Genomic DNA, 60050 nt, shown 5'->3' on the forward strand with positions numbered 1-60050 from the left:
AATTTTATTTATTCACCAGCTCAACTAACTATTGGTAAAGAATAAGCCACGTCATTCACGGTGTTACTGTTCTTATGACGAAAAATGAACATAAGACTAAAGTGGTACACTTTTTTAAATTTAGATACTAAATTCGAGCAATTAGAATTTCAAAAACTAAAATAATGCAATTTCTAAAATGAAACTTAACTCTAGTTTGACCAACTCATTGAATTTTTACGTTTCATATTTCTTTTGCTTTTACATCCACCTTCATTCAGTTATTTAATTTTATATTAACATAAATACTTTAATTTAATTCTAAAAACTATCTCAATTTTTTTATGGTATTTTTTTACTCAGATATATCATAGATTATTTTGTTGTAGATTTAAATTCTATTTAAAAATTTGTCGTTGGCCAATGACTACTTATATAAGATAGAATTTAAACTCCAACACTTATTTAAACGGATTAATAAACTAACCACTAAATCAATTTAAATTAGTCGTACCACCTGCATACACAATTACCTCAATAATATAGATAAAATGAACGTTTGCTTGAATTCACATTAAAGTTAAGAATAAATATTAAAAAAATTAATTTGTAATTCATATTAACTAACTATTTATTTTTTTTAATTTACTATTTTAAAAATTTAGATTTTTAAATTAGAAAAAAAATTAATTGATATGAGTAAAAAAAGTTAATTCTAATTAAATTTTAAAATTAAGTAAAATTTTATTTTTGTGTTACCTCCATTTTTGCTTGGGGTAGTGATAGAGAAAAAGAAAGAAAGAAACCGGTTCGAAGCATATTTGAGTTGTGATTTGTGAAGCCGAATAAAGGAAAACTGAAGGTGTGTGTGGTTGGAGGGAATACAAGTGTATTCCTAAAAATTTTGAGATAGGAATATTTTATTCCCATGTTTGGTTCAAGATTTAAAAAATTATTATCGGGTATGTTTTATTTCTTGGAATCAAAATCCCACCCATTTCATTCTCATTTCTCCCCTAGTTATCTTTAATTTCAATGGGAATGGAATGTGTATAATAAAGTAAAAAGACTAAAATACCCTTGTTAATCACTCCAACCCTTCTTTTTAGATTTTTTCCAATTCATTTCAAACAAAACGAAACCCTAGCAGAAACCCATCCTCCATGAAAACCAATCTCTAGTGAGGCTTTTCTTCAAATTTACGGAGGCTCCACCGGCGTCGACGCCGCCTCGCCGCTAATTTCGATTTGCACGACCACTGCGCTCCTTATTCTAAAAGGAAATCGTTCGCGTTCGTGTCATCATCACAGCTCACGATTCCTATTCGTACTTCCGATTTGTGTTCATCATCTCGAGTGGTGCTTCCTGTTCGTGTTGTCTCCCTCGCCTCTCTCCCTCTTCGTGTCTCAGCAATAACCATCAAAAAGAGTTTAATTTGTCTTTTGCAACATTGTTCATCTTTTTCAAGTACAAAATCTTCTTCTTCAGGTAAGGATCTTTTATTTGTTATTTATTTATTTTTTGAACTATATTTGTGCTATAATTTATTAGCATGAAGATTTATGCTAGGTTTAAATTTTACTTATTCACCAGCTCAGCTAACCATTAATAAAGAATAAGCCATGCCACTCATAATGTTATTATTCCGGTGATGAAAAATGAACATGAGACTAAAGTGGTATATTTTTTTGAATTGGAGACTAAATTAGAGTAATTAAGATCTCAAAAACTAAAACAATACAATTTAAAAATCTCAGTTACTAAAATAAAACTTAACTCTAGTTTGGCCAACCTATTGAATTTTCATTTCATATTTCTTTTTCTTTTACATCCACCTTTATTCAATTATTTAATTTTATATTAACATAAATATTTTAATTTAATTCTAAAAATTATCTCAAAATATTTTTATGGTATTTTTCTGTCTTAACAGATCATAAATTATTCTATTACAGATTTAAATTCTATTTAAAAATTTGTTGTTGACTAATGACTACATACAGAAGATAGAATTATTTATTTAAACGGATTAATAAACTAACTGTTAGACCAATTTAAATTAGTTATGTTACCTATATACACAATTACCTCAATAATAGATAAGATGAATGTTTGCTTGAGTTTACATTAAAATTAAAAATAAATATACAAAATTAATTTGTAATTCATATTAAATAACTATTTAAATTTTATTTTCTTAAAATTTTAGAACTTTAAATTAGAAAAAAATGAATTGATATGAGTAAAAAAAAAAGTTAATTATAATTAAATTTAAAATTAAGTAAAGTTTTATTTTTGTGTTACCTCCATTTTTGCTTGGGGTAGTGATAGAGAAAGAGAAGGAAAGAAACCGGTCCAAAGCATGTTTGAGTTGTGATTTGTGAAGCCGAAGAAAGGAAAACTGAGAGGATTGGGGTTAGGGATTGGGAATCATGTAATGTTCCAATCTCAACCTCTGTTCTGTTTGGTCTCTTCCACCCCCCTTTGACCTTTCTTGCACCCGCCAATACACCAATTTGGGCCAACTCAACTTCATAGTCAACTCTGGTAACTCTCTTTTCCTGCCCTAGCTTCTATTCAATTTCCCAACTTTCTTCTCAATCTCACCTCCCTCCTCTCTCCTCTTTCGTAATTGATCCTTCGTTCCTTCCAATTTTTGTTCATTACTTTATCTTATTGCCTCGGTACCCTTGGGGTGTTCAATGTTTGATTTCACCTCAATGCATGTTCTGCTGTCTCTATTGCCAATTGTAATTCTAATCGATGGCCACTTCGTAGATTTGATATTGATTTTGTCTATGGCTGTTGGTTTCTGATTGAGAATGTGGTGAATTGCAGATGATGACACCGTTTGGGAACTAGGGTTTAAGAAAGCTTTTGTTTTTGGATTACTTGGATTGTGCTGGATACTCTAATCATATGATTCTGAGAAGACTTGGTGACATGACGATATCCAAAAGGAAGTACACTCGAGTCGACACTTTGGAGCTGAAGGCACTACTTGGCCGGAGGGTTGGTCATCAGAGAGCTGACAAGTACTTTGATCAACTCAGAAGATTGTTCAGTTCAAAGATCAGCAAATCAGAGTTCGACAGGGTTTGCATCATGGTCATTGGGAGGGAAAACATCCCTCTTCACAACCAGTTCATTAGGGCAATTCTCAAGAATGCTTGTCTCGCCAAAGTCCCGCCGCCGAAGCCGAGAGGTTCTGCCAGAGTGGGAAGTGTTTCCAGTGTGGAAGTTTCTAATGGGAGGCAAAGCAGCTCTATCCTAACACCATCAGGGGATGCATTATCCCGGTTAGCTGCACAAGATCCCAAGTTCAAAGCCCGCCAAAATTCTCTTGGCAAGCAACAAAGTCTGGCATCTGATGAATTTGCCTTCAAGACACAAGAGCAGCAGAGTGCAACTGAACTGAATTCCCTTGACAGTAGAGCTCCTGTTTCTGTTGAAGATGGAGAAGAAGTTAGACAAACGGCTGGAAGCCCCGGCATCCAAAGCAGGAGCCCAGTTACAGCACCCCTTGGTATATCCATGAATTTAGGTTGCAATCGGAAGCTTGCATCAAATGTATCTTTATGTAGTAAATATTATCCCGAGACCTGTCACAGCATGGGAGATCTCCCCGACACGAGATCTTTGAGGAGTCGGTTAGAGCAGAAGTTGGAGAAGGAAGGTTTAACTGTCACAGTGGATTGTGTAAATCTTTTGAATAATGCATTGGATTCATATATGAAGAGGTTGATTGAATCCTCCCTGGTTTTCGCTGGGTCAAGAGTTGGAAACGAGCAAATAAGGCTGCCGAGTCGACAGCTGATTAATTCAAACGGAATGCTACCAAGAAGGTACATGCAAACAGCACCTAGATTGGCCAAAGCATCAATCTTGGATTTTTGTCTTGCGATGGAGCTAAATCCGCAAGTTCTTGGACCAGATTGGCCGATGCAGCTTGAGAGGATTTCCATACGTGCTTCTGAAGAATGAAGCCTTTGTTATCAATAGATAAGAAATTTGCTAGTAGATGAAATCAACAGGGAGGAGTTAGTTGCCAAGATTTGTTGAATGGTTAGAACTTAGAATGTTGAATTGTTTTCTTCAGCTGACATAACTTCGCAATTTTGTCTAGGCCTGAAGTCGCACAATTTGCCAAATCTGAATAAGCTATAGTAATTTAGTTATTAAGATTGGTCATTGTTTGGTAGTAGTCATGTTTATACAAAAATGTGTACTTTCTACATAGGATTAGGTTAATTGTTTCAAGAGTCAACAGAATTTTCAATGATATCCAGTTCTTAGTTTTTTTCTTTTTTCATCTTTTATCATCTCTATTTTAGTTCACCTGTTATTCATTGAAGCAAAAAAGTATCGCATTCAGAGTGCTAAACGGCTAATCCCAGTTGTGGAGGTCAACAATATTTTAGTTGACAGAGTTATGACTTGATCTTGAATTTCTGCAGAAGTCAAGTCATTCGAGGAAATTTCTGCAGTATAGTGCTATGTAAGTAACAAATAATAAAGTGAAGACAATGCTTGAAAACATGGCTAAAAATGGCCTTAAGTAAGAAAAAGAATGTCTTCAATAATAGAACTTTATAGAGCATTTGCTTGGTCTACTCATTTAAGAAACTGACTTATACAACCAAAACAGAGAGAAAAACAGGGCTTAAAAGAATTGATGAAACTTAATATCCTGGTTATAACTATATTCTATAATTATGGAAGATGTGAGATCAAAATTCCCGGCCGGAACCAAAAGGATTTGACTTGTATGCCACAGCTTCCATATAAACTCTCTACAGTGAGTCAAAGTCTCGAAGATGAAACAGAATTGACACTGTTGATCAGGAAGCAGTCTTTGCTTTCTCTAGGCTTGCCATGTAGGTCATATAAATGGTCCACAAGTAAGAAAATGAGTTAGTGACGAGTGGCTGTCAAAATGAATCCATGCAGAAAATCATGAGTTAGCATCACAAAAAAATATCATGGATATATTCAGAGCTATCATTGATAATTGTACATGTCATTGATATTCTGAGATGAGAATTACACACATACCTGTAAATGGACTGGAACGAATCTATATGTAATAAAATCACAAAATGGCCAGTACATAACTCCACTTAAGAATGTAGGAAGAAAATCACGCTTTAAACGTGCAGCAATCTCTGTGCTAGTTTCACCTGCCAACCAAGTTAAACTGTTTAGCACATCATATTCACAAAACAGATTATACAGAAGAAACAGTGTGATAGAATACTATGCTAGAAGGATTGCTCATACCCTGCAATCGAGCATTCAAGGAGAAGAAAACAATAGTCATTGCAGGTCCATAAATTGTCTGGCCCATGACCATCTTCTTCAATGTAGACAAAAGATCCCTTTTTGGGAAAAGCTTTGACACAAAATTGAACCAGAAATGGAGTGTTGGTCCTAAAATGATCATGCCATATCCTGCCATGCGTAAAGTCCTTACGAAATCATAAGAATCTTGTGATTGCCGCACTATAGTCTAAAGAAATTTAATACCAAATACTATGTTAGTATGACAGAGACAACAGAACTTCATGAAGTTTAATACCAAATACTATGTGTTGACAATATCCATTTAGTAGAATCAATAAGGCTACAAAACTGCACAGGAATGTGAAGTAATGTACTTTTTGGTAGAATTTGGGAGCGAGTGAAGGCTCAAGAAGGTTACCCATGTCATATGATCAAAGTGCCAGAAATTCAGGTATGACTTTCAACAGTAAATGACTCTGAATCGTATGCTTGTATCACATGATTCAATCTATAGGTTCTAGCCTTTGGGCTCTATTTTGATTTCCTCCTTCTAGTTTAAGCCATTAAGCTTCTGGGTTGTGATCCTTCTTGTCATAAGTCTCTCACTTATGTTTTAACAGCTTTCTTCATGTTTTAACTTGTTTAGCAATGTCTAAATATACCATGTTCATTTGCATAACTAAACTTTAGCATAATCTAAAACACCTCTTGGACAAAGTAACAAAACAAACCTATAGCAAAAATGTAAACTACAAAGAGAGAGACATCAAAACCCTAAGCCATCTTCTTTGATTCCATACATCATGCTAAAACAAATGGAAAATTCTCAATAATAAGCCAAATCTTACAAAATCTTAGCTTCATACGTAAGGAATTGCAGAAGTCCCCATGTCATTAGGGCAATCTAGTAACCTATAGTTCCGTCCAATCGAATTATGAACATTCAACAAGGGAAAGACATATACAACCTTAACCCACCAACCTAGAAACACTGTCCACGATATTGGAAGTCATAGCCTCTAGGTCAAAAAAACAGTTACCATACGATTGCACATAAGATCATCCTCAACACAAGACAAAGCATCACTAGAAATTTCATAAACTTGGCGAGGCAGGGATCAACATTTAACCACAAATATTTCTGTAACCAAAACTAAAAGCTACATGTTTTCATTACCCCCAAAAATGAAAATCAAGTTTTATAATAAAAGCAAAGCAACAAGTCCAAAACTTTGAACTGAACCGAATCTTGTTCCTGACCAATAGAATTCACGGGTCCATTAAAAAAAAGCACAAGAAAGGTTGATATGATACCTGAGCGGATAAATCAGCAGCGATGTAAATGAGAGCAGAAGTAACACTTTTGGTGAGAATGGGCCAGGACTTGACCATCCCCAAATACCAACCCACAAAGCCAACCTTGGCAAGTGAAGCCGATGCAGTTGTAGCAGTTGTAGAAGATGATGAAGAACAAAATGATGAAGAGAACAAATATGGGGATATCTTATATTCTCTGGGTTTCAGCAGCTGAAGATAAGGCCTGGACTGCAAGTTCTTGCAGAGAAAAGGAAAAGGAGAAGAAGGAGCTCTCGTTGGAGCAATGAAGCGCCTCTGCATCAAAGCATAGGGAATCCTAGCGGGGTTCTTCAACAAAGCGGCACTCATTTTTGCCTCTGAATTTTGGAGAGTTAACTTGAGTTTTAGGCTTGAAGAAGAAGAAGAAGAAGAATGAAGAAAGTTTGCTGCTTTGGGCTTTGAGGCTTCTGGGACTTCCTAGTATTCGGGAAAATTGGTGACTCCTCCGTCGTATGATGTCAGAAACAGAAATGTGAAGTTGCGGCTTTAAACCCCAACATCCCCTTCAATGCTAATTTGCTAACGTACTCGCTTTCTTCATTTTATTTTATTTTATTTTATTAAAAGTATCATCTTTTTGACAAAATATGAAAATCTCTTTTTGTTTCAAGTTTGTTGCTTCATACATATATGGTTGGCCTTTTACTCTCCTTGACCTTTTTATTTAGAATAATGTTTATATCTAAATATTTTTATTAATTATATTTAATTAAATTATTTTAATATTAATAAAAGTTAATTATAAATAATATTATTTTAAATTTTAATATTTAATTTGATTAGATTTGTTTTATAAAAAAAATTTTAGATGTATAAATTAATAATATTATTTAATATTTTGTGGGTATATGCTCTTTTTTCACATTAATAATTTTTTTTTGTTGACAGACTCCACGTCAATATTAATCATACAATACAACACATAAAAGTAAAGAAGGGGGGGGGGGGTATAAGAAGACTGAACTCTTCACGGGAAATAATTTTTCTATAGAAATTCCTTTAGTACCTTTATTTTTGTGAATTAATGGTATATAATAAAATTATGACTTTTATATATAATTAGAAATTATTTAAATTTTAGAAATTTGAGCTTGTGGGTTACATTATGAAATTTAAGTAAAAATAATTAACAAAACTCTCATTTTCTTTTTTTAATAAACTTAATATTTAATGACAACTTTTTAGGTGTTTTAATAATAAATGAAGTTTTTGTTCTGTTTTTGTCATATTGTGTTACATTAATAACCATAAAAAGAGAGAAAAATTAATTCGAACAAAGAAGATTTTTTGAATTTTAAAAATTTAATTTTAAATAATAAAAAATAAAAAATATTCCACGTTATTGATCTATGACAGTATGAATTGGACAGAAATACCTAAAATATTTTAAAAACAGGATATTCATAAATTGTAAAACACGTATCTGACTACCGAAACTTAGGCCGGTGTTTTTGTGCCACGTGCATTGTAGCCTAACACGTTGGCAAGTGATAAACTATTCAGTATTCAACAAGGTTGCCAAAGTTGAAATTAGATTTTGCGGTATGTATATTGCATTATTGCATCATGCATCTTCACCATCTAGATAAATCTTGATTTATCAGAATAAGTGTATTTAAATTAATTTTTTATTTATCAAATATATAATAAATAAAAAAGAACAAATCTAATATGAACAAAAAGTTATAAATTTAAATCATTTAAATAATAATATAAATTTTTATAAATTATATATAATAAACGATATAATTAAAAAAAACTTGTATATTAAATTCCTTTTTTTATCATATATAATAGATAAAAGGTTATGATATAGAATATAGTTCGTTGATTTTGAAGTTCAACCCTAATACCGGCTTCTTTGTTTCATTTTTTAGGAAATTCTTATTTTATGATTTTCAAAAGCTCCCGCTAGCACATGATAGCAACAAGTGGTCAAAACCAAAATATATATGGAGTCGTATATGCCGAAAAAAATTGATTTGTACTTCTTATTAAATAAATCTAAAACGCTGGCGCTTTCTTGCAATACCTCCATTCATAAGAGCATCTTGAGGAATATTCATAACTGAATCCGCTGTGCACAAACCCATTATATCTGCACTCAATCTCTTCATGTTAATCACAATTGTGACTCTAGTACCATCTTAACCTGTGACATGCTATGTTCTATCCTTTGCCTGCACAATACGTATCTTCCGAATTATCTAAAACAGATTTATTCTTTTTGGATACAAAACACGTAGATTTTTATTAAGCTTCACTTATACTATCTACTTATGCAAAATTTGTGTAAAATTGGGGGAATAAAACAATTTACTATGTTGATTTTTTTTTTTATAACATTCTTGGCATAAAACTATGCTATGATAGTTGCAACTAGAGACAGTGGTACAATCATCCAATTAGATATAAAGTTCAACATGCAACTACGACATTCTTTGATACATTCTCTGGTCAAGCATATATTTCTGATAGTTAGCCTCTCATTGAAGATTGAAAATTGCAGTTTATGATGAGGGTTTGCCAATTCTATCTTGCTTCAGCATCCAAAATCATAGGGAACTAGTCCTTTCAGCTCAGGACCATTAAGTCTGTTGTTCTCAAAGCTGAAACAGTTATAGGAGCAACAAATTGTAAATCAAACAGTAGAAATGGACATGGATATAAATTATCAGTGCATCATGACATATAAACAATTCAAAATTCGGAATATGTAGTTTTACCTTTCCATTGGGAAAGATCCGAAGTTGCCATCTACTGGTATTGTTCCACAGAGGTCGTTATTAGAGACATCACTGTAACATCGGAATATCAGATTAGCTGGTTTTAGAAGTACAGAAATAAACTAGGGTAACATGACAGTAACACAAAATCTCAAATTATCTCCTTTCCTTCACACTCCCAACAAAGAACAGGAGATGAAAAGAAACTTACAAGATTTTGAGATTCTTAAGATGAGTGAGTTCTCTTGGTATTGTTCCTGACAACTTGTTATCATTTAGCCGCCTAATTTATCAACACAAAAGGAATGAGCATAACTGGAAGCCATTTATAAACTCCGAGATCTAACTCAATAACAAAATGGCAAATCTTACAGGAATTTAAGTGACTTCAACTTGCCAAATGACTTTGGGATTCTCCCCTCCAATTTGTTACCATACAAATCCATGCTAATAAGTTTCTTCAACTTGCCAAGTTCCTCAGGAATCTTTCCTGATAATTCATTCCTATAGAGTTCCCTGAGATTTGACAAGGCAACTTCTAAGCCAAAGAATATAGTAATCAATAAAAATCTGTACAGTGCTAAATGACTAAAGAAGGTGCTATATTAATAGAATTTAGTTTTAACGTGCATCCAACCATGTAATGTCACGTATGTAAAAAGGTAGAAACTCTGTGCAGTTGTCTTCATGTAAAGTTGTTAGTTGAGAACCGTAATAGTTTAATCAAACATGTCAAATCATCTAACAATTCTCAACTAGCAACTTCATATGAAGACAACTACTTTTTTTCTATTGTAAGTATAAATAGTCATAATTGTGACTGCATAAAAAATTAAACTCTTATTAATATTAGGTAAGGGAAGAGCATAAGCCATAAGCCATTCCACATACAGGTACTGGAGATGGTGTAACTGGCCAAGTTCTGGGCCCAGAGTTCCAGAAATGTTAGAATTGCCCAAGTCTCTGAAATTTCAAGGATTACACAAAAGCTGGTTAGGAAAAAAGCCAAAGAGCCCAAACCCAATGACTCCAATTAAAAAAGAAAAAACGTACAAGCGAATAACGTGATTGTTGGAGTCACAGGTAACATGGAACCAAGTACAGGGATTAACCAGGGTTGGGTCCCAGCTCTGAAGCACGTTGTTTGGGTCAGAAAGCCTGCTTCTCAGAGCATGCAGTGCATTCCCTACAAGCAACAACAACAATAACCATAACAAACATCAAATCAATCATTCTTCTTCTTCTCAACACATACAATTTTTGGACTAATTCAAGTTATGGAAACCCTACCTAAACTCTGTTTGCTAGCCAGGAACAGAACAAAGAATATTTATATTTATAACTCTTTCCAACATGAATAAATAAATAGAAATAGAAAGCAACAAAACAAGCAATCAAAGAGCGGTGAATAGAGAATATGCGTTGCATAGCTTCAGAACTGAATGTATAAGGAGACATACACAGAAAACAAAAGAATTGAGAAATGAAGCAGTAGGAGGAGGAGGAGCAGAAGATGACATACCTTCGGAGTTGGATGAGAGAGATAGGAAGGGATTTTGGAGAAGCAGCAGAAATAATAGTGAGAAGGGAGTGAAGGATGCCATGGTTTTTCGCTCTTGTGTTCCTGTATGAGCAAATCCGTGAGAATGGAAAGAGCGAAAGAGTGAATCAAAAGTTAAAGAAGAGAGAAAGTGGACAAGTCAGAGTCAAAATGGAAATGGAGAGAGAGAGAGAGAGAGTGGAAAAAGAAAAAGTCACGCATTGGTTGTGAGAGAGAGTACTGTGGGTCAGACACAGAGTCTTTGGCGCGTTCTGTGGGGCTCACCGACCCACTCCTTAGCCCTTTGCAGACAATTTCCACCAAGCTTCCAGCCCCCGGCCCCAGGCCCACCCAACACTTTCACTTACCCACATCAGTGCCGTGAAATATTATGTCACCTTATATCTCTTCTAATACTAAATAGTAAATACCCTGCGAATTTAGTAATTTATGTTCGGTTTTGAGTCGCAGATTATATACTAATAACAGTTAGTTGTACATAAGGTGTTTTTGAATTTTTATTCAAAAAAAAAATTGTATACCAAACATATCCCTCATCCCCTCTCTTAATTATAGTTACGTGGTAAGTTGGGAACTATGTTGATTGTTGAGTATTGACTGGGTTGCATTGCTTGACCAAATACCTGAAAGGCAGCATCAATAGGAACTCACAAGTCACAATGTGGATATGGTAAGTGGGAATCTCTCAAGAAGAATTATGGATCGCAATGATCATTGCACTAGTAAAGAGATACAATCTCCAGTTCTCCACTAAATGGAAGTAAGGATATATCTCGTCCTTCTTAAAATAATATCAAAATATTCGTAGAATACACAATACAAATACGTATTCATCTACGGTTAAAAAATCATGACAGAATTTATATTGAAATAAGTCAAAATTTAATTAAAAATATATTAATACTTTATTTGTTTATTTTTATTTTATTTTAACTACTACTAACAAAGTTGCTAATATTGGATTAACCCATCATGTATTTATCTCGCTCTTGCTTGTATTGGATTCATATCAACAATATTTTTTAAGACAGATCGACAGATGGTTAGAAATTATCCATGCCACCAGCTATCTTGGGGATTATGTTTAACGAAAAGTTTGTCCCTTTTGTGGCACAATCTGTATTCATGCTTTTCATCTGGGTGCAAACCAGTTTTGTTCTCAATAAAAGTTTGACTATACAACACGATGGAACTTTTAAAACATCTTTTTCTTGTTTGTTTTTTGGGTATACAGAGAACCTTTAATGCTAATATTTCAACCACTGTACATAAACTATTATCACGACAACTAACACAATCTTCAGAGAAGAGCTGCGGATGGCATTTGATTTTTAGCCCAAAATCTGGTCAGTCTCCATATATTAATTTCACTGCAGATCACATACTTGATGTGTAAATTGCTCCAAGGGACCCAATTGTGTATCCACCATGAAAATTCACGTCCTTGTATCTGTTCCAGTTACAGGACCTGAACAATTTCTGCATCTTGCTTGTTCGAAACTGAATTTCTTGATCTCCAGCATACTACCCCTGATTCTCCACATTCTCTTTAGTTTGATAAGCGGAGAAGAATTCTTTCCCAATTATTGTGCTGCCGAAAATAAACAACAGCGCAGAAAGCAACATGACATTCAGAGAGAGTTGTCTTCTAAGTATTTCTAGAACTACTGCCATGGAACAGAGGATCAGGCTCATCCTGCACTCAGGGTTGTGTAGTTCAGACAGTGAAAACCAAAAACAATTTGTTATTCCAATTAAAAAATATTAGAACACATTCCATGAACAAACCTGAAGGCTATATCCAAAAGAAGTAGCAGGGCGGAATTCCAGTTGCCCTCCCTACATGAACCAATGAAAAAAATCAGCAAAAAGCTATCATGTTAAAGTTAGTTTAGTCATTAACTTCCAAACAATTTCATTGAAAATTAAAAATAAAACAAAAAGTACTCTACCAGCCCATGAATGCTTTGCTGAGTTCCAAAAAACCCATCATGGCTAGGAGCCATAGAATTCAAGGGACCCTACAAGGATATAGATGTCAACTTATAATTGTATATTCCAATCTGTGTAAACATATAATCGTATCTGCAGCTTATCATCATGATTAGGATAACTTACCAAGCCTTGCATATTCTGTTGATTGACATAGTAACCATCATGAGGCGGCTCCATTAAGTTCAACCGTACCTGCTGCAACATTAAAGAATAATAATTAATGTCCTAAAATACGAGAAAATGTAATTTATTAATCAATTAAGTGTTAAATACCAGTCCTTGCATGCTCTGCTGGGTACCATAGTATCCATTGAGTGTTATTGTGTCTGAGCTTAGATTATCCTAAAAGAATGATAGCACAGGTTATATAAAGCATATACACTTATTTCTAGAATTAATCAAATATAGCAGATATTCGCGTGAAATGCCTTGCAATTCACAAGAGAATAAATGCACCGTATGTATTTGTTAAAGCTGAAACAGATCAAACTGAAAAGTAGATAGCACAAACCATTTGCTGCAGGCTATCTTGTGTGTCAACAAGCATAACTTCCTGATCTGACTGCACCTGCAGATAAATGGAATTGATTCTCAAATCGATGTCCTGACCTTCCAAAAGCTACAAAGCATGAAGACGTATTAACATGTAAGTAGATCAACAATAGAACACAGAAATGACCTTTCTTTTCCTAGCAGTGCCCCTCTTCTTACTTGCTTTCAATTGAAGGGTGCCCTGATTTTCTTCTGCTTCATGAACGGAAAAAGAATTGTTGCTAGTTTCTGCACCATTGTTGTTAGAATTATTTACATATACACAGTTCTTCAGGGTATCAACAAGTGTACGGAAAACAACACTATAGCTCTCTTCAGACAGTGATCCTTCTTCACTCAAATCAATAGCACGTTTACACAAATCATTATAACGCTGCACCCTTGTTTGTACTTTCTGAGTCCTATCTGCCATGGGTTCCCTACTTTTGGCATCTTTCGTCCATCTTTTCATAACATAATGAGGTGGAACACTTGAACAACCACAACGTTGGAGAACGCTTAACGCATGCCTGCAAAGGATACCTTTATATTCAAACAATCGACAGAAGCAAGAGACATCTGAGCTCAATTCATTCCATGTAACCAAAAACTCTTCATCTTTCTCATAATCTTGAACTATAAACTTTGTAATTGGTCCATCACCAGGCTCTGTTCTAGATTGACAGCCAGCTACACCCAAAACTTCAACTTGGAATTTCTTAAATATAGCATGTGTATAAACCGTTGACATTTGTTTTTCCCAAGGTGAAGGAGATCTGAGTGCTGGCTGCTTGTGCAATGTATCAAAATCTGCAATTGCCTCCTCTTCATACCTATTCTGAAGGATTAACCCATATTGTTTCACAAACTCTTTAAGGGTGATTTTCTTGTGTATGTATTTGTCAAAGAAAGAGTTCATACTTTCAGAACGCTGAGGTGTAGACATTCCAGCTAAAAAAGTATCCCCCATATAAGTTGGCACCCACTTTTTCCGATCTTCATACAGTGATTGACACCATAGATCATCTTGAAGTTCAAATCTAGTGACCATTTTCCACCATCTCATGTCAAACTCTTCATCAGTCCATGACTTAAAAATGCACTTGTTTAACTTTCGCAAGAAGTTCTTATACTGCTTGATCACAGAAGATAGATTTTCAGGTATCCTTTCAAGTATCTGCCAAAGGGCAAAGCAATGTCTCGCATTTGGGAAGACTTCTTCAATTGCTGTCTTCAAGGCTTTGTCCTGATCAGTAATTATAATTTTGGGAGCTTGCCCTCCCATCGCTCTAAGCCATGTCTTCATTAACCAGACAAATGTTGGCTTGGTCTCATCTGCAAGCAAAGCACACCCAAGCAATATAGGTTGAGAGTGATGATTCACCCCAATGAAAGGAGCAAATGGTAACTTATCATTGCTTTTGATGTAAGTGGTATCAAATGAGACTGCATCATTAAAGCTAAGATAATCGTTCCTACTTTTTGCATCAACCCAGAACAGATTCCTTAAACGTTGCTCTTCATTTAAATCGATAGCATAGAAGAAATAGGGGTTCTCCTTTTGGATGCGCTTAAAATACTCCAATATGAAATGGGCATCTCCCTCATCCAAAGCCAGCTGTCGGCCTCTGTCAAACTGATCATTTGTGTCCCCCAAGAGGGATCCAGTATTTCGACACCCACCAGACTGCCTAGACATCTCAACATACATTTTTCTGGTTCGTTCACTAACAGCATGCAAAATATCAATATTATTCTTTTCAGCTAACTTGACATTCCTATGAATACGAAAATGATATGCCAAAGCCGGTAAGAGTTCATGGTTGTGTTCCTTTATAAATTCATGAATGATCCACTTCCCTTCTGACCTTCTTTTCACATGCATGCAGGCTTTGCAATCTGTCTTCTTTACACTGGGTCTTCGACTGCTCCCGCTGTCAGACTCAGGTGTAACGCCATACCGAGAGCACGCAAATTTGGCATCAATAAATTCTTTTGTTTTCTTTGAGCGTCTGCTATTCTTGATCGAAGTTGTGAATCCCATTGATTTGGCATATTCCTGATAAAATGAATATGCTGCTTCATGAGATTCAAATTCAATCCCATTGTGTGGCTCTAAATCTTTGTCTCCTTCAAACAATACAGCATCCCTCTTAGCAGGAATAACAAATGCATTGCCGCTGCGTTGCACTTCATTCAAAGCATCAACCATATTTCACTCACTGAAACTGAACTATCATGCACTCTGTTCTGAATATCTCCTGTAACACAAAGATGCACTTTGATTACTGCCTTGTTACCATAATATACAACGATAGAAAGCTTATCAAAAGCCCAATTCCAAAACTAGTCATCCAGTATAAAATTTACAGTCATACGTCATTAAAAGAGGGGAAAGAAAAAAAAAGTGAACAGCTTTCAATTCAAACAGATGATACAAAATTCAGTGTGTATGCAAGCGATCAATCTATAATAAGAGCTGCAAATCGACAAGGCATTAGAAACAAAACAGTTACGCAAAAAGCCACTCTTGACCATTAAAATGAGCATTGAACTGAGCAGAACGCGATTTCTAGCTCCACATTTGGAGTTCCAACATCTAGAATTGTATTTTAGCTTATTTTCTTACACTACAAGTAGCTCATCATAGACTTGGAATTGCTAGAACCACAACGCTTTTCAGCAACTACGTTCACTTTGGCAGCATTGGACGCATTTTCACAAACAATTACCACAAAATTTAGCAAAAAATTAAAAGAGAGGGAGAGAGAGAGAGAGAGAGGAATAAAAAAGAACCTTGAAGTGGCGGGTGCAGACGGAGTTTGAAAAGGCGGAAGGAAGGGCGAGTGAGGGAAAAGCGCGAGTGGGAAAGCTAGGGTTTGGGAATTGGGGAAAAAAAACAATTGTGGATGGGATCGAAGACAAACTGGGGAGGGTCAAGGTCCACTCGCTTTCTTAGTTCACTCGCTCTCTAAGTCTGAAATCTGCATTCGCCTCACCGCGCGTCGTTGATTTTTATCTTCTACTCTCTTGTTCTTCTTGTTCTTCTTCTCTCACACGCGTCTTCCTCCACCACTGCACTTCCTACGACGACTTGGCGCGTGACTCACGCTCTCATATTCTCTCTCTCTACAACTTATTAGTTGTTGGTTGTGACTAGGGGTGGCAAACGGGCCTGAACCCGCCGGGCCGGCCCGCGTAACCCGCCAAAAAAGGCGGGCTGGGCTGGAAAATTGGGACCGCCAAATAGCAAAAGCCCGCTTAACCCGCACCGCTTAAACCGCGGAGTTTGGCGGGCTTTGGCGGGGCGGGGCGGGCTTCCCCGCCGGGCTTAGTATTTTTTAGTAAGGGGGTATTTTTACAATATTTTTTACCAAAACCCAACTTCTCCCAACCCAACTTACAAGAGAATGAAGATGAAAATTGAGTGTTTTTGATTATGTTTATTTTGTTTTAGAGACAATATTTATAATTATGTTTTGGATTATGTTTATTTTGCTTTGGGAACAATATTTATAATTATGTTTTGGATGAAAACTTAGTTTATAATTATATTTATTAGATATTTATAATTACAAAGACTTTAATGTTTGTGAATATAAAAATTATAATATATTTATACTTTTAGAAATTATAATAGTTAAAAATAAAAAATAAAAGAGATTTTTTTATGTCTTTATATATATTATTTAATATTTAAAAATAAAAAAAAGATATTTGGCGGGCTTGGCCCGCCAGCCCGCCAGCCCGCCGTTAGGCGGGGCGGGCTGGGATTCTGGGACCGCCTCACTAGGCGGGGCGGGGCGGGCCAGCCCGCCTAAGGGCGGGCTTCTGGCGGGGCGGGGCGGGGCGGGGCGGGCTTCCCCGCTTGCCACCCCTAGTTGTGACTCTCCGGAAGCTGTACTTTTCTTCTCACACACTGCACCACATTGCGTTTATCTCACTCACTTTACACACCATTTTCCTATTAATTAACAATAAATTATAAAATATCGTCAAATAAATAAAAGATATATTAAATATAAGATGAATTTTATGATGTAAAAGGAAAAAAAATTTTATACCTATATATATTTGTTGTCAATAAAAAAAATTATCAAGTGTCTAGAAAGAGAAAATTTAAAAGATAATATCTGCTATTATTTTAATAAGTTGCAGAGTTTTTTTTTTGTTTGCTTTTTTTACTATTCCTTGAAATATGTGAAAAAATTTAGTAACTAAATATAATAAATATTTATTTAATTAGTGACTATAAAAATGATATTGGACTTTTTTTTTGTGAATTTTATTTATTTTGGGTAATGATTACGGTTTAAAAGATTAAAACATTTACATAAATAATAATTATAGTAAACAATATAAAATTTGCAATATACGTAAATATAATCAAATTCAATACTTGATATAGTCACAAAAAAAGAAAAAAAATTCAATAATTAATACGTGAAATAATTAAATTTATCTCACAATTAAAAATTAACACATAATAAATTAAAAATAATTAATTATTCATTTATCAACTTAAAAATTAAAATACAATATAAAATACTGTTTAATATTTAAAATAGAAAAATTTAAATTCAAATTAATATTCAAATCATATATATTAACTAAAAATTGTATTTACGTATATCACAAATTTTATATTATTTACTAGAACTATTATTTATAAAAAAAATTTAACCTTTTAAACCGTAATCATATTGTTTTTCTAAATATATATTACTTTCTCAAATTTTTTAACCAAATTATTACTCTTTTTATATTTCTAATAAATTTTGTTCATTATTATTCCAAAAAATGTATCTAATTACTATAGAATTTTTTTATGTATTTCTTGTGAACATTTTAGAAGGAGACTTTTTTTTCTCATACATATAAAAAAGATTTTTTTCTATAAATCTTGTAATTTATAAAATTTAGGTCTGTATTTTTAATTTTTATTTATAAATATGATTTGATCCAAACTAAATAAAATTTTACAAAAACAAAAAAAATTCAAATAAAGGTCCAATATTATTTTTATAATCACTAATTAAATAAATATTTATTATATTTAACTATTAAATTTCTTCATGTACATCAAGAAAAAAAATTGAAAACATTTTGCAACTTAACAAAATAATGATAGATATTGTTTTTAAATTTTCTCTGTTGAGTTGAGAAATTAACAATATTAATTAGTGATGACAAACATTATTTTTGGGCAAAATAAATAATTAGTGTTGATTAATTATAATTGCATAATTACTAATTATTTATAAACATGCTACAGGCCAAAAATTAGTTTAAAGCAGCCCAATGTTAAACAAAAAGAAATCTGCTGGTGGGCTAAATGAGAAATGAAAATAAACCAAGCCCAAGTCATCCATCTCAAGCAAAATTCTTCAAGAAGCAAAGGAAAGGAACAAACGGGCCAAAAATTGAAAAGATCCAACCCAAGCCCGGTTTGATAATTCAGCAAGCAAATTCCCTCCATGTTGCTCCAACCAAAGCAACGTTCCCCTCCTCTCTGATCAAGTCAAATCAGCTTCAGAAAAAGTAAGAAAGAGAAAGAGAGAAAGAGCTTCTTAAAACAAGCAAAACACCAAAGAAGCAAGAGAGAGAAAGGTTAAGCTTGATACACAGAAATCAAATCACAAAACTCAAACCAAATCAAGTTTAGGTTAAAGGTATTCCATCTCATCTTGCTTACATCAAATCCTCTTCTCTTCTTCCCAACTCTCTGCTATATCCGAAAATGGCATTCAAGGGAAAGTGGTTCTCTGCCTACTCTGTTTCACATCTACGGTCACAAGTGATACTTGGGGACCAAGTAGCGTTTCTATGGCTAAGATCAAGTTGACCATGAGAAGATTTCTATGGTTACTGCTTTATGGCTTTCGGTCAAGATGAGGAAGTCAGAAGGAAAGTTTCTACTCTGAGGATTAAGGAGAAAAAGTGAACCTGTGGTTGGTGAAGCTCAAGGCTCAAGATGTTGACCTTGGAAGAAGGACCCAGCAACATGCAAGGAGTTAAAAAAGAAGTTTTTCTGTTCATTCAGAAGTAAGGAGAGAAAACCAGAGTTTGAAAGTTTTGTTCTGAGAAGAGCTCTTTGAAGAAGTTCAACTAACTGGACAGTGTAACCTAATCAAAGGTGCATTACGCCAGTATGAAGAACTGAATCAGAGGCTTGCTAATCTGGTTTTTCGCATAGCACAGAGGCTGTTGATGAAGTCAATCTCCTTCATGTTTTACTGATTGTGATGTATTTTTCTAAGCTTATCTTTCTGTAATTTCTTGAGAGAAAAGGCATTGTGAGAAAGCTTGAGAAAAAGCCAAGAGTTGAAAAAGGCTGAGAGATACACTTAGAGAAAAGTCTAGAGTTATTTTCATATTTATTTAGGTTGATTAAGTGTCTTGTATCTTGTACCTGTTTGGTATCCCTTTCTTAGTTGGGATAGCACTAAGAGTGAATAGTTGAGTGTTAGCATAGCCAATGTCAAGTTAGGTTAGAACTTGAGTGTGAAATTGGTGTATGTAATACTGTTAACTATAGTGAAATTCTTCCACAGTTGTGGAGGAGACTGGATGTAGGTTGCTTAGCACAAAGCAACCGAACCAGGATATATGTTGAAGTTAACTTTTTCTTCTCTGTCATGTTCTGTTTTCTGATATTCATGAGACAAAAATAAATTGTCTCATAAATTTTCGCTGCTGAGTTCAAACAGAATCAGATTTGTAACTTTACTTAAAAAGGATCAAAACAGCAACTTAAAAAGGAAGGCATAGATTCAACCCCCCTTCTCTAAGCCTACCACAACCTTCAATTGGTATCAGAGCTAAGGTCTCAAGAATCAAGCTTAACCACTTGGAGCAAAGATCAAATGGCGAATAACTTGAGCACAACCACAGTTGCATACACCCTCACTGAAGTTCAGTCAAACAACTGACCACCTTTCTTCAACAGGAAGAACTATTTCTACTGGAAAGAAAGGATAAGGATCTTCATCCAATCCATTGACTACAACCTATGGAAGATCGTTGTAAGCAGTCCAAAGATCCCAACAAAAACAAGTGTTGATGGAGTGGTAACTCCAAAAGAAGAAGCTGAATGGAATGAAGATGATAAGAAGAAGATAGAGTTGAACGCTAAAGCAATCAACCTTCTTCACTGTGCTATCAGCTTTGAAGAGTACCGGAAGGTGTCTAGATGCAAGACAGCCAAAGAAATCTGGAAAAAACTCCAGGTTACACACGAAGGCACTAAACAAGTCAAAGAAACGAGGATTGATATGCTGCGAAAAGAGTACGAGATGTTTAGCATGAAGGATGGAGAAAGTATTGATGAAGCGTTTGAGAGATTCTCAATCATAATCAACAACCTTGATGCTATGGGTACAAACTATGCAGAACAAACCTTGGTGAGAAAACTCCTTAGAAGCCTCACAAAAGAGTGAGAAAACACTGCCACTGTCCTAACCGAGAGTAACAACATAAGTCCCATAACCTATGATGAGCTGAGAGGAAAAATCCTTGCCTATGAAGCCACACACACGAACACAGACTCAAAGAAAAAGGGAATAGCCCTTAAGTCACAAATAGAACCGAAAGAGAGTGATTCAAGTGATGGTATTTCAGATGACGAGCTTTTGTTTTTTGCTAGGAGATTTAGAAGGATGTTGAAGAGCAAAGGCAAATACAAGTGCTCAAGTTCAAAGGAGCACAAGATAGACTTGAGCAAGGTGACGTGTCATCATTGCAAGGAGGCTGGACACTTCAGGTCAAACTGTCCAAAGCTCAAAAAGGAGGACAAAGGAAAGAAGAAAAGGAAGAGAGTACTTATGGCAGCTTGGGAGGATCTTGAGAATGACTCAAATGAAGAAGAAGAATCAGAAGGAGATAACAAAGACTGCTTTATGGCTGGAAACAACAATCTTGATGAGATTTGCCTAGCATCCAAGAACAAAAAGGACATGTGGTACATGGATAGTGGATGTTCAAGGCACATGACTGGAAGGTCAACCTACTTCATCAAACTAAATAAGTATGATGGAGGTTTTGTGACCTTTGGAGATGATGGTAAAGGTAAAATCATTGCTGTTGGAAAAGTAGGTAATGAGCAATCTACTTTCATTGATGATGTGCTTTTGGTATGTGGTTTAAAGCACAATCTTTTGAGCATAAGTCAGTTGTATGATTTAGGATATTTAGTTGTTTTCAAAAGACTTGAATGCTGTGTTGTAAATGAAAAGAAAAATGAAGTGATGTTTGTTGCCAAGCGTTTCAATAATATGTATGGACTTACTCTTGATGAACTAAAAGATCAAAATGTAGCTTGTCTACACTCTAAAGATTCTGAAAAGCGGTTATGGCACAAGAGATTGGGCCATGCAAGTATGTTTCAAATAAACAAACTTGCAAAGAAAGAATTAGTAAGAGGTCTTCCTTTGATAAAGTTTGACAAAGACATCACTTGTGATGCTTGCCAAATGGGAAAACAAACAAAAAGTTCTTTTAAACCAAAGGAAGACATCTCTACTAAAAGACCACTTGAGTTGCTACACATTGATTTATTTGGTCCAACAAGAACTCAAATCCTAGGTGGTAAACATTATGGTTTAGTAATTGTGGATGACTATACTAGGTTTGGTTGGGTTTTATTTCTTGCACACAAAAATGAAGCCTTTTCGGCCTTTGAACCTTTTTGCAAGAAAATTCAAAATGAAAAGGATTTGAAAATCTCTTCTATAAGAAGCGATCATGGAACTGAATTTGAAAATAATTTGTTTGAATCCTTTTGTGAGAAATTTGGAATATCTCACAACTTCTCTTGTCCAAGGACACCACAACAAAATGGTGTTATGGAAAGAAGAAATAGAAGCATACAAGAGATGACAAGAGCTATGCTTTGTGAGAGTAATGTTCCAAAATTTCTTTGGTCTGAAGCGGTTAACACGGCTTGCCACATTTTGAATAGAACAATCATAAGAAAATTTTTGAAGAAAACCCCTTATGAACTTTGGAAAGGCTACCCACCAAACTTAGATTACTTGCACATCTTTGGATGCAAATGTTTTGTTTTGAATAACAAAGAAAATTTGGGAAAATTTGATCCAAAGGCTTATGAGTGCTTGTTTGTAGGATATTCTATAACTAGTAAAGCATATAGAGTTTATCATCAAGATGCTAGAATTATTGAGGAGTCCATACATGTTACATTTTGTGATACTAACTTGGTGCAAAGCATTTTGGAAGATTGTGATGCAGGAAATCAAGCTCAAAAGGAGGATGAAACTGCTCAAAATCATGGAAAAGAAATTTCTGGACAAGTTGAACCAGAAAATGCAAATGCTGAAAATTCAAGAGACAATTCCATTTTGTCTCATGAATCTGAAGAAAATCTTGCAGTCAGCAGCGCACAAAATCCCTTGGTGACTGAATCTGCCTCCAAGTCCACCAGACCTCGTGAGTGGAGATTCTTGAAGAATTATCCTGAGGAATTTGTCATTGGGGACGTCTCTCATGGAGTGCAAACAAGGTCTTCCACTAGAAAAGCAAATGAAGAATCTAACATTGCCCTTCTATCTCAAATAGAGCCTCAAAACGTCAAGGAAGCACTTAGTGACCCTTCTTGGGTTAAAGCTATGGAGGATGAGCTTCTTGAGTTTGAAAAGAACCAAGTATGGACTTTGGTTCCAAGGCCAAGTGGAAAGAAAGTGACCGGCACCAAGTGGATATTTCAGAACAAGTTGGGAGAAGATGGTAGCTTGCAAGAACAAGGCAAGGCTAGTGGCGCAAGGATATGACCAAGAAGAAGGAATAGACTTTGATGAATCCTTTGCCCCTGTTGCCCGAATGGAGGCCATAAGACTTCTCTTAGCTTATGCTACATTTTGTGATTTTAAATTATACCAAATGGATGTGAAATGTGCATTTTTGAATGGTGTGATAGATAGAGAAGTATATGTAGAGCAGCCTCCTGGTTTTGAAAATAAAGAGCTTTCTAATCATGTTTTTAAATTGTCTAAAGCTCTCTATGGTTTAAGACAAGCTCCTAGAGCTTGGTATGAGAGACTTAGCTCTTTTCTTTTAAAAAATGATTTTTAAAGAGGCACCACTGATACAACTCTATTTATCAAAAATTCTAATGATTCTTTTAATTTAGTCCAAATATATGTTGATGACATTATTTTTGGATCATCAAATGATCCCTTTGTACTGAGTTTGGAAAGCTCAGACAAGTGAATTGACATGAGTATGATGGGTGAACTTAATTTTTTCCTTGGGCTACAAATTAAACAAACTGAAAATGGTATTTTCATTATCAAGAAAGTATGCCAAGAATTGGTTAAGAAATTTGGCCTTGAAAATGCCAAACCCATGGAACTCCCATACCCCAAATTCAAAAAGATAAGGAGAAAATGAGAAAGATGTTGATGAGACGAGGTATAGAGGAATGATTGGTTCTCTTATGTACTTAACTTCCTCTAGACCGATATTGTGCAAGTGTTGGATTGTGTTCTAGGTTCCAATCCAAACCAAAAGAGTCACATCTTTGGTCTTTGGTATTCTAGATTGTGATTTTTCTGCAGTTGGTTATTGTGATGCAGATTTTTGCTGGTGATAGAGTTGATAAGAGCACTTCTGGGTTTATGCTGCTTCCTTGGAAAGTCCTTAAATGTTTGGTCAAGTAAGAAGCAACCAACAGTGGCCTTATCCACTGCAGAGGCTGAGTATATAGCTGCTTCTTCTTGTTGTTCTCAGCTTTATGGTTAAAAATACAGCTTGCTGATTACAAATTAAATGCTGAAAATATTCCCTTAATGTGTGATAATAGTGCCATCATATTTCTAAAATCCATTTTTGCACTCTAAGACTAAGCATATTGAAGTGAAATTTCACTCAATAAGAAATGTCCAAAAGGGGGATAGCATTCATTTGTTAAATCTGAGGAGCAATTAGCAGACATTTTTACAAAACCATTAGCTGAGGATAGATTCTGCATGCTTAGACTTGTCTAGGCATTTTGAGCTGTGATTTTCTGTTTGAAAAGTGCTGATGTATTGCTGGAGATTTTGTCTCATAACAGGTATGAGACAATTCTGGGCAGATGATGAATGTTTCCTTCAAGCAGCGTGTTCTGGGCTTATTGCAAGTGAAAAATCAATCTGGGCCAACCTCAATTCAGATCTGGGTAGTCCTATATGTTTCATTAATTCAAACCACATCTGGGCCCAATATGAATGTTACATTCTTGCTTGCTTATATTCTTACTTGTGTGTTTAAGTTTTCATTAAAAGTTTTTTTTGTGGCCCGAAAAAAATTTTTTTTTTGCTAAACTTAATTTTTGACTTTGGTCCAAAAGGAGTGTCAATTTAATTCTGATTGCCTTTCAAAATTTAAAATTAATTTCCTTTTTTAATTAAAGATCAAATAAAATCTTCTCTTTTATGAGGTCATGTCTTGTCAAGTCTTTTCAAATGGTGATGCAGTTGTATGGTTTTGGAAATTTGCTTTTGGGTACGGTTACCAACAATCCCTCTCTTCCCTCCATAACTTCTCCACAACCCTTCGGTTTCTTCCCTCTCACACCACTATCTCTCTTCCATCAAAAGCATCAGTTTAACCAAAATGGGGAAGAAAGTCATTGCCAAAAGAGCACCTCGTGAGAAATCCATAAACTTCCGGTTCCTAGACCATCACCCGTTCTTAAGACCCACCCTTCACTCCCTCACCTTCTCCTCCTACCTCTCCTCCTCGCTGTGACCCCATGGCTCAGACCAAGAACACTCCAAGGTATCCTGCTCCTGCCAAATCGACGGCACCATCGAAGGCAACGCCATCCAAACCAAGTTCCACAAAACCGAGTTCATCCAAGGGTAAGCGTCCTGCTGTTGAAGAACCTGTTCCTGAGCCTACAAAACCTAAGTCAAGGTCTGTTCCTGTGCGTTCACAGAGAGGTAACACTCGTGTCCCTCTCAAATCAGTTAGAGAACCAGACATAGATCATTTTGCTCACAAATCACATTACATGACATCTCACTCAGACTATAACCCCCATCGTTTCAAATCTGCCATGAACCATGATTTTTATGAGGGTTATTCAGTACCGTACTCTATGTCCATCTTTTCTTGCTGATTTACCTGATTTGAAAAGAAAGGTTTTCCTTTGTTGAAAATTTGGAGTTTTTTGGACTGGAAACAAATTAAATGCTGAAAATATCCCTTAATGTGTGATAATATGAGTGCCATCATATTTCTAAAAATCCAGTTTTGCACTCTAGACTAGCATATTGAAGTGAAATTTCACTCAATAAGAGAACATGTCCAAAAGGGGGATATTAGCATTCAATTTGTTAAATCTGAGGAGCAATTAGCAGACATTTTTACAAAACCATTAGCTGAGGATAGATTCTGCATGCTTAGGACTTGTCTAGGCATTTTGAGCTGTGATTTTCTGTTTGAAAAGTGCTGATGTATTTGCTGGAGATTTTTGTCTCATAAACAGGTATGAGACAATTCTGGGCAGATGATGAATGTTTCCTTCAAGACAGCGTGTTCTGGGCTTATTGCAAGTGAAAAATCAATCTGGGCCAACCTCAATTCAGATCTGGGTAGTCCTATATGTTTCATTAATTCAAACCACATCTGGGCCCAATATGAATGTTACATTCTTGCTTGCTTATATTCTTACTTGTGTGTTTAAGTTTTCATTAAAAGTTTTTTTTGTGGCCCGAAAAAAATTTTTTTTTTGCTAAACTTAATTTTTGACTTTGGTCCAAAAGGAGTGTCAATTTAATTCTGATTGCCTTTCAAAATTTAAAATTAATTTCCTGTTTTTAATTTAAAGATCAAATAAAATCTTCTCTTTTATGAGGTCATGTCTTGTCAAGTCTTTTCAAATGGTGATGCAGTTGTATGGTTTTGGAAATTTGCTTTTGGGTACGGTTACCAACAATCCCTCTCTTCCCTCCATAACTTCTCCACAACCCTTCGGTTTCTTCCCTCTCACACCACTATCTCTCTTCCATCAAAAGCATCAGTTTAACCAAAATGGGGAAGAAAGTCATTGCCAAAAGAGCACCTCGTGAGAAAATCCATAAACTTCCAGGTTTTCCTAGACCATCAACCCGTTCTTAAGACACCACCTTCACTCCCTCACCTTCTCCTCCTACCTCTCCTCCTCGCTGTGACCCCATGGCTCAGACCAAGAACACTCCAAGGTATCCTGCTCCTGCCAAATCGACGGCACCATCGAAGGCAACGCCATCCAAACCAAGTTCCACAAAACCGAGTTCATCCAAGGGTAAGCGTCCTGCTGTTGAAGAACCTGTTCCTGAGCCTACAAAACCTAAGTCAAGGTCTGTTCCTGTGCGTTCACAGAGAGGTAACACTCGTGTCCCTCTCAAATCAGTTAGAGAACCAGACATAGATCATTTTGCTCACAAATCACATTACATGACATCTCACTCAGACTATAACCCCCATCGTTTCAAATCTGCCATGAACCATGATTTTTATGAGGGAGTTATTCAGTACCGTACTCTATGTCCATCTTTTCTTGCTGATTTACCTGATTTGAAAAAGAAAGGTTTTCCTTTTGTTGAAAATTTGGAGTTTTTGGACTGGAATCACCTTTTCAAAATCAAAAACTTGTATATCCTCAGTTAGTCAAAGAATTTTATGCAACATGACTTACCTGAAGGAAGTGTGCATTCCTATGTTAAGGGCAGAGACATTATCTTGAATAATGAAATACAGTGATTCCTTGAAGTAACTGATGTTGGGCCCTGCGCCTACATCTGTAAAATGGGATGAAGGTGTTGGTATATATTACCATGATGCTTTGGCACATTTGTGAACATGTTTCCTTAATTGATGGCATCACACCCACTCACAAAGCACTAGGATATGAACGTGCTCAGTTGCACCGTATTGTCAATCACATCTTGATTCCTCAAAGTAGTTCATATCAAAGGTTTCTTACAACTGACACCTTGTTTGTATGCCCTAATCACTAAAATAGAAATCTCTTTTGCCTATTTAATGGCTGATACGTTTGATTCTGTTAGAAGTAAAAGATAAAGCTACCTTATGACATGTTTTACTTGCATATTTGAAAATTTTGGTGTTGACCTGTCAAATGAGGATTATGAAACAGACATTTCATACCTAAAAGGGGGGGTTCAGTGAAACAGCAAAAGGGCCAACTAGATCTGAGAGAGTGGTTCTAGATGATGATGATGACGAGCTCATTCCAGATGACTCTCCTCCTCCCTCCACTGAGGGTACTTCCATTTCAACTGGAAAGAAAGCCATTTTGCTGAATGTGGTCAAAGATGTCGCTCAAGAGTTTGTCTCCCAATCAAATTACTTCATTGCCATGAGTAAGGAACAAAGAAAGCTAGCTAGCAAGCATAACTTCCTGAAGAAATCAAGAGATAGGGTGGCTGTGCTTATGAAATTCATTAATAACATGAATGAGGATGAAGATCAGGCCACTGAGGATGAAGAGGAAGCTGGATCAGAAGGGGATAATTCTGATGCCTAAGATTTGTCTCATGAAAACTGCTATTGCTGCTCTCTTTTTGTCTCATGAATTCTATTTATTTTGCAACTGTTGAACTGTTTTTATTTTGGATGACTGTAATAACTCTAAATATTGCTGAAATTTTGTTGGTTTAGTTAGAACTTTGGACTGTGATCTAACCTTCTCTTGCAGGATTTGTATTGATGTTTTTTGTTGTTCTTTTTTATTTTCCACCCTTGATGACAAAAGGGGGAGTAATAGCACTAGAATGATGGTAATTTTTGGTGTTGATACAGCTACTAGTAATTCTTTCGGATTTTTGTCTAATTGCTGCACTAAAATTTGATTTCACATGATGAATCCTTTTGCTGCTGATATTTGATTAATGTTGGGCTGATTATGTGATGTTGCTCATTTGATATCTCTTAGACAAGATAAATGTGCATAGCTCTTTATTATGCTTTCTTTAAGTACAATGCATAAACAGGAACAAAGAGGAAAGCATAAATCCAGGGGGAGCTAATCTTGAAAAGGAAAGGGGGAGCAACATAAAAGCAAATGACAAAAATCAAAGGGAGTTTCTAAACCTTACTTCACTTTCTTTTGATTATTGCTTAAATCATGTTTGTCATCAAGGGGGAGATTGTTGAGTTGAGAAATTAACAATATTAATTAGTGATGACAAACATTATTTTTGGGCAAAATAAATAATTAGTGTTGATTAATTATAATTGCATAATTACTAATTATTTATAAACATGCTGCAGGCCAAAAATTAGTTTAAAGCAGCCCAATGTTAAACAAAAATAAATCTGCTGGTGGGCTAAATGAGAAATGAAAATAAACCAAGCCCAAGTCATCCATCTCAAGCAAAATTCTTCAAGAATCAAAGGAAAGGAACAAACGGGCCAAAAATTGAAAAGATCCAACCCAAGCCCGGTTTGATAATTCAGCAAGCAAATTCCCTCCATGTTGCTCCAACCAAGCACGTTCCCCTCCTCTCTGATCAAGTCAAATCAGCTTCAGAAAAAGTAAGAAAGAGAAGAGAGAAAGAGCTTCTTAAACAAGCAAACACCAAAGAAGCAAGAGAGAGAAAGGTTAAGCTTGATACACAGAAATCAAATCACAAAACTCAAACCAAATCAAGCTTAGTTAAAGGTATTCCATCTCATCTTGCTTACATCAATCCTCTTCTCTTCTTCCCAACTCTCTGCTATATCCGAAAATGGCATTCAAGGGAAAGTGGTTCTCTGCCTACTCTGTTTCACATCTACGTCACAAGTGATACTTGGGGACCAAGTAGCGTTTCTATGGCTAAGATCAAGTTGACCATGAAAGATTTCTATGGTTACTGCTTTATGGCTTTTCGGTCAAGATGAGGAAGTCAGAAGGAAAGTTTCTACCTGAGGATTAAGGAGAAAAGTGAACCTGTGGTTGGTGAAGCTCAAGGCTCAAGATGTTGACCTTGGAAGAAGGACCCAGCAACATGCAAGGAGTTAAAAAGAAGTTTTTCTGTTCATTCAGAGGTAAGGAGAGAAAACCAGAGTTTGAAAGTTTGTTCTGAGAAGAGCTCTTTGAAGAAGTTCAACTAACTGGACAGTGTAACCTAATCAAAGGTGCATTACGCCAGTATGAGAACTGAATCAGAGACTTGCTAATCTGGTTTTTCGCATAGCACAGAGGCTGTTGATGAAGTCTCTCCTTCATGTTTTACTGATTGTGATGTATTTTTCTAAGCTTATCTTTCTGTAATTTCTTGAGAGAAAAGCATTGTGAGAAAGCTTGAGAAAAAGCCAAGAGTTGAAAAAGGCTGAGAGATACACTTAGAGAAAAGCCTAGAGTTATTTTCATATTTATTTAGGTTGATTAAGTGTCTTGTATCTTGTACCTGTTTGGTATCCCTTTCTTAGTTGGGATAGCACTAAGAGTGAATAGTTGAGTGTTAGCATAGCCAATGTCAAGTTAGGTTAGAACTTGAGTGTGAAATTGGTGTATGTAATACTGTTAACTATAGTGAAATTCTTCCATAGTTGTGGAGGAGACTGGATGTAGGTTGCTTAGCACAAAGCAACCGAACCAGGATATATGCTGGAGTTAGCTTTTTCTTCTCTGTCATGTTCTGTTTTCTGATATTCATGAGACAAAAATAAATTGTCTCATAAATTTTCGCTGCTGAGTTCAAACAGAATCAGATTTGTAACTTTACTTAAAAAGGATCAAAACAGCAACTTAAAAAGGAAGGCATAGATTCAACCCCCCTTCTCTAAGCCTACCAGAACCTTCATTCTCTTTCTGGACACTTGGTACTTTTTTCTATTGACAACAAATATATATAGATGTAGAAGATTCTCTCCTTCTACATCATAGAATCCACCTAAATATAAAATAAAGATGTATAAATAGAAGACTCTAATATTAAAATAATTAGTTCAATAATGATTTATATATATAATAATATTATATGTTGTAATGTGTATATATATATAGATAGAAAGGAATATAAAAATTAAAGAGAGTGAATTACATAAATATATATATATATATATAAAGATAGAAAGGAATATAAAAATAAAGAGAGAGAATTGCATTCGCTTTTATTTTATTATTACTGTATAGAGAAAGAAAAGAAAGTATTAGTATTTTTGTGTGTAAAATCTATTTGCCTCGTCCATGCTTTTATAGGCAAATAAATTCAACTTTTCAAACTATATTAATTGTGCTGTCATGAGAATTTGCTTCCTTCAGCATAGGAAATTAGATCCACCATCAATGAGCATCCATCCTTATCCTTATTGTAACACTCCCCCTTCGATGCTCATTTAGGAATATGCCTCATTAAAACCTTACTAAAGAAAAACTCAGTGGGAAAAAAAACTTAGTGAAGGAAAAAGAGTACAATATCCTTTGTGACGGAAACTGCCTCATTAAAAACCTTGTCAAGAAAAACCCAATGGGAAAAAACCTGACCAAGGGAAAAAGAGTACAGTCTCCCCCTTATGCCGACATCATTTAATGTCTCGAAATCGGCGCATCCCAATCTCATGTACCAATCTTTCAAAGGAGGATTTTGGGAATGACTTTGTAAATAAATCTGCCAGATTATCACTTGAGCGGATCTGTTGGATATCAATTGTCCCTTGATTTTGAAGATCATGAGTGAAGAAGAATTTGGGAGAAATATGCTTTGTTCTATCACCTTTGATGTATCCGCCTTTAAGTTGAGCAATGCATTATGTATTATCTTCAAATAGGACAGTTGGAGCTATCTTATGATCAATCAGTCCACATGATGACATAATATATTGAATCAGACTCCTCAGCCAAAAACACTCGCGACTAGCTTCATGAATTGCCAGTATTTCAGCATGATTAGAAGAGGTTGCTGCTATCGTCTGTTTTGTGGACCCCCATGATATAGCTGTACCACCATACATGAACAGGTATCCTATTTGAGATCTCCCTTTATGTGGATCGGACAAGTATCCAGCATCCGCATAGCCAACTAATTGTGACTTGGATCCATAGGGATAAAACAATCCCATATCAACCGTTCCATGAAGATATCGAAAGATTTGCTTGATTCCACTCCAATGTCTTCTGGTTGGAGAGGAACTATATCTTGCTAGTAAATTCACCGCGAATGATATGTTAGGTCGCGTATTATTAGCAAGATACATTAGCGCTCCAACGGCACTAAGATATGGTACTTCAGGACCAATGATATCTTCATTCTCTTCTTTAGGACGAAATTGATTATTTTTCACATCCAAAGATCTTACGATCATTGGAGTACTTAATGGATGTGACTTATCCATATAAAATCTCTTCAAGATCTTTTCTGTGTATGTTGTTTGATGAGTAAAGATCCCATCTTTTGTATGCTCGATCTGCAGTCCGAGACAAAATTTAGTCTTTCCAAGATCTTTCATCTCAAACTCTTCTTTTAGAGTTTTTATAATTGTTGAAATCTCTTCAGGAGTCTCAATGATATTTAAATCATCAACGTACATAGCAATTATAATAAATCCAGAAGTAGTTTTCTTTATAAAGACACACGGGCATATATCATCATTCTTGAAACCGTTTTTGTCCAGATACTCAGTAAGACGATTATACCACATTCGTCCAGATTGCTTTAGATTATATAAAGATCTTTGCAATTTGACTGAGTATAACCCTTGCGAATATTCATTAGATGGTTTAGATATCTTTAGTCATTCAGGGACTTTCATATAGATATCCCGATCTAATGAGCCGTATAAATAGGCTGTTACCACATCCATTAAATGCATATGCAGTTTATGATATGCAGATAAACTGACCAAATAACGCAATGTTATCGCATCCATTATAGGAGAATACGTTTCTTCATAATCTATATCAGGACTTTGTGAAAAACCTTGTGCCACAAGCCAGGCTTTGTAGCGCACAACTTCATTTTTCTCATTTCGTTTTCTCACAAATACCCACTTATATCTAACAGGTTTTACATCTTCAGGTGTACAGACTACAGGTCCAAAGACTTCACGTTTTGCAAGTGAGTCTAATTCAGCCTTCATAGCTTCTTTCCATTTTGACCAATCATTCCTTTGTCGACATTCTTCGACTGATCTTGGCTCAAGATCCTTATTTTCATGCATGATATTCAATGCCACATTATATGCAAATATTTCATTGACAATTATCTTATTTCGGTCTCATTTCTCTCCTGTAAAGACATCATTTATCGAGATCTCGTCATTTTCACAATTTTCAAGTACCTGAACGTCTTCTGGCGTTATATAAGAATTTTGGACAACTGCAGGTGTCTTTACTATGTCTTTTTCAACAGGAATATTATTTACCTCTTTTCTCTTTCGAGGATTTTTGTCTTTGGAACCGACAGGCCTGCCACGCTTCTAGCGTGAATTTGCTTCAGTGGCTACTTGTCCGACTGGGACATCAATTCGAATTGGGGCATTTTCCGCTGGTATATAAGATTTAGTTATCCTCTTTGTATTGGAAAATGCATCAGGCAATTTATTTGCTATTCTTTGCAAATGTATAATCTTTCGAACTTCCAGTTCACATTACCCTGATCGAGGATCTAAATGCATCAACGATGATGCATTCCAGTTAAGTTCCTTTTCAGGAAGCTTATTCTCTCCCCCTAATGTTGGAAATTTTGATTCATCAAAATGACAATCTGCAAACCGGGCTTTAAATACATCTCCAGTTTGTATCTCAAGATACCTCATTATAGAGGGAGAATCATATCCAACATATATCCCCAATTTTCTTTGGGGTCCCATTTTGGTGCGATTAGGTGGTGCAATGGGAACATATATCGCACACCCAAATATTCTTAAATGGGAAACATTTGGCTGCTGGCCTATTAGCTCAGTTGGTTAGAGCATCGTGCTGATAACGTGTTGTGAAATAAATAAAAGATATATTAAATATAAAATAAAGATGTATAAATAGAAGACTCTAATGTTAAAATAATTAGCTCATAATAATATATATATATATATATATATATATATATATATATATAATATATAAAGATAGAATGATATAAAAGTAAAGAGAGAGAGAATTGCATAAATATATATATAAAGATAGAAAGGAGTATAAAAATAGAGAGAGAGAATTGCATTCGCTTTTATTTTATTATTGCTGTATAGAGAAAGAAAAGGAAGTATTAGTATTTTTGTGTGTAAAATCTATTTGCCTCGTCCATGCTTTTATAGGCAAATAAATTCAACTTTTCAAACTATATTAATTGTGCTGTCATGAGAATTTGCTTCCTTCAGCATAGGAAATTAGATCCACCATCAATGAGCATCCATCCTTATCCTTATTGTAACATAAAATATTATTATGATTTAATACTTTCCTTTAAATTTTTAACGACTGGAATTAGGAGGGGAATGGATCCTCTCAATTTTTTTTAACAATTGAGAGAGTAAAATGTGATATTTTACTATTAATTTTATAAGTGGGACTAAAAATAAATATGAGAGAGAAAACAATGAAGAGTTAGAGATCACACTTTACACTCTCAATTTTTTTTAACAATTTAGAGGATCCATTCCCGAATTAGGAGTGTCAAACGGGCCAAAATCCATCGAGCTGGCTTGCGTAATTCACAAAAAAGTGGGTTAGGTTGGAAACTTAAAATCGCCAAATTTTAAAAAGTCCGCCTAATTTGCACCGCTTAATCTGTAAGTTTTGACGGGTTTTTGTGGAGCGGGACAGAATACACAAAAGATAATTTTTAGTGTCTCCGTTCTATTGTCTCCATTTCAGTGTCATGTTCTGTCCTGTCTCTAACAACAAACGCAGATTTAGCGAACTAGACATTTTTTTGTCAAGGCTTTTTTTTACACATTTTTGTAATATTATTGATCTACAAGAAAACGAAGATGATAATTAAAAATGTTCTAAATTATATTTTGGATTATATTTTATATTTGATTGATTATAAATTTGTAGATGTTTAATTATATATTTTAGATAATGTTTGTTTTGTTTTGGACAATATTAATTTTATTATTTTATTTTAAAAAATTGATTTATTATTATATTTATTACATATGTATAATTATAAAAATTTTAATATTCATAAATTTAAAAATTATATTTTTTATATTTTAAAAATTATAAATTTATTAAAATAATTTTTAAATTATATATATTTTTAATATTTAATAGTTTATAAAAAAAATTAATATACTTGACCATTAATCTACTATTAAACGAGACAAAAAAATAATTCATGACCGTCTCATTAGATAGAACCGAACGGACCAACCTATTAGATGAGATGACGGACTTTTGGAAGGTGGGATGGACTTCCCAATTTGTCACCTAGTTAAAATATCGTAAGTTTAGCATAAATAATTAATTTATAAGATTTTACATAATTTTATACTTGTGAATTGCGTTGGTTTTTACGTATGGTCATTCTTTTATTAATAATAGAATATAACATATACGATAATTATAAAATAAATTCTATCTAATTCTCTTTTAAATAAAAAGTTAGTTATCTTTTACGATATTTAATAATTATTAGATGAAATAGATTTTTATTATCACAACTAATACCAACTCTTAATTTAACTTAAGTTTTGATAATTTAAATAATTAATTATAATATTTTTTTTACAATTTTATTAGATAATCAATAAAGATCTAATTAACAATAAATCAATAAATATTTTTAAATTATATTTTATATTAATTAATTATCATTAATTAGTAATTATTTAAATTTTATTTTTTTAAAATACAAAATTAATAATTATTAATTACAATTGTTTAAAGTTGACTAGTTAGAAATAATTGTTCACCTATACTTTTTATTTTTTTTTAATTACGAGAGTTACTAAAAAAAAATCTCATTTTACAATTTTTTTTATATTTTTTTCAAATCAATCCATTTATTAATTAATTTCAAAAAACGAAAACAAAAACAAAAGCTCAAATGCTAAGAGGAACAAATTTAAAAAATAAAACCAACGGTGATTGTTCCATTGAAGCTAAATTGATGCAAAGTTTTTCTTTTAAAAAATTTTGTTTTTCCATTGAAGAAAAATAGCAATAGTATATAACATTATGTTAATCCCTAACTACCAAAGAAAATATCTTCAAACAGAATTTTAAGAAGGTTTACTATAACCAAATAAAAAAAAAAAAGACTACTTTTTCAGTTTTTAAATTCTTTATAGTAAAATTATGTAATTTTGTACATGATACACAAATATTTGATCAGCACGTAATTATTAGACATATATGCTCTTTCGTTTTACTTTAGGTTAGTCTAGCATTTGATTTTTTTTATTTGTTTGTTAGAATTTATCAATAAATAAGTGGTTTGAAGAAAATGAAAATTATAAAATATGACTTCTCTAATAATTGTGTAATTTAAAAAAAAAATCATTAGTTAATTGGTTAAATTATTAAAACTCAAATCAAATTAAGAGTTAATATTAATTATAATGATATAATTTATTTTATTTATAATAATACTATACATTTAAATCTTTTTATTAATCAAGTCTAACTAAATAGATCTAACATAATAAAAATCAGTTATAACTAATATTATTTTAAATCGTATTATTTAATTTGATTACACTTAATTTATAAAAAAAAAATAGATGTATAACATTATTTTTTTATTTAATTGTTATTAGATTATGTGATAAAAAACAATTAATCTTTTATTTGAAAAAACACGAGATCAAATTCACTTAATTATAATGTCTTCATTTTATATTTTTTATATTAATTAAATTTACATTTTTTTTACAATTAAATACATATCTTGCATTTTATATAAATAATCGATTTTTTTATAACGTTACATGGTTGTATTCTTATTTTAACCATTGGAATGATAATGAAATCAAGATTAGTTTAGAGATGCAGCAGATATGTTATACTAAAAAAAAAACTAAAATGGAAATTTGATCAATGTTACAACTTACAATAGAATTATTAACAAGAGTAAAATTTGTATCCAAGAGGCATGAATTTGATAGAGAAAATTGAAAATTTGGGAGTAAGAACATTTAGTAGTGTTGCTTTTTATCATTGATCCACTTAGTTGCCACCCATTTCTCCCCCTCAATCACTGGACAGCTTCCATGAAGAGAAGTCTGCACTAACATTCACATAATCAACCAGGAAGGAAAGTAACAAAATATTATATTATTAAAGAAAAAAATTTAAGTAATTCCTGATAATTATTCTAGAAGATAACGAAATTCTTAACAAACAAAATTATTTTTAATTCTTGATTTTTATTTTTGTGAGACTAATTAACCCTCCGATTAATGTTTTTTCTCTGAATTAACGATTGATAAATTTTTGTGTTTAGGACTTCGTTGTTTTTTGTAGATAATTGTCAGGACCGTTTAAGATTTTTTTTTATTTTGTTGTTATCTTTTTCATATACATTGATTAAATTTATTGTGTATAAAAACTGATTAATATTAGCAATTTTTAAATTTTTTTACTCGTAAAAATTAAATAGAGAATATATATTTTTTATTCAAAATAAAAATATATTTTTTAATCTTTTCATTGTTGTTTAAAACAATTATTAAAATATTATATTATTTAGATTATATTAAATTTTAGGTGTATTCAATTTAAATTAACCATCATAATTTACATAAACTCATTATTTTTAGATGAAGTATACATTTTATTTTATAATAGATAATGAAAAAATTGACACAATATTTTATCTAAAACAAATACAACAAATGATAATGTTTATGTTAACTAACTATGTAAACATAACATCAAAAATCTATATTTTAACATTTTAGAATAACTAATAACAAATAGATAAGACTTATAACAATAATTATTAATGTCATTCTTATTAATACGTATATTTTCTATTCAATTTCTATAAGTAAAAAGAATTTAAAAATTATTAATATTTTTTAATTTTTGCATAATAAATTTAATTAATATATATGAAAAAATAAAAAATAGAAAAAAAAAATCTTAAATGACCCCTAATAATTATTCTAATATAAAAGACAATGAAATCCCAAATAAATAAAAAACTGTCAATCCTAGCTTACACTTAATGGATAAATAAGTTGATCAACTTCTCAAGAGAGAAATTATTGACAGAGGAGGGACTAATCAGTTTCACAGAGTTAAAAAAAAACAAAGACAGAATGAGTATCCACCCTGTTATTATAACATTGTTGTCTAAAATGGAAGATTATTACCTTATCAATGTTCCCATCTGGAAGAACTGAATAGAATAAAAGCCCGTCACCTTGTCTTGGCTTCACCTTCAAACCAATGCATTGTTTATAATCATAACCAATGTCCATGTTCAAACCATCCTGCAAATTAAAAACACTTATCATCAAGTTTGATGGCATTGAAAGTATCAAAGACATGGTAGTAAATTCCATGTTTCACCTCAAAAGGGAACATGGTTTCTCCTCCTGCTTCGACACTTGATAGGTATAGTAAGAACGAAGCAATCTGCGCAATTAAGCACGAGACAACCAGCAAGATGCATTCAGAATTAGCATATTATGGTGAAAAGAAAAGTAAAGAGTGTGAAGAAAGGTATACCCTTTGGCTATGAACATTTCCATATTCAAATGGGTCGAAGGCATCATAATGAGTATCATATTTCTGAAGAACCTCATATCTCAGTATATTGAATGCCTGCACTACAGCAACATACATGAATAGAACAGTTTTCCTGTCTGGAAGGTTCACAGACAGATTGAGAAACAAAAACATACTTCTCCATGATTCGTTGGTATCATTGTAACCTTAGCAATTTTCTTTTCAATGAAGTCTAAGATACCAGATTTGTCTTCTGATGCAGAGATGAATGCACCTGAACTGTTGACAGTTGAAAGTTAGCACTCAACTTAACTATGGTAAGGTAAAACTATCATGTGACACTATTATTTATTTATTTATTTTTCCAATATAAGATCCAAAATTACATGATAAAGAGTACCTTGTTCTAGTGCCTTTTGTGCTCTCAACAGTTTCTCCTTCCCTCAATGCCAATTTAGAGGGTTCCAATTTAGGCTTTGCCATTTCAATTATTTTTTCGCATACATCTGCAGTTGTGAAATTCGGAAAGTAAACTATCCTTGGTCGCCAACTCAAAATCTGAACAAAAGAAAGTGCGACATCTGTCGTAAAACTACTCCTCTCAAAAGATTAAAGGTGAAAATTCAGGTGCAGTTGACTTTACCTAAAGTTGATAGTTAAGAGTCGTTAGATAAAAATTTAGTCAAATCAGTCAAATCATCTAAAGATTTTCAATTATCAACTTTATGTAAAATAGACTGCACCTAAGTTTCCACCAAGATTAAACTAATAAAAGAGACGTTTAAATAGTTATACACGGAGAAATTCACATAGAGTTTATTTCTCTTTTCATTTGTCTAATGAAATTTTCTTTTAGGAGTCAAATCAAACTCTAAATCTTTTTATCAGTAGAAAGGGTGTCTAAAGTCTCCATTAAATCTAAATTACTGTTGATGCTAACTAAACTTCAAAATATATTAATACTCCTCCTTCTCCTTCTAAAGTTCAACATGAAGGAACAGGAGATTATAAGGGTCACACCTGAAATGGGATTGAATGAATAAAGGGGTCTCCAGACTTGCCATATTCTTTGGCAGCAGATTCCTGAAGCAATCTAGACCACGGTTGCCCCTGTCCCACGTCACCAAAATCCTGCAATCATCATCATAGCTAATGCTAATTAAATGAGCTTTTAATATGAAATATGTATCCAGCAAAAGGAAGAAGCTAATAAGAACCTGAAAGTTGAAGAGCATAGGAGATACAAAGAGCCCAGTAAAGAAGAAAAGGGAGCAAACCATTACCAGAACAGGAACCCCCAACTTCACTTTCGATCTTTTGGCTTTCCCTTTCATCCTTATATTATGATCAATCAACAAAACTAGTCTCTTTTTTTTTTCACTCTTTGTTTCTTGTCTCTAAAGGTTTTGCTCTGCAACAAGCGTGTGGAGAGTGAAGATTATAATCAAATATTTTGGGTTTGGGTTGCATGTCACTTTCTCTCTACAAAACGTGTCACCTTAGGCGATAATGGCGGAACTATTTCTATATTTTCTTACACTTGTCAATCCACACCACTCACTCTAGTTTATTAATTTTTGCAAACCTGGTACCTTTTTCAGTGCAGATGCTATACAACTTTTTAATGAACAAGCAATTGCCTAATATGTAATGTTATATCTAACCACAGTGTTTTATTTTAATTTTTATTTTTATAATGAGTATCTCAAAGTTACACGTGCAATCTTGTTTATTTAACAGTAAAATAATAACTAGATCCTCAGAATTTCGATCTTCAATTGATTAGTTCCTAAAAAAAAAATAGTAATTTAGTCTTCTGCAATATTAAATAATGGATACCTTATGTTTTTTGTCAATTTATGATATAAAATTTAATGACGGTATTTATGTGTATCGCTAATTATAGTGATGTGTTTGTTTATAAAAGATCGTCACACAAATGATAATTTTTTAAACAAAATTTAATCTATTTTATTAGAATTCATAGTAAATAAAAAGCAGTTGATAAATATTATATGAAAACTCACGATATAATATAACAAATGCGTTATTATTTAAAACGATATCATCTTTATACTCATATGACAGCAACAAAATGCGTCACTATAGATAACAAAATACATGAGTAATTTTTTTTTTTATTTTGTATTATCATAAAAGACTTAAATATTTTTTTTTTTAAATAATTAATCTGATATTAAAATTATGCATGGACAGTAATATAGTACTATTGTCTCAAATAAAAAGGGGAATCTTTATGAGTTGAAAATGGCAAATTTTAACTAATTAAATGAAACTTACATTCTTAATTTGTTACTAATATGCACTAGCTTCTTTTTTCCATTAGCTGGCCACACACTTTTTTAAGCTAACAGCGGATAATATGCCATGTTAAATTGTTTCATCAGAAAAGAGAAAAAGAGAACAATTAAGGACTAAGATCATGAGTACTGAACCATGTTGATGGTATTTATTCTATAACACGGATTATACACGATGTAGCTAGGAATAATAGACACTTCCACGCGCAGATTATAAAAGGAACAATCAAATGTGACAGTGTCCTTCCAAATAAGGGAGTTTGTATTAGCAGAAAATGTGATTAATTAATGATATGAATGAAGTTTGTACTTGATTTAAACAAGAAATAGTGTGTTAATAGAGTTATTCCAATATCATAAAGGGTCGTACAATAGCAATATTCTTTCTTGTCCTTAAAGATCTTATAAGAGAAACCTCCACAATAATTCTTAATAAGATAAGAGTCGCTTTATCCATTTCTGAAAGCACTTTTAACGGTGCCTCAAAAGCAAGTATTTAAAACCACAGATTGGTTTTCCCAGACAAACACAAAGCTCTCACATCATTAACCCATTTCCATAACTCAAATAAAGTCTCTCTATCTGCTTTTATGCTTCAATACATGTGGAAAAAGAACTTATTCTTTCATTGGATCCTTTCTCTTTATTTGCAAATCATGCAGCATTACACTGCTATAAATACCCTTGTGGGGTGATGGGGTTTTTGAAAGCAAAAACATTCCTTATTGTAACGCATACTATCCGTGGTACTGCATTGATATTGATTCACTACATATTATTGTACCACCTGATTGATTCTGCTTAGCTTCTTGCAGCTCTCATGGCCAGGCGCGGCGTCACAGATATGTTGCTTCTCCGGTAAGTTATCATCAGGAATTTTCTTAATGATCAAGTTGTGTTGCATATTCAGGAGTGTTTGCCACTAGAAATAATAGTGCATTGGCCTTACCATGATCCCTTAATCCTGTTTGATGATTCTTTTATGATAGAGAATCTTGCAGTTAACTTCACGTGAAATTGATAATTGAGAGTCGTTAGATGATTAAGCTGATTTGACTAGATTTTTATGTAACGGCTCTCAACTATCAACTTTGCATGAAGATAACTGCGTGTACGTTTTCACCATTAATATAATTGTATTTTACGTTGAGATACCAAGAAACATAGTTTGAGTCCATTTAAATGATAAGAATTGAAATGTGAAGGACAAACAGGGGAGCAAGGAGAACAGAAAGTGGGGTGATAAAGTTCTCAGGGAGTTCCCAACATGCAGCAGAAAGCTGTGGAGGAATTCCAAAGAGTTATGGGAAGATAGAGGATTCAACATGCTGGGTTCCACACCCACGCACAGGGATTTACTTCCCAAAAGGGCATGAATGGGTGATGGATGATGTTCCTGAGGGTGCAGCCTCTTTCACTCAGACTTACTGGCTCAGAAATGTTGATGGTGTAGACAACACAAAAGCTTAATTAATTGGATTAAATTCCTGTTAATGGGGAACTAAATAACTACCTATAGATATATAACATACTTAGTCAATAAGGTTATTAGTTCCCAAACTTAAAGTAGCACCAACATGCAAATGTTGAGTGGCTATTGTAACTAAATAAATATGGAGATCAAGCATCCTTATGAATGCTTCAATAATCCTTAACAAGTAACTGTGGTTTCTTACACCATGCATAATCACTGTGTGTCTCTTCTGTCACTATACTAAATATCTTAATGTGGCTATTGATTGATACAGTTGCTGAATACACTGCTGGTGGTCTTAATAAAGCATCTAATCTAAATAAAGGAGCCAATATATATCATCGAGAGTTGATAAAATCATAAAATAACACTTTTAAGTTCTCTAACCTAAAAGTCTTGAGAGAATAATATGAAAGGGAAGTTTGTGGTCTAACATTTACTTTCTGCTGCACCATTATAATGGCTCATACATGTATCAAATCTTTGAATAGAATATTAAGTCTAACAGAGAAAAAAAAAATAGAGAGTAAATTAATAAATCATCACAGCATTCATGCCAAATGCAACTATATTTCAAACACTAATTTCCTCGACCAGTTTGTCAATGGGATTGGTCCATCTTATTATTCTTATACTTACATGTTTATTAATTGGGTTATCTTTTTTTTTATGAATTATACATAAATAATTACTTTTCATATGCTGTTTTATAGCCAATTAATTTGAGTTAAACTTCGACTTTTACTCCTGATGCGTACCCTATACCTCAGCCACCAAATAATAAATTAACAAAGGTCGGACACGAAGTTTGAATAATCAAAGGCTATCAACAAAGCAACCTCCCCACAAACGGAACTCAACCCTTCACCAAGAATCACGGAATATTTCAACAAATCAGTAATTTATTCATCTATATAATTAACATCTTTACTAAACCTTTCACTAACTTGAACGTTGGAGTATCTTCTGCAGATATTTCCGCTGCGGTGTTTGGGGCCCAGCCAACCTATAGTCCTTCGGAACAAGCAGTGTATTGCTCGAAAGAGATCGTCATAGCTCGGCAGCTTTTCACAAGACGGAACATCTGACACCCACCGTGGAGCCCGAAATAAAAACCCCACTGAGTTTAACCCTCTTTTTTAGCTTTGTGCTCTCTTCTTTCAGGACTACTGAATCTCGAGGATGGCTAACAACGGAGTCCAGCAACCCACACAAGCAGAGCTCCTAGCTCAAATTGCCGAACTCTAGGCAGAAGTTCGAAGGATAGCCGAATTATCATCCAATGATCGAGCTAGAAAACATGCCCAAAGAGACCCCAAAAGCTCGAACCCGGGCAACACGCAATCACGAGAGTCAAAACCCCAAAAGCTCACCCCACCAAAATAGAAGCTGACCATAGACAACCCTTTCTCAGAGGACATTGTCAAATTTCAAATACCGAAAAACTTTGTGCTGCAAACTACCCTTGAACCATACAAGGGATTTGGTGATCACCGTGTCCATATTACGAAATTTCAATCTATGATGTTCTTTAATGGTGCATCTGAACCTATACTTTGCCGAACTTTTCCTACTTATCTAGATGGTGCTGCATTACTCTGGTTTTCTAAGTTGTCTGCATGTTCAATCTCTTCTTTCGAAGAAATGGCGAGATCCTTCATCGATTACTTCGCTGAATCAAAAATATATGTGCATGGGTCAGACTACCTAAGCACCATCAAGCAAAGGCAACATGAGAGCTTAAAGGACTACATGACACGGTTTGCCGAGGCGACCATGGAGATTCCAGATCTAAGCCCAGAGGTCCACTTACACGCCCTCAAAAGCATATGCCACAAACTGGCTATTGACAAAACAGTTCGGCGCATAGCTCAGAAAAAGAGAAACCTCGAAGCAGAAAAAATGAAGGCGTCACTCGAAGAAACCAACAATCTACTCGCTGCTGACTTCATCAAAGAAATCAGATTCACAACATGGCTATCCAATGTGGTAATGGTAAGAAAAAACTCAGGTAATGGCACATATGCGTCGACTTTACGAATCTTAATAATGCCTGCCGTAAAGATGCTTATCCATTGCCTTCTATTGACAAATTGGTTGACAGTGCCTTTGGATTCAATAGCTTAAGCTTCATGGATGCATACTCTGGTTATAACCAGATTTTAATGCATCTAGAATACCAAAGTAAAACAGCTTTCATAACAGAGCACGGTAATTTTTGTTATAGAGTAATGCCCTTTAGCCTAAAGAATGCAGGTGCCACCTATCAGCGACTAATAGACAAGGTTTTCCAGCAACAAATAGGAAGAAATATCGAGGTCTACGTGGATGACATGGTCACAAAGACGTTAGCACAAAGTTACATTGTGCCGACCTAATAGAGATCTTTGGCCAAATCCGAGCATATAATATAAGGCTAAATCCAGAAAAATGTGCCTTTGGGGTATAAAGAGGAAAGTTTCTTGGTTTCATGCTAACTTTAAGAGGAATTGAGGCCAACCCTGAGAAATATGACGCCATACTCAACATGGCAAGCCCAAAAATAGTGAAAGAGGTTCAGCAACTGGCCGAAAGAGTTGCTGCACTATCACGTTTTCTACCTACAGTCATAACCGATCGTATTACTTCTTCCAGACTATATCTAAGAACAAAAGGTTTGAATGGACCGAAGTCTGTGAAAAATCCTTCTCCGAATTAAAAGCTATCCTAACATCACCTCCAATACTGCAAAGACTAGACGTTGGTAAACCTTTATATTTATATTTATCTATATCTAACCATACTATAAGTTCAATTCTAATTGTAGGAACAGAAAAAGTACAAAAGCCGGTATACTTCATCAACAGAGTCCTACAATTGGCCGAGACAAGATACACCAAGATAGAACAGCTAGCCCTGGCATTGGTAACCACAGCAAGAAGGCTGAGACATTATTTCCAAATCCACACAATAATAGTCAGAATAGATCAACCTTTGTGACAAATACTAACTACACCCGAGCTGGCTGGACGACTGATAAAATGGTCTATCAAACTTTCCGAGTTCGACATTCAATACCAATCAAGGCCGACTTTGAAGTCACAAATATTGGCAGATTTCGTCTCTGAGTTCACCATTGACAAGATAACTAAGGAAAAGGAATGGAAGTTACATGTGGATGGAGCATCAAATCGTAAAGGCAGTGGAGTAGGAGTAATACTAAAAGACGGAGACACAGTAGTAGTAGAATAGTCACTCCAATTCTGTTTCACAGTAAGCAACAACCAGGCAGAACATGAAGCTCTGCTGGCAGGACTAAAGCTCGTCCTCAGTCTCTAGATATCTCAACTCACAGCCTACTGTGATTCGCTATTGGTTGTTCAGCAAATCAAGGGCGACTTCTAGGTAAAAGATTCTCTGGTAGAGCAATATTGGCTCATGGCAAAGGATCTATTTCAAAGTTTGACAAGGTCAATATTAAACATGTGCAAAGAAGAAAAAATACTAGGGCAAATATCTTATCTAAATTGGCCTCCACAAGAATAACCACACACACACCAACACTGTCACAACTCACATTAGAGAAACCAAGCACTGAGTTATCATGCATATTAAGCATCACACAGGCAAACGCATGGAGAACACCTTTTCTTGAATACATCAACAATGAAACTGTTCATACCTTGACCGAGCTCTCCTAACTCGGCTACACCACAGAAGGTCCGACCTCATCCCAAAGGTCTACACCTGAGGTCGGACCTCGGACAAACATGCCAAGAAGGCCCATCAAAAGGAACGTAGCCCAAGACCTAAAGGCCAAAAAAGGCCTGGGAAAGGCGGTTCCGCAAAGATAGAGATAAAACTCCCAGAAGATAAGATAAGATAAGATAAGAATATCTTATCCAGGGATGATCACGGCCAAACTACTATAAATACACTGGAGCACCCAGGTATAACTCATACTCTAATTCTACTTGATATCTGCTTGGACCCATGCTAACTTAAGCATCGGAGTGTCATTGCAGGTACAACCCCCCGCCGTTCATCACGACCAGCTCGGGTCACAGACCCCCATCTCGGGCCTTGCCGGACGACCGAGCTACGCGTTTCAGGTAACCCCCGGAACATTGGCGCCGTTGCCGGGGACCCTGGAAGTCATCCCTTTACCATGGCGGACGACCCTCCCAACAATAACCACGCTACATCAGAACAAGAAGAGGAAGTTGACACCGGAGAACGGCCGGACAGCCCTCTGTCACCACGCACTCCAGGGGGAAACAAACAGAATCGCCCAAAGACATCACTCCTAGACAAAGATCCACAAAATCCCGAAAAAGAAAAGAGTTCGGAGATTCTGGAAACAGTTCGGGCACAACAAGACCGGCTGAAACGACTCGAAGAGGACATAAAAAAGCAGAAGGAAACTGAACAAGATCTGAGAAGGGAGGCTCGCAAGCGCAGAGAATTAGAAGAAAAACTGCGGAAAATAGAAGCCAACCTGAAAGACCGGACGGAACGAGGCACCACCCCCGAAAACAATCATGACCCCTTCACACAAGAGATCATGAAGGAGAAAGTACCGCGAAACTTCAAACCACCAGATATGGACCTCTACGACGGCACCACCGATCCAAGTCACCACCTCAGCAACTTTAGAAGCAGAATGTACCTCGTCGACGCCTCCGACGCAATTCGGTGCAAAGCCTTCCCCACCACTCTCACCAAGTCGGCCATGAAGTGGTTCGACAACCTACCACCGGGGTCAATCTCCAGCTTTGAGGACCTGACCAAAAAATTCTTAACTAGGTTTTCTATTCAAAAGGATAAGGCAAAACATGCCCCCAGTCTACTCGGGATCAAACAAGGCAACCAAGAAACCCTCCGGGAATACATGGAGCGATTCAACAAAGCCTGCCTGGACATACAACACTTGCCCACGGAAGCAGCCATCATGGGGCTAGCAAACGGCCTAAAAGAAGGACCGTTTAGCCAATCCCTATCCAAGTGATACCCGACCTCCTTATACGAGGTGCAAGAGCGGGCAGAAAAATATATCAACATGGAGGAAACTTCCCAGCTAAGAGACTCTTCAAGGAAGGAGTCAACCCACTCATTCCGAGATCGAGATCGGGAACAGAAAAAGAAAGAAGAATCCAGCTCGGACAAGCCACGGAAGTACCACAGCTACACTCCCCTCCGAGTCTCCCTGGTCGACGTCTACAGAGAAGTATGCCACACCGAGAAGATCCCTCCACCCAAACCTCTGAAGCACAAAAGAGCAGGACGAGATCGGTCCGAGTACTGTGAATATCATAGACTCTACGGTCATTCTACTAACGACTGCCACGACCTAAAGAACGTTATAGAAAAATTAGCCAGAGAGGGAAAACTCGACGGATACATAGCTGAGAAAGGAGAAGAAACCAGGAAGAGGAGGCGAGGAGACAACGAAGGTCGGGCAGAACCAACACGAACCCCAGAAAGGCACGTACACATGATAAACGGAGGTTTCGCAGGCGGAGGGACATCCAGATCCTCACGAAAAAGACACCTCAAAGAAGTCTACCACGTCCGAGAAGACGGCCCCTTGCCCGAGTTACCTACTATCTCATTTACCCGAGAAGATGCTATTGGAATAATACCCGGACACGACGATCCTATGGTGATCACTATCATCCTAGCAAACGCCAACCTACACCGAACCTTGATCGACCAAGGAAGTTCGGCAGATATCCTGTTCAAAGCGGCCTTCGACAAACTCGGACTTGAAGAAAAAGAGCTAAAAGCCTATCCTACCGACCTGTTCGGACTAGGAGATACCCCGATCCGTCCCTTAGGATACATCTCGTTACACACCACCTTCGGAAAAGGCGAGCAGACCAAAACGTTAAACATCGACTACATTGTAGTCGACGTCACCTCGGCATACAATGCCCTCATTGGACGACCAACCCTAAACAGACTAGCAGCTATAGTCTCGACCCCTCACCTCTGTATGAAGTTCCCTACCGCAAAGGGAATCGCTACCCTAAAAGGCGACCAAAAACTAGCACGGCGATGCTACAACGAAAGTTTGAGCTTAAAAGGGAAAGAAGTCAACACAATAGAACTCGGGCGAGTCCAAACCCGAGAAGACCTTCGGCCACAACCAGAAGGAGAAACCAAAAAAATCCAAATCGGGAACACACCCGAGAAAGTAACAAACATAGGGGCAAAACTTGGAGCAGGCTTGAAGGAGGAACTCACAGCCCTCTTAAGGAAGAATTCCGACCTCTTCGCCTGGAAAGCCTCCGATATGCCAGGCATAAGCCCCGAACTAATGTGCCATAAGCTATCAGTGTACCCGGGATCCCGACCTGTCCAACAAAGGCGCAGGAAATTCGGACCCGAACGCATGCAAGCAATAGAAGAACAGGTACAAGCACTACTAGATGCAGGGTTCATTAGGGAAGTAAAATACCCCCTATGGCTCGCAAACGTGGTCCTAGTAAAGAAACCCAATGGAAAATGGAGGATGTGCGTCGACTACACAGACCTCAACAAAGCCTGTCCTAAAGATCCATATCCCCTACCAAACATCGACGCCTTAGTCGATGCAGCTTCGGGCTACAGATACCTCTCCTTCATGGATGCATACTCAGGATACAATCAAATCCCAATGTATGCACCCGACCAAGAAAAGACCTCGTTCATAACCCCAAAGGCAAACTACTGCTACGTATGCCCTTCGGGGGAAGAAGGGCAACCTACCAGAGGCTAATGAACAAAGTATTCTCAGAACATCGGGCTACAGCTAGAGGTGTACGTCGACGACATCTGGTAAAGACACAAGAAGACAAAAACTTGGTGGCCGACCTCAGCAGTATCTTCGACACCTCAGGAAACAACATGAGACTTAACCCGACAAAGTGCACCTTTGCCGCGGAGGCCGGAAAATCTTGGCTTCATGCTGACTCAAAGAGGCATCGAAGCAAACCCAGACAAATGCCAAGCAATACTCAACATGAAAAGCCCAACGTGTGTCAAAGAAGTACAACAACTGAATGGAAGGCTAGCCGCCCTATCAAGATTCTTGGCGGATCAGCGATAAGATCACTACCTCTACTCACTCCTAAAGAAAGGGAAACCCTTCTCATGGACCCCGGAGTGCGAAAAGGCCTTCCAAGAATTCAAGGAATTCCTCGGGCAGCCACCAATCCTAACCCGACCTCTAAAAGGGGAAGAGCTCGTGCTATACCTCTCGGTCGGACATCGGGCAGTCGCCTCGGCGCTAATACGAGAAAATGAACAGGGGCAACACCCCATATACTTCGTAAGCAAAGCGCTACAAGGGGCCGAATTAAACTATCAGAAAATAGAGAAATTCGCCTATGCACTAGTATTCACAGCTCGAAGACTCCGCCCCTACTTTCAAGCCCACACCATCAAAGTCCGGACAAACCAACCCATGAGACACATCCTACAAAAAACAGACATGGCAGGACGAATCCTACAATGGGCGGTGGAACTGTCCGAGTTCGACCTCCACTATGAAGCCCGGACTGCTATAAAATCTCAGTATCTAGCCGACTTCGTCGCAGAATACACTGAGACCCCGGGAACCCCACTCTCGTGGAATATATACGTCGACGGATCCTCAAACAAAACAGGAAGCGGAGCCGGTGTTATACTCGAAAGCGATCAAGGAACACGGATAGAGCTATCCCTAAAATTCGAGTTACAGGCCTCAAACAACCAAGCTGAATACGAGGCCCTACTAGCAGGACTAAAGCTAGCCGAAGAGGTCGGAGCCAAAAGAATCACAATCTTTAGCGACTCCCAGGTCGTCACATCTCAAGTAAAGGGAAGCTACCAGGCCAAAGACCCCACTATGAAGAAATACCTGGACCAAACACAGGCGCAATTACAACACTTCCCGGAAATGCAAATCCGGCACATACCTCGGGAGCAAAATACCCGAGCAGACGCCCTCTCAAAGCTTGCTAGCACCAAGCCCGGAGGGAACAACAGAAGTCTCCTCCAGGAAACTTTACAATCTCCGTCCGTGTTAAGGGAGGAAGAAATACTAAACATATCCGACCAAAAACAAGGATGGATGACCCCCATACTCAACTACCTAAAGTCGGGAACTCTCCCCACCGAAAAAAGAGAAGCTAAGAGGCTTACAAAGGACGCCCAGAATTATACGCTAATCCACGACGTATTATACAGAAGAGGATTCTCAAATCCCCTCCTGAGGTGTGTCCCGACCTCAGAAACAAAGAGTGTCCTCGAAGAAGTCCATGAAGGAATGTGTGGGAACCACCTCGGAGCTCGGGCCCTATCCAAGAAAATAGTCAGAGCCGGGTTCTATTGGCCGACCTTGCAAAGAGACGCAGCGGAATTTGTGAAAATATGCCCCCCCTGCCAAAAACACGCCAACTTTCACAAAGCGCCGCCCGAAGACCTCATAAGCATCACCGCACCATGGCCCTTCGCGAAGTGGGGACTCGACCTACTCGGCCCGTTCCCACAAGGACCGGGGCAGGTCAAACACCTCATAGTAGGGGTCGACTACTTCACAAAGTGGATCGAGGCTGAACCCTTAGCCACTATTACGGCTCAGAAAAGTCGTAAATTCCTATACAAAAACATTGTCACGAGGTTTGGAGTTCCTTACTCCATCACAACAGACAATGGAACACAGTTCACAGACACAAGTTTTCAGAACTTAGTGGCCGAGCTAAAAATCAAACAACAATTCACTTCGGTCGAACACCCACAGGCCAATGGACAAGCAGAGGCTGCAAATAAAGTCATCTTGGCCGGGTTAAAGCGAAGACTCCAAGAGGCCAAAGGGGCATGGGCCGACGAACTCCCCCAGGTATTATGGGCATATCGGACAACCCCGCACTCTACAACGGGAGAATCCCCATTCCGACTAGCTTACGGAATGGAGGCAATGATTCCTATCGAAATTGACGAAGGATCACCCAGAGCCGTCTTCTACAACGAAGGAGGCAACCCTCAGGCACAAAGGGAAGAACTCGACCTCCTACCCGAGGTCCGAGAAAAAGCCCGAATCAGAGAAGAAGCCTTAAAGCGAAGAATGGCCCTCAGATACAACCAAAAGGTAATAAAGCGAAGCTTCTCCACTCACGACCTGGTTTTAATCCGAAATGACATCGGAACACAAAAGTCGGGAGAAGGAAAGCTAGCCGCAAATTGGAAGGGGCCCTACAAAGTAACAGAAGTCTTAGGAACAGGCTACTACAAGATATCCGACTTAAAGGGCAATGAGCTACCCAGAACCTGGCACGCCTGTAACCTAAGACGATACTACAGCTAGAAAAACTTAACCCGAGGTGTACTCTTTTTCCCCACGAGGGTTTTTTAATGAGACACCCGGTTAAGTAGGACACCCGACCTAGTCGAAAGGGTAAACACTTTGTAAATATTCTTCTTTTTAATACTAATCAAATTTCTTTATTTTCTCTTCCTCATGATGAAGCATATCCTAGAAAGTACCCCACCAAGGCGCATTAATTTATGCTCGGCAAAACGCAAAAAATCATTTGCCAAAAGACCATACAAGGTCGGGCAAAGATAAAGCGACGAGGTTCAAATTAATGTGAGAAGTTATAAAAGTAACTCTAAAAATGGCTCGAAAAGCCAAAAAGAAAAGACGTTACAAAAATAACTTAAAAAGGCCGACCAAACGACGAAGTCGGACCTGACTAAAGGAGGTACTCAAAGGATCCCGATGCCCGAGAATAAGCTCGGACCCAAGAAAGAAGCCAAAACGCTAGCTAAAAAGTTGTTACCCAAGAACAACTAAAAAGCAAAAAAGCGAACACAAGAAGCCAAAACGCTAGCTAAAAAGTTGTTACCCGAGAACAACTAAAAAGCAAAAAAGCGAACACAAGAAGCCAAAACGCTAGCTAAAAAGTTGTTACCCGAGAACAACTAAAAAGCAAAAAAGCGAAACACAAGAAGCCAAAACGCTAGCTAAAAAGTTGTTACCCGAGAACAACTAAAAAGCAAAAAAGCGAACACAAGAAGCCAAAACGCTAGCTAAAAAGTTGTTACCCAAAAACAACTAAAAAGCCAAAAGCGGAGCAAAGGCTAAAAGTCTCAAAGCGCTAGCCAAAAAGTTGTTATATAAAAACAAACTAGAAGGCACAAAAGCGGAACAAGTCAAAACACAAAAGCATGGCATCATAAAGTTACAGAGTAGCTAAAGTAAAAAAGATGTCTAAAAGTGTTACAAAAAGCCATCCAACAAAAAGCCCACAGGTCGGGCAAACCACTAAGAAGATCACAGAGGACCAACGGAATACTTTCCAGTCTCCGCATCAAAAACAGAAACTGGGACTGCATCGACAGCACCATCATCCCGACTTAGCACCTCCACACCAGATCCATCCTTAGCCAAAGGTGAGGTCGGGATCACAACCGGAACCTCGGGATCGGACGCTGGAGCCTGGGGATCAGGCATCGGAACCTCATCCTCGGTAGGGGCAGGAACAATCTTTCCCTCCACGACCATGTTATCAGTACTGAACAGGCTCAAATCCAGGTCGGGAGCAAGAACCCGGACCTGATCCCTCAAGTTCACAAACATAGCATCCATGCCCTTGGCCACATTATCCTCCAGCTCATAAAAATCATCCCGAGCTGACTGCAACTTCTCCTTCGTCTCCAAAAGCTCAGCATACAGCTTAGTATAGTTCTCCGTCGCCGCCCTCGCCATCTCCTCAGACGTCTTCGCCGCCGCCACAGCCGCGGTAGCCTTAGTCTTCTCATCCTCCAAAGATTCCTCCAGCTCGGCAATCCTGGCATCCTTCAGCTGACTAACCTTATCAAGCTCAGACCGAGCCTTCTCAAGTCGGGAACTAGTCGCCCCAAGGGGAGCTTTCTTGAACTCCCGAGCAATAGCGGCATGAAGGCTAGCCATCCGAACGCAGCTCCGCGCCATATACTGAAAGTGATGCTCCATAGACACATCATCAGTAGAAATATGGGTTTGGGGGAGAATGTGCTGCTCAACCCAACCAAGAGCGTCAAAGTCCTTGTCATTAAAACCGGCAGGCTCCCGGGAGGTCTTCTGTTTCTTGGGGGGAGGACCCGAGGTCGAGGACGGAGAAAGCTGACCGGGTCCGGAGGTCGGAGGATCCTGAGCTACAGCTCGGAACTGAGGGGTTGGAATGGTCTTCGACCGAGTCTGAACACCCACGGTAGCCTTCTGCGGGGAAGGTCGGGCAGAAGCCTCAGCTTCAATATTCCGAGCTGTGGCGGACTTTTTCGACCGACGAAGAAACTTCATAGAATCAGCCTGAGAAGACATCTCTGCAGAAACAAAAGAAAAAGAACATCACAAATAGAAAAACCAAAATGAAAGCCAAAACACGAAAATGAAATCTCAAAAAAGAGGTCGGGAACTACCTAACTCGGAACGGAGAAGGCTTGGATCTCCCAACATTTTCTTCGTATCCAAGTGAGGTGCCCGACCCCATAGACTGCTCAACACACCAACAAAAGCCTGCTCCACCTCATCTAGACTCTCGAAAGTATACTTGACCGACACTACTTTCTCTTGCCAACTAAGAGGAAAAGAAGGCTCCCCACTCTCATCTAAGAAGAAAGGTCGGACATCTCCTACAGCCCGAACTTTGAAATAGTAGTTCTTGAAATCGTGAAATGACTCATCATACAAGGTACAGAACTTCTTTCCGGCGTTCGCCCTAAAAGAGACCCAAGACACCTTCCCTCCACCCGACCCCGGCTTCGTCAACACAAACAGATAAGAAAAAAGGGCAACAGAAGGGGAGACACCCAAAATCTGACACAAAAGTTGGAACAGCTTTAAAAACGCCCAAGAGTTTGGATGGAGCTGCGTAGGGGCAAGGTTACAAGACCAAAGGACCTCGGACTCCAAATCGGTGAAAGGAAGTCGGACACCTAGCTTAGAGAAAAAACAATCGTATGCATAGAAGAAGAGTTTCTCAGAATTCTCTAAGGGCGGGAAACACACCCTCTCCTCGGACTCCGGGGCTATTAACTCATAATCTCGCTCAGACTCCCTGTTCTCACAAATACTACACTCCCTACGGAACCTACTCAGGTACTCAGAATCTACGACAGAAGGGACCCTTAGAGGAGCAGGATCTACCCAACCTAGACCACTCGGAACCTTGGTCGACATTGCTTGAAACACCTTTCGAGACATAAAAAATCTTGCCTACAAGGAAAGAATACAACAGCAAGGCAAACATCACACAAAGACAGAAAAAACCCATTTCAGCAGAAGCAAGAAAACAAAGTTCTTTTAAAGAAAAACAGAAAAGAGCCCCCACCACACACATGCAAACAAAACAGTGGCGGCACCTCTTTTCGGGGCAACCCAAACATAGAAGAAAAAGAAACAGAAGAATACGTACACAGCAAAAGTAAAAGACGAAAAACAAACCTGGAAAGAGAGGAAGAAGACGGCGAGCTCCGACACAAGGAAAGCGAGAACGGCGGCGCAGAAAGAACTCCGAAAAAGCACACAGAAAGAACAGAAAGAAAAAAGGAAGGCGCTCGAAAAAGAAAGAGGTGAAAAAACTCAGGAAAGGAATAAACGAAATGAAGAAAGGGGCAAATATATAATGCCTCCACAGAGCGCCGCGCGGAAATCGAGGAAGAAACGGTAACAAGCAATAAATGCTGAAACGACCGTTTTCAAAATTCAAAAATATTATGCCCGAGCTCGACCTCTCAAGGACGAACTCGGGCAGGGGCACTGTTCATACCTTGACCGAGCTCTCCTAACTCGGCTACACCACAGAAGGTCCGACCTCATCCCAAAGGTCTACACCTGAGGTCGGACCTCGGACAAACATGCCAAGAAGGCCCATCAAAAGGAACGTAGCCCAAGACCTAAAGGCCAAAAAGGCCTGGGAAAGGCGGTTCCGCAAAGATAGAGATAAAACTCCCAGAAGATAAGATAAGATAAGAATATCTTATCCAGGGATGATCACGGCCAAACTACTATAAATACACTGGAGCACCCAGGTATAACTCATACTCTAATTCTACTTGATATCTGCTTGGACCCATGCTAACTTAAGCATCGGAGTGTCATTGCAGGTACAACCCCCCGCCGTTCATCACGACCAGCTCGGGTCACAGACCCCCATCTCGGGCCTTGCCGGACGACCGAGCTACGCATTTCAGGTAACCCCCGGAACAGAAACTATCCCAAAGGGATAATCAAATCCCCAACTTTTTTGATGTAGAGCAAGCTTCTACACAAACATAGCGAACAACTTATACAGGAGGGGATTTTCACAACCACTTCTCAAATGTCTCAGCAAAGAAAATGCTGACACAGTCATGACTGAAGCTCACGAGGGGGTTTGCGAAAACCACATCAGAGGCCGAGCTCTAGCTGCCAAAATCCTCCGAACACGATCCTACTGGCCGACAATGAAAAGAGACTGCATCGCCAAAGCAAGATTGTGCGACAACTGTCAAAGGCATGCAACAATAACAACAACACCAGCCGAGAAGCTACATTCAATCGAGGTAAGCTGGCCATTCAATAGATGGGGTCTGGATATCCTAGGACCCTTCCCAAAAGTGCCCGAATAAGTAAAATTTCTTTTGGTTTCAATAGGCTACTTTTCAAAATGGATAGAAGCATAGCTAGTGGCAGGCATAACAGCTGAAAAGGTGAGATCTTTCTTATGGAAAAATATTATATGTAGGTATGGTATACCAAGAGAAATAATATCCGATAATGGTAGACAATTCATTGATCATAAACTTGCTTCATTTTTACAAAATTTCAATATCAAACATCATTTTAGCTTAGTCGAACACTCACAAATAAACGAGCAAGTAGAAGTAGCTAACCGTGTTATATTGCAGGCTATAAAGAAGAAACTCAATTATGCAAAAGGAGAATGGGCCGAACTCATCCCAGAAATCCTATGGAGCTATAATACAACCATCCAATCATCTATAGGAGAAACCCCCTTCAAATTAGTCTACGGGGCCGAGGCACTGATACCTGTTGAAGTCGACACTCCAACACTAAGAGCCGAGCTATATGATCACAATCATAATATCAAGGCAAGGTCAGCCAATCTGGACCTCGTAAAAAAAGAAAGAAAAATAACAGCTATAAAGCAGCAAGCAATGAAACAACTGATAGAAAAAAGGAACAACAAAAGAATCATCCTAGAGCTTTCCAGGAAGGAGACCTAGTCCTTCGACGGACAAAGGAAGTACAAAAACCTCTAACTCGTGGCAAACTCGCAACAAATTGGGATGGCCCATTCCGAGTCATCAAAGTACTCGGAATAGGGGCTTATAAATTAGAATCACTTATAAGTTAAAATCCCAAACAAGTTTTTACCTCAAAGCAAAGCAGAAGAAAGTAGGAGATAACTAATTAAGAGTGGAAGGGGAAATAGAATGAAAGAAACTCAACCACCTCAGTTATCCTGGCGGTCATCTCATTCCTTAGGCTATATGCTCCTCTGTAAAGATGATTCACCCTCCTTTGATGCCATTGATGATAAGATAAACAGAAAGCGTGCTCTACAATATCAAACATAAAAGTTTGCTTGTCTCCAAGCAAAGAAAAAATAAAAACGGGAAAGGAAATTATTATTATTATTATTATTATTATTATTATTAGAAGAAGAAGAAGAAGAAAATGATATAAGGACAAGAAAAATTATTATTATTATTATTTACTTTATATATATATATATATATATATATATATATATTTGGGAAATTTGGATCCAAACTTGGTAAAGCTAAAGTTTGGCTCTGTTGATCCCGAATGAATGCAACCTCCCGATGCCAAACTTGGGTGGGACCAAGTTTGGCGCCACCCTTTATTTATTTATTTTTTTTTGGCTAGAGAGAGTGGCGCCAAACTCCGGGGGGCCAATTTTGGCGTCACTCTAGAGTAAAAATTGGCCTTGTTTTATTAATGGTGGTGCCAAACTTCCAGAAATCCAAGTTTGGCGTCACCCTTTCCATAATTTCTTCACAAGTTACGTCGACTGTGGCGCCAAATTTGGAAATTCCAAGTTTGGTGCCACCCCTCCAAGGTGATTCCATCAATTTACATGCATTATGTGGTGCCAAACTTGGACTTGCCAAGTTTGGTGCCACCTTGGCCGTATCTCACTCCTCCGGGGTGTTCAAAATTCCTTCTGATTGCTCCTGTTCCTGTTTTTAATATTCTACATGACCAAAACACATGTAAAACAAAATAAAACTACAGAATTATCATTAAGTGATAAATATAAATGATTAAATAAAAAAATAAACTGAGCTTGAAATTAAAGAATATTATGATTGAGTTGCCTCCCAACAAGCGCTTCTTTACCGTCATTAGCTTGACGGTCAATTCTGCTAAGGTGGAGGTTGATCATAGTGCTTTAACTCCTCCCCTCTCATTGTGAATTGTCTCCTTGTATTCCCATGAAGTAGCTTAATATGCTCAAATGAGAGGATTCTATTCACTGTATGAGATAACACTGGATTACTAGTCAACACCACCTTTATCCCTAGGGAGAAACCTTCAGTGGAGATTTTTTTTGTTTCTCCAACTTCTGGGTACTTTCTTTTTAGGAACATCCTCCTTGATGTCAGGGAGAATTTTTTTGATTGTCACCAAAGGAGGCTTGAGCTGTAAATCTTGTTGTGCATTATTAGGAGGTTCTTGAAGAGTTGGAACAATAAGCTCAGGTTGCATGCACTTTTCCTCTTCACCTGATGAATGCATATTTTTTAAAACATGAACGACCAGTTGCTCATGCACTCTAAGTATTAATTCACCCACTTCTACATCAATTAGAACTCTCCCAGTGGCTAGAAATGGTCTTCCTAAGATTATGGAGGCATTTTCATCCTCTCCCATGTCAAGAATCACAAAATCTACTGGGAAGAAGAACTTACCCACCTTGACCAAGATATTCTCCACTATTCCATGTGCATGCTTCAAAGATTTATCTGTCATTTGTAATGCTATCCTTGTTGGTTGTTCCTCTTTGATTTGTAGCTTCTTCATCACAGACAATGGCATTAAATTTATGCTTGCACCAGATCACATAGGGCTTTCTCAAAGTAGTGCTCCCAATAGTACATGGAATTTGAAAACTTCCTGGATCTGACATCTTCCTTGGCAAGTTATTCTGAATTATGGCACTGCAATTCTTAGTCAGGACCGCTGTCTCATATCCATTTAAAGGCTTCTTCTTTGGCAACAACTCCTTCATGAATTGAACATAGAGAGGCATTTGCTCTAAAACTTCAGCAAAAGGAATATTAATTTTTAACTTTCTAAAAACTTCCAAGAACTTTGAAAACTACTTGTTATTGGTCTTCTTTTGAAGTCTTTAAGGATATGGCATCTTAGGCTTGTACTCAATAGCCTTAGGTAATGTCGGATGTGTGTCAAGAGTCGCTGGAAAAGGATTGTCTGCACGCCTAGTTGAGACGTGTTCGACCTCCTCCTTTTTCTCCTCTGGAGCTTCTTTTTCAACCGGCTCCTCAGTAACTTGTGCTTTCGTACTAGCCACTTGTCCACTTATCAAGGTGATAGCCTTGCACTCCTCTATTGGATTTGAAATTGTGTTACTAGGAAGAGAATTGGTGGACCTCTAATCAATTTCAGCAACTTTTGTGGCTATTTGACCCATCTGAACCTCCAAGTTTCTAAGTGAAGCTCTGGTTTCCTGTATAAAACTTGCAACTAGTGATTCTAAGTCAGTGGTCTTCTGAGGCTGAGAAGTTGCTTGCTGAGGTTGTTGTGGTTGAGATGACTAAAACTGACGATTATTGAAATTATTCTGATTAAAACTGCTCTAAGAATTATTAAAATTCTATGGCCTCTGAGGTTATTCTTTCCACCCAAAGTTTGGGTAATTTCTCCACCCTTGATTAAAGGTCTTGTCATATGGATCATTGTTGGGGTTTCTAGGAGCATTCCCCATAAAGTTGACCTGTCAGGATAAAATTGAGCATATTCATAATTCTCACCTCGAGTGAAGCCACCATTCATGTCATATGAAGTCTCTTGAGGGGCATTATGAGCACTAACAGCTGAAACTTGCATCCCAATCAAGTGTTGTGTAAGTACACTAATTTGTTGAGACATGGCCTTGTTCTGGGCAAGAATATTATCCAAGGCATCCACTTCCAAGACTCCTTTCTTCACAGAAGACCTCTCAGAAGAGTATAAATATTAGTTGTTAGTAACCATCTCAATCAACTCATTAGCCTCTTCAGGAGTATTCTTCATATGCAGAGATCAACCTGCAGAATTATCCAGAGACATTTTGGCCATCTCTGAAAGTCCATCATAGAAGATTTATAGTCTACTCCAGTTTGAGAACATGTCAGGAGGACACTTCCTAATCATTGACTTGTACCTCTCCCAGGTTTCATAAAGGGACTCACCATCTCTCTGTCTGAAAATTTGAACATTCGTCTTGAGCTTCTGAGGGGGAAAGAATTTGGTCAGAAACTTGTTGACCACCTTATTCCAAGTATCCAAGCTCTCCTTGGACTGAGTGTCAAGCCACTACTTTGCTCTATCCTTGACAGCAAATGGGCAGAGAATCAGCTTATAGACATCCGAATTCACTCCATTAGTTTTCATAGTATCACAGATCTGCAGAAAATTAGAGATGAACAAGTTTGGGTCTTCCTACGGTAATCCATGAAACTGACAGTTCTGTTGCACTAGAGTGATCAACTGAGGCTTCAAGCCATAGTTGTTTGCACCTATAGGAGGTACCACAATACTGTTCCCATAGAAATCAGGAGTGGGAGCAATGTATGAGTCAAGCATTCTTCTAGGTTGTTCATTCCCATTCTGATTACCCACATTAGCATTAACAACATTGTTGTGGTTAGGAACCATGGTGAGCTCTTTAGTTTCCACTTCAAAATTATCTCTGAGATTTTTACCGGCTTTGTAAACTCTAGCTTGTTGTAAATGTCTTCTCAAGGAACGTTTGATCTCAAGATCAAGTTCGAGAAGAGGTTCTTTGTTCCTGTTCCTGTTCATAAACAATCAAGAAACAAGAAAAATGTGGATCCTCAACGTTACAGTGAAGAAAATCTGGGTGAAATAACCAGAAAATAAAATAGAATAAAATTAAACTGAATAAAAGAATGAAATTTAAAAGGAAAGAAAAGAAAAAAAATCAAGGATGGCGCCAAACTTGGTCCCACTGAA

General features: G+C 36.8%; 6 protein-coding genes across 12 annotated transcripts; 2 read left to right on the forward strand and 4 right to left on the reverse strand.

Annotated features, from left to right (window-relative positions):
- Nucleotides 1-2286: 2286 nt before the first annotated feature.
- LOC130948769 (uncharacterized) lies at nucleotides 2287-4258 on the forward strand. Its single transcript, XM_057877634.1, has 2 exons — nucleotides 2287-2526; nucleotides 2818-4258. Exon 2 carries the CDS (start codon nucleotides 2899-2901, stop codon nucleotides 3961-3963), a length of 1065 nt encoding a protein of 354 aa, XP_057733617.1. The 5' UTR covers nucleotides 2287-2526; nucleotides 2818-2898; the 3' UTR covers nucleotides 3964-4258.
- A 251-nt stretch (nucleotides 4259-4509) lies between these two features.
- LOC130948770 (uncharacterized) lies at nucleotides 4510-7195 on the reverse strand. The gene is made up of 4 exons (XM_057877635.1): nucleotides 6577-7195; nucleotides 5260-5488; nucleotides 5035-5159; nucleotides 4510-4907 (listed from the first exon to the last, which is right to left on the reverse strand). Exons 1-4 carry the CDS (start codon nucleotides 6925-6927, stop codon nucleotides 4821-4823), a joined length of 792 nt encoding a protein of 263 aa, XP_057733618.1. The 5' UTR covers nucleotides 6928-7195; the 3' UTR covers nucleotides 4510-4820.
- Nucleotides 7196-8925: 1730 nt separating this feature from the next.
- Nucleotides 8926-11122, reverse strand: LOC130948119 (leucine-rich repeat protein 2-like). Its single transcript, XM_057876831.1, has 7 exons — nucleotides 10867-11122; nucleotides 10398-10530; nucleotides 10236-10307; nucleotides 9717-9860; nucleotides 9556-9627; nucleotides 9345-9416; nucleotides 8926-9227 (listed from the first exon to the last, which is right to left on the reverse strand). The coding sequence occupies exons 1-7, from the start codon at nucleotides 10946-10948 to the stop codon at nucleotides 9161-9163; spliced, it is 642 nt and encodes a 213-aa protein (XP_057732814.1). The 5' UTR covers nucleotides 10949-11122; the 3' UTR covers nucleotides 8926-9160.
- A 776-nt stretch (nucleotides 11123-11898) lies between these two features.
- Nucleotides 11899-16519, reverse strand: LOC130948118 (protein FAR-RED IMPAIRED RESPONSE 1). 6 transcript variants are annotated; one of them, XM_057876830.1, is made up of 8 exons: nucleotides 16228-16519; nucleotides 13580-15692; nucleotides 13412-13468; nucleotides 13174-13242; nucleotides 13024-13092; nucleotides 12858-12926; nucleotides 12694-12744; nucleotides 11899-12601 (listed from the first exon to the last, which is right to left on the reverse strand). In XM_057876830.1, exons 2-8 carry the CDS (start codon nucleotides 15641-15643, stop codon nucleotides 12554-12556), a joined length of 2427 nt encoding a protein of 808 aa, XP_057732813.1. In that variant the 5' UTR covers nucleotides 15644-15692; nucleotides 16228-16519; the 3' UTR covers nucleotides 11899-12553. The 6 variants fall into 6 exon arrangements, 2 of the variants coding, with proteins under 2 accessions (XP_057732813.1, XP_057732812.1); XM_057876829.1 differs by having other exon boundaries at nucleotides 11901-12601; nucleotides 13024-13095; nucleotides 16228-16518; XR_009072936.1 differs by lacking the exons at nucleotides 11899-12601; nucleotides 12694-12744 and having other exon boundaries at nucleotides 12866-12926; nucleotides 13024-13095; nucleotides 13612-15692.
- A 19950-nt stretch (nucleotides 16520-36469) lies between these two features.
- Nucleotides 36470-39410, reverse strand: LOC130951892 (probable prolyl 4-hydroxylase 9). Its single transcript, XM_057880642.1, has 8 exons — nucleotides 39262-39410; nucleotides 39065-39175; nucleotides 38445-38602; nucleotides 38221-38323; nucleotides 38045-38140; nucleotides 37886-37951; nucleotides 37687-37806; nucleotides 36470-36591 (listed from the first exon to the last, which is right to left on the reverse strand). Exons 1-8 carry the CDS (start codon nucleotides 39376-39378, stop codon nucleotides 36505-36507), a joined length of 858 nt encoding a protein of 285 aa, XP_057736625.1. The 5' UTR covers nucleotides 39379-39410; the 3' UTR covers nucleotides 36470-36504.
- A 1589-nt stretch (nucleotides 39411-40999) lies between these two features.
- On the forward strand, nucleotides 41000-42077 carry LOC130951651 (uncharacterized). Of its 2 annotated transcripts, none has more exons than XM_057880344.1 (2): nucleotides 41000-41223; nucleotides 41571-42063. In XM_057880344.1, exons 1-2 carry the CDS (start codon nucleotides 41186-41188, stop codon nucleotides 41833-41835), a joined length of 303 nt encoding a protein of 100 aa, XP_057736327.1. In that variant the 5' UTR covers nucleotides 41000-41185; the 3' UTR covers nucleotides 41836-42063. The 2 variants fall into 2 exon arrangements, with proteins under 2 accessions (XP_057736327.1, XP_057736328.1); XM_057880345.1 differs by having other exon boundaries at nucleotides 41078-41223; nucleotides 41580-42077.
- Nucleotides 42078-60050: the final 17973 nt, after the last annotated feature.

This window comes from Arachis stenosperma, chromosome 9 (assembly GCF_014773155.1).
Source record: "Arachis stenosperma cultivar V10309 chromosome 9, arast.V10309.gnm1.PFL2, whole genome shotgun sequence".
In the NCBI taxonomy this organism is placed as follows: Eukaryota; Viridiplantae; Streptophyta; class Magnoliopsida; order Fabales; family Fabaceae; genus Arachis; species Arachis stenosperma.

Excerpts from the sequence above, each read along its gene's own strand:
- LOC130948769 (XM_057877634.1), top strand. The coding sequence starts at position 2,899 with ATGATTCTGAGAAGACTTGGTGACATGACGATATCCAAAAGGAAGTAC.
- LOC130948770 (XM_057877635.1), bottom strand. The coding sequence starts at position 6,927 with ATGAGTGCCGCTTTGTTGAAGAACCCCGCTAGGATTCCCTATGCTTTG. Across the intron at positions 5,160-5,259 it reads CTTGAATGCTCGATTGCAGG|GTGAAACTAGCACAGAGATT; the intron begins GTATGAGCAATC and ends CTTGGTTGGCAG. Across the intron at positions 4,908-5,034 it reads TCGTTCCAGTCCATTTACAG|CCACTCGTCACTAACTCATT; the intron begins GTATGTGTGTAA and ends TCATTTTGACAG.
- LOC130948119 (XM_057876831.1), bottom strand. The coding sequence starts at position 10,948 with ATGGCATCCTTCACTCCCTTCTCACTATTATTTCTGCTGCTTCTCCAA. Across the intron at positions 10,531-10,866 it reads TCTCTCATCCAACTCCGAAG|GGAATGCACTGCATGCTCTG; the intron begins GTATGTCATCTT and ends TGTTGCTTGTAG. Across the intron at positions 9,417-9,555 it reads CTTAAGAATCTCAAAATCTT|TGATGTCTCTAATAACGACC; the intron begins GTAAGTTTCTTT and ends CCGATGTTACAG.
- LOC130951651 (XM_057880344.1), top strand. The coding sequence starts at position 41,186 with ATGGCCAGGCGCGGCGTCACAGATATGTTGCTTCTCCG. Across the intron at positions 41,224-41,570 it reads ACAGATATGTTGCTTCTCCG|GACAAACAGGGGAGCAAGGA; the intron begins GTAAGTTATCAT and ends TGAAATGTGAAG.
- LOC130948118 (XM_057876829.1), bottom strand. The coding sequence starts at position 15,643 with ATGGTTGATGCTTTGAATGAAGTGCAACGCAGCGGCAATGCATTTGTT. Across the intron at positions 13,096-13,173 it reads AGCAGAGCATGCAAGGACTG|CAGGTACGGTTGAACTTAAT; the intron begins GTATTTAACACT and ends TTAATGTTGCAG. Across the intron at positions 12,602-12,693 it reads CTTTTGGATATAGCCTTCAG|GATGAGCCTGATCCTCTGTT; the intron begins GTTTGTTCATGG and ends CCCTGAGTGCAG.
- LOC130951892 (XM_057880642.1), bottom strand. The coding sequence starts at position 39,378 with ATGAAAGGGAAAGCCAAAAGATCGAAAGTGAAGTTGGGGGTTCCTGTT. Across the intron at positions 38,141-38,220 it reads TACCAACGAATCATGGAGAA|GCATTCAATATACTGAGATA; the intron begins GTATGTTTTTGT and ends GCTGTAGTGCAG. Across the intron at positions 37,807-37,885 it reads AAACCATGTTCCCTTTTGAG|GATGGTTTGAACATGGACAT; the intron begins GTGAAACATGGA and ends TTTAATTTGCAG.